The sequence below is a fragment of the Camellia sinensis genome, chromosome 1, assembly GCF_055761805.1.
Source record: "Camellia sinensis isolate YWXY chromosome 1, ASM5576180v1, whole genome shotgun sequence".
Classification (NCBI taxonomy): domain Eukaryota; kingdom Viridiplantae; phylum Streptophyta; class Magnoliopsida; order Ericales; family Theaceae; genus Camellia; species Camellia sinensis.
Genome location: NC_138961.1, coordinates 18,136,865 through 18,208,953, shown reverse-complemented (window position 1 = coordinate 18,208,953; position 72,089 = coordinate 18,136,865). Strand labels below are relative to the sequence as shown.

At 37.9% G+C, this 72,089-nt stretch overlaps 2 pseudogenes across 1 annotated transcript; both read left to right on the top strand.

Moving 5' to 3' along the window:
* Positions 1-22,473: 22,473 nt before the first annotated feature.
* On the top strand, positions 22,474-24,064 carry LOC114279867 (UDP-glucosyltransferase 29 pseudogene; annotated as a pseudogene). The gene has a single exon (XR_014331214.1). The product of XR_014331214.1 is annotated as a UDP-glucosyltransferase 29 pseudogene (transcript).
* A 22,816-nt stretch (positions 24,065-46,880) lies between these two features.
* LOC114279878 (mogroside IIIx synthase pseudogene) lies at positions 46,881-60,921 on the top strand (annotated as a pseudogene).
* The last annotated feature ends 11,168 nt before the right edge of the window (positions 60,922-72,089 follow it).

Genomic DNA, 72,089 nt, shown 5'->3' with positions numbered 1-72,089 from the left:
AATCATTAAAAACAAAGCTAATCCTTAAACCCCTACATACAACATATGTTGCAGATATCACTCTCACCATAGGAATGGGTAAGGATTTTTTAAATCCCTTGGTGATTTCTAGCTAGCCATACATAACTTAGTTGTCCCTTTGAACTTAGTTCTTGGGATCTCCAGTCATATAAGTAGGGTTACCATTATGATGACTCTTAAGTAATAGGCTTTAATACCATCCCCTTTGATGAACTATACACTTGTTCTTTTGCCAAAGCTTTTGTTAACGGATCCGTATTATTCTTTTTAGATTTTATATAATCTATTGAGATTATTCCATTTGAGAGCAATTGCCTTGCGGTATTATGTCGACGACGAATATGGCATGACTTACCATTATAAATATGATTCTATGCCCTGCCTATTGCAGATTGACTATCACAATGAATGCAAATAGCTGGCACAGGTATAGGCCACATTGGAATGTCTTCTAAAAAGTGACGAAGCCATTTTGCTTCTTCTCCTACTTTGTCTAAATCAATGAACTCAAATTCCATTGTGGATCGTGCGATACATGTTTGTTTCGTGGATTTCCAAGAAACAGCAGCGCCTTCCAGAGTAAAGACATATCCACTAGTGGATTTTGAATCTTTAGTATCCTATATCCAATTGGCATCACAATAACCTTCGAGTACTACTGGATATCGAGTAAAGTTCAAACCATGATCACGGGTAAATCTTAGATATCTAAGAACTCAAATGATTGCTTTCTAATGGTCTTCTCCTGGGTTACTAGTGTACCTACTCAATTTACTGACAGCATAAGCTATATCAGGACGAGTACAATTCATTAGGTACATTAGGCTTCTAATGATTCAGGAGTATTTTAACTGAGACATCACATCACCTTTATTTTTTGATAAATAAAGACTGATGTCTACAGGTGTTCTAGCTACATTCATATCATTTTTGATAAATTTACCAAGAATTTTCTCAATATAATGTGATTGAGATAATGCATATATGTTAGATGTTTTAGTAATTTTCATTCCTAATATAACATCTACGACCCCCATATCTTTCATATCAAATCTTCTATTCAGCATTTGCTTAGTTGATTTGATCATATTTTGACTACTTCCAATGATAAGCATGTCATCCACATAAAGACAAACTATGACATATCCTTGGTCAGTGTTTTTAACATAGACGCACTTGTCACATTCGTTTATCTTAAACCCATTAGTAAGCATAGCATGATCAAATTTTTTCATACCATTGCTTAGGTGCTTGTTTTAATCCATAAAGAGATTTTACAAACTGACAAACTTTCTTTTCTTGTCCCGGCACTACAAACCCTTTGGGTTGCTCCATATAGATCTCTTCATTTAGATCACTGTTTAAGAAAGCTGTCTTAACATCTATTTGATGTATTTCTAAATTATACAACGCTGCTATAACAATAAGCATGCGAATGGATGTTATTCTTGTCACAAGGGAATATGTGTCAAAATAGTCCAGACCTTCATTTTGTTTGTAACCTTTTATTACAAGTCTTACTTTGGGGTTGTTTGGGGTGTCCTAAATAAGTGCACTTTTTGACTTTTCAGACTAAAAAGTTGAGGACAAAAATATGGTTGTTTGGGATAACTTTTTGACTTTTGACGAAAAAATGTGTATTAAAAAATTGTATAAATTAGTGTATAGGGGAAGATTGGAATAAAATAGGTTGTACGGTGGGATAAGGTAAGGGACAGCGTGCAGTGTATAGGCTAAGAGATGATTCCCTTCTTTTCGGGCATTGAATGGACGGTGCTGTTTGGCCCGTGGGGGCCCACCACGGGTCCCGTTTTGCTAATCGGAACCGTTCAATGTGTAGAACTCGTCGAGTACTATATATTTATAAAAATCACATTGATCGGATATCGATAGCTATCTGATCGGATTAATTTTTTTTTTCAACCGTTAACTATAACACCATCCATTTTTTATACAAAACTGATCATATAGTTAGCGATATCCGATCAACGTGATTTTTTACAAGCATATAATACTCGACGAGTTGTACATATTGAATGGTTCAGATTATCAAAACGGGACCCATGATGGGCCTCCACGGGCCGAACAGTACCGTGTTGTTTGTGCACCCTGCCTGTGCAATTTTTCCCAAAAAGTCAGCTCATGCTTGTGGGACGTCAGTTCAGTTTGTAATAATTTTGTGTAAAATTAATTTTTTTATATATTTTTTTGGTGAATAGTGATGACTTTTTTAACTTTTTTAGTAACTTTTTGACTTTTTAGATTATTTTAAGGATCCCAAACCAGGCCTTTATATTTGTCTATTGAACCATCTACTTTCGTTTTTCTCTTAAATATCCATTTATATCCAAGAGGTTTAGAACCGGGTGGAAGATCCACCAATTCCCAAGTATGATTTTGCATAATGGATTTAATTTCATTATTAATAGCCTTTTCCACAAAGGTGCTTCAGGACCTGTCATTGCTTTCTTAAAACTTTGAAGTTCATTTTCTAATAGGTATGTCAGAAAATCTGGACCAAAGGATTTTGATATTCTTGCTCTCTTACTTCGTCTTGGTTTATCATCAATTAAAGCCTGTTGGTCGAGACCATTACTAGTCTCTTGTATTTGATTGTCATTAGTCTCTTGACTTTGTGTACAATCATAAGTTCTTTTCTACGAACTTAATTCCTATCATTTCTTGTAAAGAAAAACATGTTAAAAAAACACAGCATTCCTTGACTCTATAATAGTGTTCACATTTATATCAGGTATTTCTGATTTATAAGTCAAAAACCGATATGCACTACTATTCTGAGCATAATCAATAAACACACAATCCACTGTTTTGGTCTTATCTTAGTCTTTTTAGGAACAAGAACTTCTACCTTTACCAAACACCCCCACACTTTTAAGTATTTGTAGGAAGGCGGTCGACCTTTTCACAATTCATAAGGAGTGTTGTTGGTTTTTTTGTGGGGTATTCTGTTAAGAACATAATTAGTAGATAATATTACTTTCTCTCACAAGTTCTGTGGTAAGCCCGAACTTAGTAACATGGCATTCATCAATTTTTTAAGGGTTCTATTTTTCCTTTCAGCAATTCCATTTTGCTATAGAGAATAGGGTGCTGTAGTTTGGTGAATAATGCCATGTTGTGCACAAAATTCATTTAATGGTGCATCATATTCACTGCCCCTATCACTTCTAACCATTTTAATGGTTTTTCCAAGTTGATTTTCAACTTCAGTTTTGTAAAGTTTAAACATTTCTAAGGCTTCATCTTTACTTCTAAGTAAGTATACGTAACAATATCTTGTGTAATCATCAATAAATGTTATGAAATAATTTTTGCCTCCTCTAGTTTGAACAAATTTAAGATCACATACATCAGTATGAATTAATTCTAGAGGTTTAGTTTTTCTTTCAATCGATTTAAATGGAGCCTTAGTTAGTTTCGTTTCTACACAAATCTCACATTTGTGATTCGGATCAATTTCAAACTTTGGTATATAATCCAAACCAATTAATCTATGAAAAGCATCAAAATTCACATGTCCTAATCTACCATGCCATAAATTCGACTCAAGAATATAAGCAAAAGATGTGTTATTCTTATTAATAGCAAGTTGGTACAACCGTCATTACATTCAACTTGAAGAGACCATCACTCATGTATCCCTTACCAACATACATGCCACTCTTTGATAATACAAATTTATCAAACTCAAATACAAGCCTAAAACCATTTTTACTTAACAAAGAACCAGAAACTAAATTTTTCCAGATGTCTGGTACATGCAGTACATTGTTGAAAGTAAGTTCCTTCCCCAATGTTATCTTCAAGATCATTTTTCCTTGTCTAGCCACAGTAGAAGTAGAAGAATTTCCCATGAAAAGTTGTTCACCATTTGCAGCCTCATTGTAAGTTGTGAACATCTTCTTGTCCGCACATATGTGACAACTTATCCCAGTGTCAACCCACCATTTCTTGGGATTTCCAACCAAATTAACCTTAGACACCACAGCAGAGAGGTTGATGTCATTTACCCCGTCAGAGATGTAATCTAATTCTGTCACAATGGCTTGATTGGTGGTCTTCTTGCTTGTACTTCTGCGATCCTTCTTAGGGCAACGACAATTAGAAGCTCGATGTCTGGTCTTGCCACAATTATAACATTTACCTTTGAACTTTTTGTTGCCATTGTTGTCGCCTTGTTTTGGACCATCTCTAGTAAACTTCCTCTTTTTGTTATGTGATTTGTGTACTTGTTCAACCACATTAGCCTTGAACTCAAAGAGATTTTTACTATTCCTCTTTTCACGTTTATGTTTTAAATAATTTTTGAAATCTTTCCAAGCCGGTAGTAACTTTTCCACTAAAGCAGCGACTTGGAAAGACTCGCTAAGAGACATACCTTCAGAATGAATAACATGCAAAATTAACTGAAAATTTTGAACTTGAGAAATTACCGTTTGAGAGTCTACTATAACGAAGTTAGAAATTTACCGACAACAAATTTCTTTGTGCCGGCATCCTTTGTCTTGTATTTTTTCTCCAAAGAATCCCATAATTCTTTTGTTGTTTTCAGAGGGCTGTAAACATTATACAACATGTTGTCAAGGCCATTGAGGATGTAGTTTCTGCACAGGAAATCAGAATGTTTCCAAGCGTCCATAGCGGCAACAACTTGTCGGTCACTTTCATCCTCTCTAAGAACTGGAGCCTCTTCACGGAGAAACCGGGCCAAATTTAGAGTTGTAAGATAGAACAACATTTTCTGCTGCCATCTCTTAAACTCAATGCCATTGAATTTTTCCTATTTTTCTCCATGATTTATTAGAACTTGAACATGGTTCTGGATAGGGGCCGGAGTCAGTGTAACAATTGGAGTACCACTTCCAGTTGCAGTTTTAGTTACAGTAGCCATAATATCTGATTACAAAAATCAGAAAAAATCCAAAACACAAATTAATTTTCTAGTTACTAAAACCAGAAAATAAATTATAACACAAATAATTTTACTTTTCTTGTTGCTAAAACTAGAAAATAAAATGCCACAATAATTTTTTGTAACACAAATTAATATTCTACAATTGTTAATGACACCGGTATATTACTACTAGTTGTCAAAGAAAATAAATAGTATATTACTACTATTTGTCAAACAGTATATTACTACTATTTGTATTTTCCAACCAAAATATCACTTTGTGAAAATATAGAAAATTAAATACAATGAAGACACCAAAAAATATTTTATCTTAAGATTATTGGACAATCTTCACTGTATTCTGAATAAATTAAGTTTGTGTACTTAACAACAAATAAAAGAAATAAAGGAAAGGAGGGAGAATGTTTTATTACAAAAATCAAACTAGAAAATAAAATAAATAAATAATTTTTTTTTATTTTGTTACAAAAATAAAATCAAAATCTGATATAAATAAATAATAAACCAGAAAATAAATTAACAATTTACTTGATTAATTTCTTGAACAAAATTTTTTGATCAAGTCCAGTGTTTAATACTGTATCCTTAAGACAGATTCGTCCTTTCCACGGTGCTTTTAGATTTGCAGACGTCTATCTCCCAGGATAAAATGATCAATAGCAAACAATAGCAGCACTACAAATTCTTTGCACAACGAACACACTAAGTGTTTACACTCTTTCTCACAGAAATTTAATGCAGCAAAATGCAGAGAATTATTGTAGAGGAGAAGTACGAAAATTGTGAATGAATAATCAGTAAAGGGTCTGTCTATTTATAGAAGAAAATGTGGCTGTTTGGTTTGAATTAAACAGGTGCAAACCTGTTTAGTTTGAATTGAATAGATATGACACTGTTTCGGTTTGAATTTGAATAGATACTGAAACTGTTCTGATTTAAATTCAAACAGATAAAAATCGGGAAAAATTTTGGTGGAGGAAAAAATCGGACAGATTTTTTTCGTAATTAATTTGAATTCTGGACAAAAATTTCATTTTACCAAAAAATAAAATTAAATTCAAATGTTTTTGGCCCAAAAAGATAAGTATTGGTCGGACAAACCCAACCTTTCACCCGTGCCCAAGTCCAGCTCGCCCGACTGGACAGACGGCGGCCGCACGTGTGTTTTATTTTGGATCCAATGGGTCTATCCCACTTTGCCTATAACCTCCATCTCTACAAAACTTGGGTGTCCCTTAGGGCATACCCAAAGTTCCAAACTCAAGCCTTATAAACCCACTCAAAGTATGGCCACCAAATCAATGTGGGACAAGCCTTAAACCAAACCTTTAGGAAATTTCACCAAAAACTCCATTTCCATGGAGCTCACTTTGGCTTCAATTTTCCATTCACCCGATAATGGTTTTGAGCAACTAAATATACCACGTAAATCACAACGCGACATAGAACGCGTTACCACTTAGACCCGCCAAATTTGGCGCATGGGTCCCACCTAAAAAATAGACCAAAGTTAAGGAAAAATCAAAATTTTCCAAAACTTCAAAACCATTTCTAACAAGTTCGTGACTACTGGAGCTAGGGTGTTTTCTTTTTGTCTTTACATGATTAAGAACCTTGACCATGGTGGTGTTGAATTCCCATTTCCGAAAATTCACCTTTAGGGATTCCTTGACATCCCGTATCGCCGAATGGTTAAGACTTCTGCTAATGAATACAAGTTTCCCTGTAAATGATCAACCATCTTGCAACTTTATGTTGTTCAACACTTTTAGAGAGCTTGAAGAAAAATACATCGATTATCTGTCAGTTTTAGATGGGAGGAAGATTGTCCCAGTTGGTCCACTTGTTCAAGAAATTGTTAATGAAAACAAGGACACAGATAATGGAGTGGCTTGATAGCAAGGATGAGTCCTCCACTGTGTTTGTTTCTTTTGGCAGCTAGTATTTTATGTCCAAGGAAGAGATTGAAGAGATAGCTCATGGTCTAGGGCTTAGCAATGTTAACTTCATATGAGTTGTTAGGTTTCCTATGGGAGAGGAAGCTAAGGTTGAAGAGGCTTTGGCAATGGGATTTCTTGGTAGGGTAGGAGAGAGAGAATGGTTGTGGAGGGTTGGGCTCCACAAGGAAGAATTTTAACCTATTTAAGCACCGGTGGCTTTGTGAGTCGCTGTGGATGGAATTCTATAATGGAAAGTTTAAAGTTTGGGGTTCCAATTGTAGCCATGCCTATGCATTTGGACCAGCCAATAAATTGTAGACTAGTGGAGGAGGTTGGTGTGTCTGTGGAGGTCAAGAGAGAGATGAATGGCAGACTCAGTAGTGAAGAGATAAGAATGAAGGAAGAAGAAGATATAGATGAGTTGGTAGAACAGTTGTTGTAACTTTGTAAGGATAGCAAGTTACTCAAAAATTGGTATAGCAAATCTATTGAAATGTTTGGGTGATTAGAACATATCTTTTTTATGTTGCTATTTGTTTCTTTCTGCTGCACATAGCATCCTCCCTGTATCCCAGAGTTTAATTTGTTATAAGAGTCAAATTTTGAGTTTATTTTTAGTTAATTATTTGCTTACTAGTTCCATTATTATTGGAGTACTAGATTTGAAATCTCAATGTTAGCTATAAAATTTTAAAGCATCTTTTACCAACAGAAAAATGTTAAATATTATAAATTTACATCAAAAATTAAATATTTAATGTAGATTTAAAATTAATGAGATGAGTCACATCCATAATGAATATAGTTCATATATATATATATATATATTTGAATTTGGCCTTCTAGCACCCTGTGAATGGAGAGAGATATGATGGAGGCAATGCTTTGTCTTTTAGTGTAATGTTGGCCTAGATCAGAAAAGCTAGCAATCTGGAAGAGTTATCTGAATTTCTTTTAAAAATCTAGAAGAGTTATCTGAATTTTTATTAGAAAAGTGAAGCGAGTCTGAATTTAATTTTTTTATGATGAAATTCACACTTAATGAATCTCAGTTATACAATACCTTTTCTAGTCATTTTGCTGGGAAAGCTATGGAGTCCTAGCATTGTGGTTACCTTATCCATACAAAAATTAGATTTATAGTTCAAATACTCAATTTTTTTTTATTAATTGATAATAGCGTAAGTAATGATATATATAAATAGAAAATATATATAAAATGATGTGAGAAATTTGTTAATCTATCACTGGAGAGGCAACAAAAAGAAACACAAATACTTCTTAATATCAAAATTGTCACTAATTGATGAATGATTTTTGTGTGCGCTGTTTGCTGACCACACTGCCAAACAGGTACTCAGCTGGAGAACACCGACAGAATAGATTGCGCCCGAACGACCTGTAACAGAAAGAAGAGACTCTGGCGGTGGTTCTTCCACCCGGGAGGACTCCGACGATCAAGTCAGTTATCTCACAAAGATAGCAAAAGTGCCTAACTCACTATTCAGAATACAAAAAGCGTACCTTAGACCCTCGAGAGTGTCTCACTTTTATAACCAACACTGACTTGATCCCTGTAGAAGCCTAGCTTCAATGGACTTTGGCTCAATACTTATCCTGGACTCTCAAATAGATGGAGATAAACTCTCTAAGAGCTTTATCTTTATCCAGACTGAGGTCCTCCATCATTCTAGGACTCTTGTCCCTTATCCGCTCATCTCGGATTTCGGTATATCCGCAGATAACCTCTGCCTAGCCGAGATTACCTCGGCGTCAAGTCAAGGACACGTGGCACCACGGTTAGCACTTCGGTGCCACCTTAGCCACGTGTTGCTATCCAAAAAATATGTCCCCACAACTGCCCCTTATGTTTTATTACCTCGGCATCCTGAGGTGATGGAACCTATATCATTTGAACCCATAGCACATCGGCTAAACTTGCTCTATCATTTGTTACCTAGATCTTCATAGGTCGGCTCCTCATGACCAAGACTTGTAGTCTGTTTTCTCAAATGCTTTAGAACCAATAACCAAGTTTGTTCAAGTGATTTAGCCGAGATCGTCCCCCTAGCCATGGTCTTTGCTTCATTAAATCAAGAACTCTAAGAGTTTCAACACGCATATGAGCTATCACGCACGGTATTTCAACCGTTTTTTCCACGCGTCTCTTCCCCATTGAACCGTACCTGCCACGCGCCATTAAGTCGCATCGCACTTGCGTGCGCCGTCTGACAACCATGTTGTCCTAGGCACACTAATTGTGATTTGCCATTTTTTCGTGTTTTGACAAAAACACTCCCCTCTCTCTTCGCCGTTTCACTTTTGCATCTTTGTTTTCATTCAAACTCTCTCTCTTTAACGTTCATCTCCCAAATCCTCCATTTCATTCTTGAAGCTTTCTGTAACCACTTTCATTCCCCCCTTCCGGCGAGGCTTTTGCTGCACGTCTTTGCTCACTGCCACCGTCTGACACCAGCGTACTTCACACCGGCCTCATTTTCCTCGGTAAGCCACTGTTCCTCTTATTACAATTTTTTGTTTCGCTTCAAACTGTTATGCTTGTATACTGCCACTGCAGATTTGTTCATGCTCTTGAATGGTTCACTAGTGTGTTGAATTCCCCTATTCTTCATCTGTTTCATGATTCTGATTTTGTACATCTGTTGCTTGTACACACACACACATACACATTTGTTGTCCATACACTTTGACGTTTTTGATAGCTTTGTCACTGCTCAAGAGTTTTTGTGCACATTTATATTTTATGCAATGTTCTTGAACCCCTTCCGGTTTTCGTGAGTCTGAATCATGTTCTTGTTTCTGTTTTCTTGCTGTGTTCTCCAGATTCTTGCCTTCAATCCTTGTTTCTATAGTCTTAGGTTTGGGATTTGCCTTAGAACTCCAAACTCTAGGAAAAATTGAAATAAATTCCCTTTAGATCCTCAAAACTCTTTCCCCCGCATTCGTTTTAGGTTTTGCCGGGGTCCTTTAAACCCTGGACAAAAAACACTTCCTTCTGAAATCCAACACTTCGTCCCTCTTAGCAGACATTATGGAAATGTTTAGGTGGAGGGTAGACACCCCAACTAAGCTAGAATACTTTAGGCAGGCGTTTGTCATCCCTGCCAATGTTCATCTTAGGTTGGCAAAGGAGGAAGACTCCATCATGCCTAAAGACGACTCCATGCCCCTCCCAGTGGTTGCCTTCATAGAGTGTGGACTTAGGTTCCATCTTGACACCCTTTTCCGAGAAGTCCTACACTACTACAAACTGAACCCAATGCAGCTTACCATTAACTCCTACAGAGTTATCAATGATATAATTGCCTTAGCCAAAAAAGAGAATGCTAGGGTTACCCTTGCCGACATCCAATACTGTTACACCATGTGCGGCTTGAAGTCAGAAAAGGGCTATATCTACTACCTTAAGCCAAGATCCAAGGAATACAAACTTGTCGCCGACCTCCTAGACTCCAACAAGGATGTTGGAGATGATTACTTCATCGTCTCGGGCAACTAGGAGTTCCAACCAGACGATGACCTTCACCTCTATCCCCTACGCCGAACAATTTTCAGAGAGGGAGATGGTAAGAGCCCAGTGCCACCTTTACTTGCTTTCAAGTCTTTCTTACTTTGATATTTTTGCATGTGCTGATGTCTGTATGTTTTATTTTGCAGTTCTTCCTTAGCCTCCAAAAGACTTCCGCAAAAACTTCTATCCTAGTAAGGATTTCAAGAAGTTGTTGAGTCTGCCAGTTGATCAGTGAAAAGCCCCTTTGCTGCTTAACTTCATCCCGACGTACAAATCTGTACTTCCCGATGTCCCAAGAAAAAGCAAGTCTCCTTCTTCAACAACAACTCCTCAAGCCGAATCATCAAGGCCTGACCAAGGATCAACATCTGGTCCTGTGGAACAACCATCAACCTCTGCCCCACAATTGATCCCACCTTCTCAACCCCAACGCCGACATCAAGCTCCATTGTTCGCACCGGCTGGCAGGACTTGAAGCCGAAGACGCCGAAGTGTCGAAGCGTCCTCATACGATCTAGCCAACCCACTAACAGCTCTACCAGCAATTCACCTTGGTACTAAAGTTACCGTTGCCATCTCCTTTGATGAAATGGGGCGACAAAAGGCCGTTGCCGAAGACCTTCTTGCCAACATCTCTAATGTCACCACAGTCCAATCTTCCTAGTCTCAACCCAAGCTGAAACCAAAGAGGCTGAAAAAAGCCCAAGCCAAGGCAACGGTGACTCAGATTGATTCTGAGGACACCTTGCAATCTCAAAAATGGCTGAGGCAGAAAAAAGTTCCTCTGCCTCCGAGAAGAGGCTCGCAGAGGCTACTCCCTCTGAATCCACCCGGTCAGAGTCTACTGCAACCTCGGGGTCCATGAAATCTGATGCCCTCTGGGCCCCTCCAATTACCATTGAGGACAAGCCAATCAGAGCTGGTGACAGCGCGACTGACATTGAAGTCGACGTTGCCCTCTCTACTGCCTTGCTCCTTCCAAAAGACCTCGAACGCAACGCCGAAGCAAGCGAATATGAAAACTTCACTCTGATGTTGCAACACTCCATACAAGTAAGCCCCTAACACTTAGTACCTTTCTTTCTCTGTTTTCCTATACTTAGAATTTTATTAACTTTTGTTCTATCCATTTTTTCTAGGCGATCCAGTACGCCCACTTTTTCCCGATGCAGACCTTCGATATTAAGAAAGAGTTGGTCAACAAGAGCAAGGAGGCTACTGGCTTGCTGAAGAAGATTAATAAGGCCGAAGCCAAGATGAAAACTTTGATTGATCGGTTCAATGCGGCCAAAAAAGCTCAAGAGGAGGCCGAGGAGAGGGCAGGAGTTGATGAGGTCGTTGCTAAGGTCCTCGAAGCTGAGAAGAAAGAGGCCAAGGAAAAAACTGTCGAAGCCCAAGCCGAGCTCGTCGCTGCCTTGGCCACAAAGGCCGCCGAGATCAAAGCGGCGGACGAGAAGGCATACGCCGAGGGGGTAGCTGACGTTCGTGAGGACTATAATAAGCAAGTAAAGCAGGCATGCAACAAGGGTTTCACCCTTGGTTGGATGGCTACCTTAAAGGAGTTGGCTGTCCCTGAGGACTCGCCTCTCCGAGAAGATAGCCGCATTGTCCTGCCATTCCCACCCACTCCAAGCTAATCCGAGGACGAAGCTGAGTCTGAGGAGGAGGCCGAGGCCAAAAGGACCGAGGAGACCGAAGCTGCTGGGGCCAAGTCCCCAACTCTGAATGAGCAAGTTTTAGACTTGACTCAGGATGAGGAGGACGAGGTCCAAACGACCACCTCTGAGGCCGAGGTCGAGACTTCTAACAAGAGCATGGATGATACGCTTCGTAAAATCGACGCCGAGGTCTAAGTTGAAAAAATTTGCCCAGCTATCTGCCGAGGTTGACACAACACCAATTGCCGAGGCAGGGTAGACTGTGGAAAATGCATAAACTTTAGTTTTTCCTCCTTCTAGAACTTGCTCTCTTTTGGACAGCTGTAAATCTCTTTGTTTTGAAACAATGTTAACTTTGTATTTAGCCGATGTGCCACTTTTGAATATGTAGTCTCTTTGTAGGCCAAAGTGCCTTTTTTTCTTTTGTGTGCGAGTCTTTTTTTTTACAAGTATTTGAATGCTCGTCTTTCCTTTACTATCTTGTATGATTCCATACAAAATATTTTGCATGTCTTCAAAGTACACCTTAAACTGTGTAATCTCTTCGGGGTAAACTACCTCGAATATACCCACTGACCATTTATCTCGATCTTATCTTGACACTTGAAAAACATTGTAAGAAAATTTTTACAAGTGTTTATCTAAAACATCCCACTTTACTTTCAGTTTATCAAGACTTCTGTCTTCCATTATTTTCCAAATCTTTGGTACTATGGTAATCTAGGCAAATGTGCAGATACTTCTTTAAAAATAACTTTGGCTTAACTTCAACTTATAAATTGTTCTTAAAATTTCAACAAGTGTTAAACCAATTTTCTTTCAACATGACCTCAGCTTACAACTTGTAAATTTTCCTTAAAATTTCAACAAGTATTAAACCAATTTTCTTTCAACATGACCTCGGCTTAACTTCAACTTGTAAATTTTTCTTAAAATTTCAACAAGTGTTAAACCAACTTTAGCATGTAAATTCCAACTTCTAAGCATTATTCTCCAACTCACTGCCCCCTAATGTGAATTTAAGTTTCACTTATGTTCACATTAAGTATGTACCTATGATCTTGTCGTCGAGATCAGATTCAAACAGAGACTGGCCGAGGTTATTAACCTCGGGCTTTGTTTAATCTAACCGATATGTATTTAAAGTTTCATTCTGTCGACACAGCAAATTTTAGTTCAACTCTATTATATGTAAGTATAATTCAACTCTGCCATATAATAAGTCTAAGTTATTCGTCATGTTTCAATCAGAAACATCGCCAACTTAGTTCAACTCTATTATATGCAAGTATAATTCAACTTTGCTGTATAATTCAACTCTGCCATGTAATAAGCCTAAGTTATTCATCATGTTTCAATCAGAAACATCACCAACTTAGTTCAACTCTATTATATGCAAGTATAATTCAACTTTACCATATAATAAGTCTAAGTTATTCGTCATGTTTCAATCGGAAATATCGCTAAGTGACTGGTCAATCCTTTTAGACAAGTTTGAAATAAAAAATCGAGCTAAAATTTTATTAATTACTTCGGCTAATAACAGAAAAACTAAAAAACAAAAGGAAATCTTAATGATAGAAAAACTTCAGGTTGCAAGTATTCCAAGGTCTTGGCAACTCTTTGCCATCACTGTCTTCAAGCCGATATGCCCCATTGCCTAGGACCGAGATGATTTTATAAGGTCCTTCCCAATTTGGGCCAAGCTTCCCCTCTCTGAGATTCTTCTTGTTGCTGACGACCTTTCTCAGGACGAGGTCCCCAACTTGAAACTCTCGTGAGTTGATCTTTTTGTTGTAAGCCCTGGCAAGCTGCTCCTCGTATGCCCCCAGTTGGATTGCTGCTTTCTCCCTTCTTTCTTCCAACAAGTCTAGATCTCGGGCTAAAATTACATCTTTTGTCCCATTTTCTACTCTCTTGGTTCTGATCCCTGGGATGCCGACCTCCAGTGGAATTACTGCTTCAGTGCTATAAGCCATGGCAAATGGGGATTCTCCAGTTGATTTTCTCGGCGTAATCCGATATGCCAAGAGTACACTGGGCAACTCATCCACTCACTTTCCCTTTGCTGCTTCCAGCCTTTTCTTGATCCCATTCAAGATAACTTTGTTGGATGCTTCTGCTTGTTCATTGTTTTGAGGAAAACTTCGAGTGGAATAATAATTCTTGATCTTGTACTTTGCACATAAGCTCTTGATTAGCTTACTGTCAAATTGCGTTCCATTGTCTGCTATTATTGCTCTTGGAATCCCAAATCTGGTGATGATGTTCTTCCATATGAAGTTCTTTACATCAATGTCCCAAATCTTTGCAAAGGGTTCGGTTTCAACCCACTTGGTGAAGTAATCTGTTGCTACTAGTAGGAACTTCCTTTGTCCAGTTGCTTGAGGCAGTTGTCCAACAAGATCCATGCTCCATTAGGCAAATGGCCAAGAGCTGGACACTGGGTTCAAATCTGCTGGTTGGTGTTTCAAAGGTGCAAACCTCTGACATTTCTCACATTTTCTAACATAGGCTTCAGCATCTTTCTACATATAAGGCCACCAGTACTCCTGAGTAATGGCCCTATGGGCAAGTGACCTGCCCCCAGTGTGGCTTCCACATACTCCTTTATGTATCTCATACAAGAAGTCTTCAACTTGTGAAGGATGCACACACCTCAAGAGGGGACCAGTAAAAGATCTTCTGTAGAGATGCCCCTCTGCTGTCAGAGTGAATCTTGCCGACTTCAATCTGATCTTGTGTGCTTCTTTATGATCATCTGGCAGCTTTCCCTCTTTAAGCAATACTATTATTGCATCCATCCAGCTTGGTCCCATCTCTACACATATTGCTTCATGCTATATGTTCAGTGGTTCTACACTTGAACCTGATAAGTAGTCAACCATTATTGTCCTTGCCTTTCCTGTTTTCATTGCACTAGCCAGGTTGACCAAGGCATTAGCATGACTGTTGTCATCTCGGCCGACTTGCTGTAGTCGGCAATTTTGGAACAATGCCATAAGTCTGCCCACCTCCTTTACATAGGCCACCATCATTTCACCTCGGGCTGCGTATTCGCCTGTTGCCTGGTTGACGATAAGTTGGGAGTCACAAAAGACCATTTTCTCGTCGGCTTCCATTGCTGCTGCTAATTTCAACCCTGCGATTAGGGCTTTGTACTCTGCTTTGTTGTTTGAGGCTTTAAACCCTAAACGAATGGATTGTTCTAGCATCTGCCCATCTGGTGATATTAGCACTACCCCTGCCCCCGCTTCTTGTGAGTTTGAACTTCCATCAACAAACAGGCGGAATGAGTCGCCGACGTAAATACTGCAGGGCCTGAGTTTCTCTTCTTTCCTCCGTTCTGCTATCCCCAGCTGGGTTTCTCTTTGTTCACTTGGACATTGTGTACCTCGGCTCAATGAAGCCCGATATATGATGGCGCCTGGTGTGAACTCGGCCACGAAGTTGGCCAGAACTTGGCTTTTGATTGTTGTTCTGGGTCTAAATTCCAGGTCATATTGGCCTAACACTACTGCCCATCTGGCCATCATGCCTGTCAAATCTCCTTGCTGCAAGAAGCACTTCAGAGGATGCTCAGTTAACACCACAATCTTGTGAGCTTGAAAGTAATGATTCAGCTTCTTGGAGGCCATTACCAAAGCTAGTGTTAGCTTTTCCAAAGGTAGATACCTGGTCTCTGCATCTGCTAGGGTTTTACTCACGTAGTAAACTGCCCTCTGTTCTCTCTTATCTTCCCTGATTATTATTGCACTTATTGCATGCTCTAAAACCACCAAGTACAAGAACATCTCCTCTCTAGGTACTGGATTTGAGAGAACTTGAGCTGTGGTCAAGTATTTCTTCAAGTCAGCCAAGGCGACTTTGCACTCCTCTGTCCATATGTTTTGCTGACGTTAGGCTCTCTAACTCTAGAATGGCCTTGATTTGATCCGGACTTGCCTCAATGCCCTTTTTGGTGACCAAGTATCCCAGGAATTTCCTTGACCCAATTCCAAATGCAAACTTTGATGCATTGAGTCGGAGCCGAAATGTCCTTAGGATATCAAAGACTGTCTTCAGGTCGGCTAGATGATCTTCAGGTTCCTTGGTCTTTACGACCATGTCATCAATGTATACCTCCATTGTTTTGCTTATTAGATGTCTGAACATCTTGGTTACCAATCTCTACTAAGTTGCTCTTGCATTTTTCAACCCAAAAGGCATCATTCTGTAAGAATATAGCCCTTTTGGGGTAATAAATGCAATATCCTCCTCATCTGGGGGATATATGGCTATCTGGTAATACCCTCTGTAAGCGTCCAGGAAACTCATCCTTCCATGCCTTGAAGTGGCATCCACCAATTGGTCAATCTTGGGTAGTGGGAAATTGTCTTTGGGACAGGCCTTGTTCAAGTTGGTGAAGTCCACGTAGACCCTCCACTTCCCATTCTTTTTCTTCACAACCACCGTGTTTGATAACCATGTCAGGTAGTTTACCTCTCGGATGGCTCTGGCCTCCAGAAGTTTATCCACTTCCTCTTCTACTGCCACAACATGCATCAACGTTGGCCTCTTTGCTTGCTGGATGACAAGTTTGACTGACCTGTCCATATTCAGTCTATGGCAAGTGACCTCAAGGTCAATGCCAGGCATCTCGTATGGTGTTCAGACAAACACCTCAATGTTTTCTCTCAAGAACGGCTCTAGCTCCTTTTCTTCCTCCTCGGCCAAGCCTGAGCCGAGAAGGAAGAAGTGCTCTTCATCCCCTTGCTGGACCAAGATTTTCTTCAGGGCTTCCTCACTTTTCTCGGCTGGTTCTTTGTTGACGTCCTCAAGGACCTCCATGTCTTTATCTTCAATCTCTGCTGCTTCTACTTCTCGTATATTGCAGGTGGATTTCATTGCTGCCATGGAGCAATTCTTTGCATGCACTTGATTCCCTCTGACCTCCTCAATTCCATGCTCTATTAGGAATCGTAACAGCTGGTGCAATGTTGAGGGAACAGCCCCCATTGCATGCAACTATGGTTTTCCCCGGATAGCATTGTAAGGGGAAGGAGTGTCAATTACTGTGAACTCAGTTATTACCTTTTTGGTGCCAGCTTGCACCTCCAAACTTATTGCTCATAAGGGCCATGTCAGCGTTCCATTGAACCCGACCATTGGACCATTGGATTGTTCCAGATCATCTTGGTGAAGGCCAAGCTCCTTGTAACACCTGACATACATGACATCACAAGAGCTGCCTTGGTCGATCAGAATTCACTTTACCTGGCACTCTCCAATCTGGAGGGATATTACCAAGGCATCGTTGTGTGGATGCTACACCATCTCTAGGTCATTTTCAGTAAAGGACATCACTGGTCCTTGGCACTCGTCTGCCCTAGGTCTCTTCTATTGCACCTGATACACATGTTGCAAGTGTTTTACCTTTTGAGTTTCCCCCGTATCTCGTTCTCATTCATCTTTGAGTGAATCACATTGATCACTCGAGGTCCACCTGCCTGTAGTTGTGGTGCTGACGAGGGTGGTGCTGCTGGTGCCTGAGGCAGTCTTGCTTGCGCTTCCCTTGTCCTGGTTTCATCTACCAGGTCCCTTAGATGACCTTGTCTTACCAGGTCTTCCAGATGTGCCTTGAGGGCTCTGCACCCTTGAGTTAGATGTCTATCCTCATTGTGGTAGACATAATGTTTCCCTAGATTTCTTTCCATAAATTCACCAGGAAGCTTCTCTGGTGCTTTATAATAGGGCTGGTTCCGGATTCTTTCCAAGACTTTGTAAACCGAAATTCGGAATACGGTTGTGACTGCCTGTGTAGCCCTCAGTCCTGTCTCTTGCCTATTGTATCCGCCATTACCTCGGCTTCGCTTCGGCAAGCCGTTTCTATTCTCGTGTTTTGACACCTTCGTCCTAGCGTGTCCTCCTCGGCCTTGGCATACTTTTCTATCCTGGCCATAAGTTCCTCCATGCTTTTTGGTAGTGTCTTTGCTAGTGACTTTCGATGCAGACAATCATCTTTCTTACCGTTCTTAAAAGATACGACTGCCACCTCTTGGTTACACCCTGGTATTCGGTTGAACACCTCATAATACCTTTTGGCATAGGCCCTAAGGCTCTTATCCTCGCCAATTCTTAGAGCCATCAGAGAGTCCACCCTCAATGGCTATAGTTTGTTTGTCACAAACCTGGCCACAAATATCTTGGCCAGGCCTTCCCAGCTTTTCACAGTTCCTTTCGGCAACTTGTGAAACTAGTCTGATGCGATTTCCCCAAAGGATGAGGGGAACACCTTGCAGAGCAACAACACGTTCCCAGTGTATAATGCCATTGAGTTCAGGTACAAGCCGACATGAAAGTTAGAGTCCGACTTACCATCATATATCTGGAATCTCGACATATTAAACATTTTCGAGGCTTCAAATTTGTCCAATTCTATCAAGAACGGTGTTCTCGGCTTGACCGGAGAGGTTACCTCGGCATCTTATCGCTTCCTCTGGAGGTAATCCCTCAGATCCTCCTTAGTTCGTCCAGGAGCTTGGCTATCTTCGGATTTCAGCCTTTTCGGCGCGCTACTTCCGGTGTCATTGTGAGTCCTCTTGGACCTCTCTTCATTAGTTGCGTCGAAACAAAGTTCCTTCCCCTGAATATGTCGATATTCTTTGGGGTCAGCTTCTTTGGTGCGATGCGTCCTCCGAGAATCTCCCTTTATTGACTCTCCTCGTCCAACTTCCCTTGAAGGCCGGTGAGAGTGTTCCTTGGTCCTGGTGTGTTGGGGAACTGTAGGAACTACTTTTTGCCCCCCCCTTTCTGGACATCTTTTTTGGCCGCTGGAATCGGCGTGTCTTGTAACGGAAATGGTGGCTGCATGTCATTGTTCTGCATCATGAAATTGACGATCGATTGCAGGTCTGCCAATTTGTTCTCCATCCCCTTCATCTCGCCGTCCTTTCACATGCATCTATCTTTCCATACCTGGAGGTCATCCTCATTATAGTACCCGTCTCAGTCTGATTTCTTTGGTACGTCGCCTTCTTGGTCGACGTCTTTCTCTCCGGGATTTCGATCCCGAGTTTCCTTGTTGCAGTTATCCTCCTCTACATTACGGTCAATGTGCTTACTACTCTCAGTAGAGATGTTGTCCCCAACCTTTTCTTTCTATTCGTCGTTGGCCATTTATTCTCCTTTCATTCCCACAGACGGCGCCAAATTGTGTGTGCTATTTTCTAACCACACTGCCAAACAGGTACTCAGCTGGAGAACACCGGCAGACTAGATTGCGCCCGAACGACCTGTAACAGAAAGAAGAGACTCCGGCGGTGGTTCTTCCACCCGGGGGGACTCCGACGATCAAGTCAGTTATCTCTCAAAGATAGCAAAAGTGCCTAACTCTCTATTCAGAATACAAAAAGCGCACCTTAGACCCACGAGGGTGTCTCACTTTTATAACCAATACTGACTTGATCCATGTAGAAGCCTAGCTTCAATGGACTCTGACTCAATACTTATCCTGGACTCTCAAATAGATGGAGATAAACTCCCTAAGAGCTTTATCTTTATCCAAACTGAGGTCCTCCCCCATTCTAGGACTCTTGTCCCTTATCCGCTCATCTCGGATTCTGGTATATCCACTGATAACCTTGGCCTAGCCGAGATTGCCTCGGCGTCAAGTCAAGGATACGTGGCACCTCGGCTAGCACTTCGGTGCCACCTTAGCCACGTGTTGCTATCCAAAAAATATGTCCCCACAATTTTGTATTGAAAGTTTGAAAAAAAAATACATTTTGCTAATATCATTATGGAAAATATTAGAGACCATGTTTACCACACTTTAGCTTTCACTAATTCATTGGGCTATTTTGAAAAGCTTTTAACTCATTTTGAATCATCAAAATGTTTGAGATCTAATTGTGTGGGCCCCATAGTGATGGTGATATTTATGTTTGTGTTTGTGTTTGTGGTTTTATTTTATTTTTCACATCACTAAAGCTGGGTTTAGAGCCCCAGCTCTAGAGCTCTAAATCACTATTCTTTGAATTATATCATCTCTTACATTTTTTACACATTAAAAAAAAAAATCAAAAAACAAACTTTTAACTATCTTTATAAAACAACCCATTATTGCTTACTATTAAAATGATCTTCCAAAAGAGATTTTTATTTATTTATTTTGGATAAGCTCCCAGGAGCGATCTTGATTGAGCAATTCTTTTCCACTAACTTGGATGAAATGACTTAAATAAATATGGGTATGACTTTTGTCTAGTTCGGGATCGGACTGGACCGTGTTGTTGGGTCTATGGAGGCCCATTACGGGTCTCGTTTTGATAATCTGAACCGTGCAATGTGTAGAAATCGTCGAGTACTATATATTTGTAAAAAATCACGTTGATCGGATATCGATAGCTATGTGATCAAAACAGTTTTTTGTCCATCGTTAATTTGTTCACCGTCTAATTTTTTTAATACGAAACTGATTTGATCATATAGATATCGATATCCGATCAACGTGATATTTTATAGGTATATAGTACTCGACGAGTTCTACACATTGAACGGTTCAGATTATCAAAACGGGACTTGTGGTGAGCCTCCACAGACTCAACAGTACTGTCTAATCCGATCCCGAACTGGAGAAAAACCATACCCAATAAATATTGTATATGTCTGATTGAGATGTGCTTGAACTTAACATCGAACCAGCTAAAATGGTTTTGAAAGTGAAAATGTGAGATTTTCAAAAATACTTTTCCGGAAATTTTATTATCTTATTTTTTATATTTTTTTTTATTTTTATTAAATTTTTTTTAAAAAAATTTAGACATACTTAACATAAATATACTTAAAAAATAAAAAATTTATAAATTTTTTTTAAAAAAATTTACTAAATACGAAAAATACAAAAAAAAAAAAAAAAAAAGAGAATTCAGTACATTTTTTTATATATTTTTATGTATTTATTAATTTTTTAAAATATTTTTTTACAATTTTTTTATTTAGATACATCTAAATAAGGTGCATCTAAAAAAGTAAAAAAAAATATTTAAAATTTTAAAAATATTCACTAAAAACAAAAAAAATACAAAAACAAAAAAATTTAATTTTCAAAAAATTTAATCTAAAAAATTCAAATCAAATATGATAGTGATGGAGGAAACATCAACTAGTGACAGTTGCTCTAATTTTTTATTTTTTATTTTTTTAAGGTTCAGATCAAAAAACAAGACAAACAGCGGCTATTCACTTTCGTCCATTGTTCTTCCCCGTATCGAGCTTCCTAGGTAAATTCTTTTTCTAACCAAAATTTTAGTTTTATAGATTTTACTTTACGCTGTGTTTGGTTAGAGGATTTGAGGGAAATTTGGACAGAAAAAAAAAATTAGGTAAAATATGAATAAAATATACCTATATTTCATCTAGTTTTACACACCTTTTCTCTTTCTTTTTTAAATTTCTTTCTAAATCTCCCAACTAAACACAATATTAGAGTTTAGTATTTGGATTTTATAAAGTAAAATCTTTGTATCAATCACTAAAATTTGGAAGGTAATCTGGAAACCTCAGCTACTGTTTGCTTTGTTTTGTTTTATTGCTTATTTTTAATTCTCTGTCTTTTCGATGTCGGACTCAATACGGAGTATCTAACATATCTTTATCTGCATACGACAAAAGTCCATACGCAAGCATTCACAACAGACCTTACCTTCGAATTTATATATATACTGGTAGGTGGCACACATCATGTGTGTGTAATTTAAATAAGTAGGAATAAAAAATAATAATAATAAAATTAATATTATAATGTATACTTAGCTTAAGTGGTATGAGTTCTCGTACTTAAAAATAAAAAATACTGTCACATGGCATGAAGAGAGTAAAGTTTCAGGACACCAAAGTTCCTGTTCACTTTATAATAGTATAGATAGAAGATATATATATACATGGGAATGACTTCTAATTCGTGATCGAACTGTAAGGTACTGTTAAACTTGTGATAGTTCATTAAAAATTTCGTTTCGATAATTCGAACTGTTTTATGTGTAGAATTCATCGAATATTATATGTCTGTAAAAAATCACATTGATCTCATATCAATATCTATGTGATCAAATTATATTTTTATAAATTGTTAATTTTTTACCGTCCATTCTTTTTCATTCAAAAATGATTTGATCACATAGCTATCGATATCCGATTAATATGATTTTTTTACAGGCGTATAGTACTCGATGAATTCTAAACATTAAAATGTTCGGATTATCGAAACAAGATCCGTAGTGACCTCCCCGAGCCTAACAATATCCTCCAATCCAATGGTCCGTGATTGTACCGGAGAAAAGCCATGCCCTTTGTATATATATTATTAAATTATTCTGGTATGGGCCCCTAGTTTTCATCGCTGTCGATGATGCATCAAACCCATTGTTATATAAATTCCTATATATACATACACATCATTCAGTGCATCAACATTGCTATAATTAGCATCAATAACCAAAAAATACAGAACCCAAAAACAGAGATCGACCATGGATACCAAGCAGAGCACTATCAATGTCCTAATGCTACCATGGTTGGCCCATGGTCACATCTCTCCTTTCCTAGAGCTTGCCAAGAATCTCTCACACAGAAATTTCCACATATATTTGTGTTCTACACCAATAAATCTCAAATCCATCAAGAATAGAATCACTGAAAAGTACTCTCACTCCATTGAATTAGTAGAAATCCACCTTCCATCCTTGCCTGAGCTTCCTCCTCACCACCACACCACAAATGGCCTCCCAACCCATCTCAATTCCACCCTCCTAACCGCCTTCGATATGGCAATCCCAAATGTCTCCAACATCTTCAAAACACTAAGCCCAGATTTAGTTATTTATGACATCAACCAGGCATGGGTACCAACCATTGCATCCCCGTTTAATATTCCGGTAGTTCAGTTCATGACTACAGGAACTACAGTGGTTTCTTATAGCATTCATTTCATTAAGAACCATGGCGGTGTTGAATTCCCATTTCCAGAAATTAAGCTTCGGGAATTCCATGAAAAGCAGTATCACGATACGCTGTTGTCTGCAGTAAATCATCCCCAAAACAAACAAGATGCCCCTGTAAATGTCAAACCATCTTGCAACATCTTGCTGTTCAACACTTTTAGAGAGCTTGAAGGAAAATACATTGATTATCTGTCGGTTATAAATGAGAAGAAGGTTGTCCCTGTTGGTCCCCTTGTTCAAGACATTGTCGATGAAATGGAGCAATCTGAGATCATGCAATGGCTTGACAAGAAGGGTGAGTCCTCCACTGTGTTTGTTTCCTTTGGGAGTGAGTATTTTTTGTCCAAGCATGAGATTGAAGAGATAGCCCATGGCCTAGAGCTTAGTAAGGTTAATTTCATATGGGTTGTTAGGTTTCCTATGGGAGAGAAAGTTGAGCTTGAAGAAACACTGCCTAAGGGGTTTCTTGAGAGGGTTGGGGAGAGAGGAATGGTTGTGGAGGGTTGGGCTCCACAGGCAAGAATTCTGACCCATTCAAACACTGGTGGCTTTGTGAGTCACTGTGGATGGAATTCTATAATGGAAAGCCTAAAGTTTGGGGTTCCAATTATTGCCATGCCAATGCATTTGGACCAGCCATTGAATGCTAGACTGGTGAAGGATGTTGGTGTGGCTGTGGAGGTCAACAGAGACATCAATGGAAAACTCAATAGAGAAGATATTGCCCAGGTAATAAGGAAAGTTGTGGTGTCGAAAAGTGGGAAGGAACTAAGAACTAAAGCAAGAGATTTTAGCGAGAATATAAAAATGAAAGGAGATGAACAGATGAATGAGGTTGTAGAAGAGCTGATGCAACTTTGTAAATCACTCAAAGATTAGAATCTCAAATTTATTGAAATGTTTGGGTGATTAGGTAAGACACTTTAATGTGATTTGGTCCTTCCTGTTTTGAGTGTCATTTTCGTGTTAAAAGTTTCTATAAAATTATTGTTCCTCCCTCGTTGATTTGCATCTTGCTTGTAATTTTTGTTGTCTGCCTTTTTATGTTTATTTTAGATGTATCTAGTGTTTTGTTTTATTGCAAGTAGTTCATACACCCGAAATGAACTAAAAATATTGTATACTCCCGCATGTAATAATCAACAAGTTTCTAAACATAAAAACTAATTATAGAACAATGGACGGATAAGATTTTCTAAAATTGGACCTCACAAACAAACTTGTCAAATTTTGTCATTTTTATGTCGGATTATGTAATTAATTTATGTGTTGAAAGAAAAACTGTTTTGCTAATATCTCAAAATGATATATGATATCTTCATATATATTGTCATTCTTAAGATGTTAGAAAACAGATGATTAACAGCTTACCTTCTAGAATTGTGATCAATTTTTGTGTTCCGAAACTTTTTCTTCTAAAAATCGAATGCAGAAATCCGAACTTATTTATCTGTTTAAGATCATAAAGCTGGATATGTGTGATTGAAGAAGTCTTGAAAATCCTACGTGATTTGTGATTAGATCAAGATTAACTAATTCCAAAACCCAATAAATTCAAAACACTCAACCTAAAATCATCAAACACGTACGAGAGTGATTTTAGTTTGTTTGTTTTTGAGAATAAACAATAAAGCAACACAAACGATTTTTTACGTGGAAAAAACCACAATTGAAGAACCTTCAATTGTAATCAAAAACCACGGGCGAACCGCCACTATCAATCCACTACTGAAGAACGAAAAGATTACAAAGAAATCATACAAATTACCCAACCCTAGTCAATTTGTCTCTGAATCTTCTGTAACTCTTCTCACCACACCTTTGTCACGGAATTGATTCTGAAGTTGATTCCACACCACAACTTCACTTGTCGAATTAACGACTGCGTAGACTCAAACGCCTTTTGGATCCTACGCTTTGACCTTCGGAATCCACCGAAGAGAACTCACTTGAAACGTAAGAAGCAACCTCCTTGATGTATGAATCTCAATGCATAAGTTCAGAACTCTCTTAAGAACATCAAGAAAAACGATCAAAAATCTCCAAAGAAGACTTTAAACACAACCCTAGTTTGTTTAGATCAGATCTAGGAAAACGTACTTCACAAAAATACCCTTAGCAGCTTTAAATAGAAAACTGGATCCGCGATCTCCGCTCGAGCTCAACATATCCCGCTCGAGCGGACTGACCAAAAACTGCATGCGAAGAAACTGAGATGCGCTCGAGCGTAGGAGTTTCCGCTCGAGCGTAAAATCACACCCACCAGTATTTGTTGCTCGCCCTGACAAACTACTGAGACCTGCCAATCTACGCTCGAGCTCACAAGTATCCGCTCGAGCGGCAAGTACAAAAAACACAAAAAAATACTTTTGAATCAACACAAGGTTTTGTCTCCGGATTTGACAACATAGGGACCTAACAATCTCCCCCTTTGTCAATTCCCGGACAAAACTTTTCTAAACAAAAGTCCTTAAACACATGAACTAGATAAAATTAAAAAACAAATACTAATACACTCAAAACAACTCTATAAACAAACAAGCTTTCCAATCTTGCCATATATCGATCCATCAATCCAATTCATCATCCAACATTCACCTGTGGAAAGACTAGCAACATACCAGAAAAACCAAAACTTGTGGAACTATATAAGAATATAGCAAAATGTATCCATTCAATAGAACCAAAGGAACAAAATATCAAAATATCCATGTGTCATAACCAAACGAACAAAATAAAACAAAAAATACCATCAATATCCATGTACCATCAATACAATATACCATCAATATCCATGTACCATCAATAGCAGAGCAGGAACCAAACTCTCCCCCTTTTTGACCGGGAATGAAGAAAGCAAGAAATCAAGCACCAGATGGAGGAGGGGGCGGCTGAAGCGTCAGTAAGGAAATGATGTGATCCAGCTGCGAAGTAGTGTGAGCAGCAGTCTGCTCCAGCTGACCAAGACGACCATCAAAGGCATCAAAACGCGCATCAAGAAAGTCTAACCGCCTGGTCATAGCCGCCTCAAAATGCCGAAGCTGATCAGGAAAAGAGCTAGGTGGAACAGGTGGAGTAGGATCCTCCTCACCCCCGGCGGCAGCAGCATCATATTCAGCCTCCTCAGCAAGGCCAGCAGTGGTACCTGCAGACGGATCAGCCCGAGAGGACTCCCCCTTAACATGAGCCCGACTCTGTGAGACAGTTTTCTTTGTGAAAGGGCGAGAAGGAGAGGCAAACTCATCATCATCGAGGATAGGGGTCCCAAGGTTAGACAAAATGCGGTTGATCAAGCAACCGTAGGGAAGGCCCAGCTTTTTATGCCCATGAGCACTGATCATCTTGGTGATAATAAGAGAGGCGAGATCAATAGACCGGTGCCGGGCAATACAAGACAAAATGAATCCTTGGTCTTGTTTGACCTCGGATGAGTGTGTGGTGACAATGATGTTGGCGCAGACAATCAAATTAAGCAGTCTGAACTCCGGAAGAAGTTCAAACTGTTTAATCAAACCGCCTTTAGGCCAATGACGGGCAACACCACAAAGTTCCAAAGACACATCATCAAAGTCACAAGTAGGACGATCAGGGACAGGAAACGGATAGTATTGGGGAAAAACTTGCTCAATCTGTAGAAGTTGGCGAATCAAAGCAGGGGTGACAGAAATGGATTTTGACCTAACCCAAGTAGTGAAAGATGGCTCATAATCCCGAATACCCTCCATATTACAATAGAATTCTCGAACCCAATCGAGATTCTGACGCCCAGAAAACAGTAAAACACGGTCACCACCTAGAGGGTCGAACAATGGACGAATTTGGATGGACTCAAAAGTATCGGGTTGAACATTCCGTTCTAAATGAACTGTGCGAGTCACAAAAGATTTATGGAAGGACTTGGATTGGGAAGCCGTCTGAAACCTCTCAGGGTTATAGGTAGGGCGAGAAACGGTAGCCTTTCGGCGTTTTGGAGCAGGAGCAGACATACCGAAAAAGACACTATGACACCCAACAAACCAACAAACCCAAAACCCAACCCACACCAAAACAGAACCAAAACAAAACATTAGTGCAATAATCAAATTAAAAACAGGGCATAACAAAAACAGGGCATGAAAGCATGGTATTGAAGAACTCATAACTAATACACCAAATATGAGAGAAACTGCACAGTATAAGTAGGAATCATGAGAAAATCAAAGCAATGTATCCAAGCCCAAATTGATACCCACGCATAGAGACCTCAACAACCCATTATAGTAGGAACACAGAGAACTCCGAATACCGCAGACACAACATAGAAAAATACACATAAAAAACAGACAATCGGACAAAGAAAAAGTGTGTGAGAGAGAGAATCACAAACACGACACACAAAACCCCACAAAACTACAAACCCAACAACCATTAGAACCAAATAGAACAAAAAAAGGAAAATAAAAGAGGGTAAAACTTACCAAAGAGCAAATCAGTGGGTAGGATGATGAATGGGAGGAAAAATCTAGCACAATGCAGCCACACGACAAACCCTAGATCGAGAGAATGAACCAGGAAGAGAAAAAATAACTTGAAGAGTCGAGAGATGGAGTTAAGTATGAAAAAGGGACGCTCGAGCGTACATAATACCGCTCGAGCGTACAATACTGCAAGCAGACTCCCGCTCGAGCGTGAAAAGGGCCGCTCGAGCTAAAAAAACCATCTCTCAGAACTGCCAAATCACGAACAAACTGCTGCAAGAGTGAAAAACACGCTCGAGCGTAAAACATTCCGCTCGAGCGGAAAAAAGTTTTTTTTTTTTTTTTTTTTTTTTTTTAAAAAAAAAAAAACAAAACACACCTAGAAGGTCCTGTAACAAGTAAGAAGAGCAAGTGTAGACTAAACCACAAAGACAAGAAAATCCATCAAATGATAAGTCCTGCAAATTTTGAGAAAAAGAGATGAAACACCAGCTCATGAACAACACAGATAGTATGAAATCAAAGCCACACGCATCATGAGAATGCATAACTCAAAAACACACATGAGAGCTCATGTAAAAATGTGTGTGTGTGCAATCCTTGAGAGTCACAAAGCTAGAGTTAATCCTAGTAGTGATCGGATGGCTGGACCTCCGACACGAGTAACTGACGATCACAGAGAAAAGTTAAACCACTAGGGATCACGGGGTATTTGTTAAGTAAAAGCGGAAGCTCCCCCTCAGATTTTTTTTTTTTTTTTTTGTTTTGTTTTGTTTTGTTTTTTTTTTTTTTTGTGTGGGCACTCACTGGTGGCATGCACACTCAAGAGTATGGATTCCAACCAGAGAAGAATGAAGTCAAAATGAAGGCCTGGTTGGTGCCTCTGAGGTAGCCTTTTCCTAATGCCCGGAGATCATGTACTGAGGGAGAAGCCATGGAAGTGAACTAAGGCGGTAGATGGTTAAGAGACTTAACATCACCCATGATGTACTAGTATGGGTCAATTTCTCCGTAAAAGTACAAGAAACACTGTCAGTGGTCCATAGAGAACTTTGATCACTTATGCGGAAACCCCTGCAACAGTTTAGCTCAAGAATGTGTACAGAATGAGATCACGAAGTAAATGAGTATGGGCATTCAGCATGAGCTATGAACTAAGATGTGAAACAAATCTTGTAAGAAACATGAGCAGTGTTCATTTAATATTTTGATGCAAAAGATACCAGGACTCAATCACAATGAGATTAACACATCTAGGAATAGAAGTCAGCCACTCACACTCACCTCACGACCACAGGAACCAATCTAGTTACTGAGCATTACACCTAAGGTCTTTCTAAGAAACTCAAATCGAAGAAGATCAAGGGGTTTTGTAAAAATATCAGCTTTTTGATGCTCAGTAGGGATATGTTCCAAAACAACAATGCCTTCATCCACTAACTCTCGAATAAAGTGATGACGGATGTCAATATGTTTGGTGCGAGAGTGTTGGACTGGATTTTTTGAAATGTTTATGGCACTTGTGTTATCACAAAAAAGAGTGAGGGTATTCAGTTCTATTCCATAATCATGAAGCATTTGCTTCATCCACAACATTTGTGCACAACAACTCCCTGCAGCAATGTACTCAGCCTCAGCAGTGGAAAGAGAGATTGCATTCTGCTTTTTACTATGCCAAGAAACCAAATTATTCCCAAGGTAAAAACACCCCCCGGAGGTACTTTTCCTATCATCAGCACACCCTGCCCAGTCGGCATCAGAAAAACCAGTAATTTCAGCTGTAGTATCAGTGGAAAACCAAACCCCATACCCCAAGGTCCCATTTACATACTTGATGATGCGTTTGACCGCAAGAAGGTGAGACTCTTTAGGACTGGCTTGGTAACGAGCACAAACACCGACACTGAAAGAAATATCAGGACGACTGGCTATGAGATACAAAAGACTCCCTATCATACTCCTATAAAGGGTAGGATCAACATCAATACCAGAGGAATCTTTGGAGAGGTGAAGACTGGTGCTCATGGGAGTGCGTGCATGTTTGGCAGACTCAAGACCAAACTTAGACACAAGATTTTTCGCATACTTAGACTGAGATACAAATATACCTGTAGGAGACTGTTTAATTTGAAGACCCAAAAAATAAGACAACTCTCCCATCATGCTCATCTCAAACTCATGTGTCATGCAATCCGAAAAATATTTCACAAGATGTTCAGCAGTGGATCCAAACACAATATCATCAACATAAATCTGAGCAACGAGAATATGAGACTTAGTATGTTTCACAAATAAAGTCTTATCCACACTACCCCTTTGAAAATCATTGTCAAGAAGAAATGTAGTAAGTCTATCATACCAAGCTCGAGGGGCTTGTTTCAATCCATACAAAGCCTTGTCTAACTTGTAGACATGATTAGGACATTTAGGGTTCTCAAACCCTTTTGGTTGCTCAACATATGCCTCTTCTCTCAAGTACCCATTCAAAAATGCACTTTTCACATCCATTTGAAACAATTTAAAGCCAAGAAAACATGCAACACCAAGCAGAATACGAATAGATTCGAGACGTGCAACTGGGGCAAACGTCTCATCATAGTCAACACCCTCTACTTGTGTGTAGCCTTGAGCAACCAACCTAGCTTTGTTCCTAACAACTGTACCATTCTCATCAGATTTATTTTTAAAGATCCACTTGGTACCTATCACATTCATGTCTCTAGGTCTGGGAACTAGAGTCCAAACCTTGTTACGTTCAAATTGCCCTAATTCTTCATGCATAGCATTGACCCAACTATCATCTAGCAAGGCCTCTTTAAAATTTTTAGGTTCAATTAAAGAAACATAACACATATGTGATACCTCATCCCGAATCTGTCTTCGGGTTTTCATTCGATCCGAGACACTTCCAATCACCTGTTGAGCTGGATGATTTAGTTTCACCCTAGCTGATGGTTTAAGCTCAGGACTTCTGGTAACAGGGGCAGTAGGAGTGATGTCCCTTGGAGCACTCTTTGGACTTGACCTTACCTGTGAAGATGGTTCTGTAACCATTTCTTGTGATGGGTCCGCACCTTTTCCTTGATTTTGTGATTCCGTATCCAAGATTGGCGACTCATCATTATCATCCTCATTTGTTGCTGGAGTAGGTGCACCTGTGTCATCTATAACCACATTGATAGATTCCATTAAGGATGAAGTTCGCAGGTTATAGACTCTAAACGCCCTACTGGTGGTTGAATACCCTAGAAAAATACCTTCATCACTTCGGGAGTCAAATTTGCCCAAAGGCTCTCTATCTTTGAAGATGTAACACTTACTCCCAAAAGTTTTGAAGTATTTTACATTAGGTTTCAAACCCTTCCACAATTCATATGGAGTTTGTAAAGTGCCGGGCCTTAAATATACGCGATTTATGACATACACAGCAGTATTTAAGGCTTCAGCCCAAAACTTAGGAGGAAGTTTCTTACTAAGGAGCATGACCCTAGCCATTTCTTGAACAACCCTGTTCTTCCTCTCAACAACTCCATTTTGTTGTGGAGTAATAGGGGCAGAAAATTCATGCTTGATTCCATGCATATCACAAAAATCCGAAAACGAACTATTTTCAAATTCACGACCATGATCGGTTCGGATTCTTATGATACGCCCAATGGAAACACCCTGTTCATTTTGGATTTTAGGGACTAAGGCCTGGAAAGCATCAAACGTATCAGATTTTTCCCTTAAAAAATTTACCCACGAAAATCGAGTAAAATCATCAACAGTTAAAAAAATGTATCTTTTACCTCCGATGCTTTCAGTGCGAGTAGGACCCATTAAATCCATGTGAACTAATTCAAGAGGACGTTTGGTTGTAAAGCTGTTCACCTTTTTATGAGGAGCACGGGTTTGCTTGCTAAGCTGACATGGTCCACACACATGGCTCAAATTCTTACCTAGTTTAGGTATTCCCCTCACAAGCTCTTTGTTGGCTATCTTAGTTAGGTCATTGAAATTCATGTGACCTAATCTTTGATGCCACAAGTCAATGTTACTAATGATGGCAGAGTGACAAGTGAGATCATTAGTAGTAACAATCCCATAGCAGTTATCAGATGTGCGAACCCCATGTAAGACAGTATTTCCCTTTTTATCCAAAATTTCACATTTATTTTTAGAAAACAATACTTCATGATGGGAATCACACATTTGACTAATGCTTAAAAGATTTGCTTTAAGACCATCAACTAGTAGAACATTATCTAGCTTGGGAAGACCAGCAACACTTATAGAGCCCTTACCAATGACTCTCGAAGTGCCGCCATCTCCAAAGGTAACAATTCCTCCTTCATATTTTTCAAGGGAGGTGAAGTAGGATTTGTTACCGGACATATGACGAGAACACCCACTATCAAGATACCACATGTGTGAATCACGTGCTTTTAGAGTAGTGTGAGCAACAAAACAAGTCAAATCCTCTTTTCTAATCCAAATCTTTTTAGTCTTGGTGTTCACCCTAGACATGTAAGGTTGTCTCCTAACCCAAAAAGTATTAGAATTTCTACCCTTTTGAGACACCTTACCAAAAAGTTCAAAACAGTAAGGACGAATGTGGCCATACCTACCACAGTGATGACAAATAAAAACCGGTTTTACCTCCTTTTTGTTGATTTTACCAGCTTTCGGTAGACGGAGAGAGAGATCAGCCTGGTCTACCTTCAATTTTCCCTTTGCTTGAGTCTTCTTGTCATGTGAAGTAGAGGCCTGTCCCTTGTGTGCTGTTGCACCATAGCCTAACCCGCTTTTGTCGCAACCCATTTGTTGAGACCCGAGGATGTCTTCTAAAGATTTTGAACCTTTGTTCCACATGGCAATAGTGGCTCTAGCAACCCGAAGCTCTTCATCCTTTTGACAGACTATCTCTTCCAATCTGGCTTGTGACAGCTCAAGACTTTCAAGCTTTTCTTCATATGTGGAATACACCTTCAGAAGTTCATTCCTTTCAGTTTCAGAGGATAGTAATTTTCCACATAAGTCTTGCCTGTCACTCGAGATCTTGACGATATTCTGCTTTGCTGCTACAAGTTCTCCTTTCAGCCTGACATTCTCACTCTCACATGTCTTGAGCTTGAGAGAGAGTTTGTCGTTGAGTTTGGACAAATTCAAGGATTCCTCGTACAGCTTTTCGTAAGCTTGTTGTAGTTCATCGCCATTGATCTCCTCATTATCCTCAGATGTTTCATCATCCTTTTTTTGCTCTTCATTCTCCTTTGCCTCCTCCAATCTTGCAACTAAGACTGAAAAGTCGCTAGATGGTGGTGAATGTGAGTTTCCTCTTTCATGGAATTGGCTCAAAATTTCCCATGCCTCTTTAGCCTTTGTGTAACGAACAACCCGTTGCTGTTCTTCAGCAGAAATTGCTCTACGAATAGTGCTAAGGACTCTCAGATTGCTCGGACTGTCAACACTTTCTGTATCTTCTTCAATGGCCTGCCAGCCTTCTGGATCAAAGGCTCTCAGAAAAGCCCTCATTCTGATTTTCCAAAACAGGTAGTTACTCCCATCAAAAGTAGGAGCATGATGCAAGTTCTGACCACGAGCTAACTCCGCTGGCTTTGAAAGAGTTTGAGTGAAAGTGGACCAAAAAGCCATAAAAGCACTATCCCCGTCTTTTCCAGATTCAGGTTCTTCGGGTTCTTGCTCCGACCCGCTTTCATCATCCCAAGTTACAGTGTAGACTTTCTTTCGATTCTTTTTCGAAGGGCATTCAAGGGCAATGTGACCAAACCCTTGACGCTCATAACACTTGACCCCTGGTCCCCTTACAATCTTTTTTTCAGTAGTTTGAGCAAATTTTGGTGGAACAGTTTTGGGTTTGTCACTACTCTTATCTTTTGAAATAGGGGCTCTGAAATTCGGCTTCTTTTTCAAAAAATTTTTAAACTGTTTTGTAAGCATAGCCGTCATCTCAGACTCTAAATCAAATTCAGTCTCCGGAGTTTTTGCAGTCTCATGGGCACTCGTGAAAGCCATATTTTCTTTTTGTTTTTTCTTAGAAATTTGGTGGGCTTCATAAGTCTGCAAATTTCCAACCAATTGATCGAGCTTGAGGGTATCAACATTCTGAGCCTCCTCAATGGCTGTCACCTTTGGTTGGAACCTCTCTGGAAGGGACCTCAAAATTTTTCCAACAACTTTTGCTTCCGGGATTTTTTCACCGAGAGTGAAACAGGAGTTCACGATATCACTGAGTTTTGCATAAAATTCATCGAACGTCTCATCGTCGCGCATAAAAAGGGTTTCAAAGGCGGACGTGAGACGTTGAAGTTTTGCCCTTTTAACAGAGGTGGTACCTTCGTGAATCGTTTCAAGAATATCCCACGCCTCTTTTGCTATTTCACACGTGCAAATTCGACGGAATTCTTCAGGTGTGACAGAGCAGAAGAGGGAGTTTAGAGCTTTGCTGTTCCAACTCGAATTCTGGTAATCGATTGTGTCCCATTTATCAAGGGGTTTAGGAATATCAATCCCATCAACGGTGATTGTAGGTTCACTCCACCCAAAGATTACGGAGTGCCAAACTTTCTCATCGATGGATTTTAAAAATGCTCTCATACGAGCTTTCCAATAAGAATAGTTTGTACCGTCAAGTAATGGGGGTCTATGAGTGGAGTTACCTTCACGAATAGAATCCATGATACTAATCACACAAAATCACACTCCTATAGTTTTTTTTAAAAAAAACAAAGAGTGACCTGCTCTGATACCAATTGAAAATCCTACGTGATTTGTGATTAGATCAAGATTAACTAATTCCAAAACCCAATAAATTCAAAACACTCAACCTAAAATCATCAAACACGTACGAGAGTGATTTTAGTTTGTTTGTTTTTGAGAATAAACAATAAAGCAACACAAACGATTTTTTACGTGGAAAAAACCACAATTGAAGAACCTTCAATTGTAATCAAAAACCACGGGCGAACCGCCACTATCAATCCACTACTGAAGAACGAAAAGATTACAAAGAAATCATACAAATTACCCAACCCTAGTCAATTTGTCTCTGAATCTTCTGTAACTCTTCTCACCACACCTTTGTCACGGAATTGATTCTGAAGTTGATTCCACACCACAACTTCACTTGTCGAATTAACGACTGCGTAGACTCAAACGCCTTTTGGATCCTACGCTTTGACCTTCGGAATCCACCGAAGAGAACTCACTTGAAACTTAAGAAGCAACCTCCTTGATGTATGAATCTCAATGCATAAGTTCAGAACTCTCTTAAGAACATCAAGAAAAACGATCAAAAATCTCCAAAGAAGACTTTAAACACAACCCTAGTTTGTTTAGATCAGATCTAGGAAAACGTACTTCACAAAAATACCCTTAGCAGCTTTAAATAGAAAACTGGATCCGCGATCTACGCTCGAGCTCAACATATCCCGCTCGAGCGGACTGACCAAAAACTGCATGCGAAGAAACTGAGATGCGCTCGAGCGTAGGAGTTTCCGCTCGAGCGTAAAATCACACCCACCAGTATTTGTTGCTCGCCCTGACAAACTACTGAGACCTGCCAATCTACGCTCGAGCTCACAAGTATCCGCTCGAGCGGCAAGTACAAAAAACACAAAAAAATACTTTTGAATCAACACAAGGTTTTGTCTCCGGATTTGACAACATAGGGACCTAACAATCTCCCCCTTTGTCAATTCCCGGACAAAACTTTTCTAAACAAAAGTCCTTAAACACATGCACTAGATAAAATTAAAAAACAAATACTAATACACTCAAAACAACTCTATAAACAAACAAGCTTTCCAATCTTGCCATATATCGATCCATCAATCCAATTCATCATCCAACATTCACCTGTGGAAAGACTAGCAACATACCAGAAAAACCAAAACTTGTGGAACTATATAAGAATATAGCAAAATGTATCCATTCAATAGAACCAAAGGAACAAAATATCAAAATATCCATGTGTCATAACCAAACGAACAAAATAAAACAAAAAATACCATCAATATCCATGTACCATCAATACAATATACCATCAATATCCATGTACCATCAATAGCAGAGCAGGAACCAAACTCTCCCCCTTTTTGACCGGGAATGAAGAAAGCAAGAAATCAAGCACCAGATGGAGGAGGGGGCGGCTGAAGCGTCAGTAAGGAAATGATGTGATCCAGCTGCGAAGTAGTGTGAGCAGCAGTCTGCTCCAGCTGACCAAGACGACCATCAAAGGCATCAAAACGCGCATCAAGAAAGTCTAACCGCCTGGTCATAGCCGCCTCAAAATGCCGAAGCTGATCAGGAAAAGAGCTAGGTGGAACAGGTGGAGTAGGATCCTCCTCACCCCCGGCGGCAGCAGCATCATATTCAGCCTCCTCAGCAAGGCCAGCAGTGGTACCTGCAGACGGATCAGCCCGAGAGGACTCCCCCTTAACATGAGCCCGACTCTGTGAGACAGTTTTCTTTGTGAAAGGGCGAGAAGGAGAGGCAAACTCATCATCATCGAGGATAGGGGTCCCAAGGTCAGACAAAATGCGGTTGATCAAGCAACCGTAGGGAAGGCCCAGCTTTTTATGCCCATGAGCACTGATCATCTTGGTGATAATAAGAGAGGCGAGATCAATAGACCGGTGTCGGGCAATACAAGACAAAATGAATCCTTGGTCTTGTTTGACCTCGGATGAGTGTGTGGTGACAATGATGTTGGCGCAGACAATCAAATTAAGCAGTCTGAACTCCGGAAGAAGTTCAAACTGTTTAATCAAACCGCCTTTAGGCCAATGACGGGCAACACCACAAAGTTCCAAAGACACATCATCAAAGTCACAAGTAGGACGATCAGGGACAGGAAACGGATAGTATTGGGGAAAAACTTGCTCAATCTGTAGAAGTTGGCGAATCAAAGCAGGGGTGACAGAAATGGATTTTGACCTAACCCAAGTAGTGAAAGATGGCTCATAATCCCGAATACCCTCCATATTACAATAGAATTCTCGAACCCAATCGAGATTCTGACGCCCAGAAAACAGTAAAACACGGTCACCACCTAGAGGGTCGAACAATGGACGAATTTGGATGGACTCAAAAGTATCGGGTTGAACATTCCGTTCTAAATGAACTGTGCGAGTCACAAAAGATTTATGGAAGGACTTGGATTGGGAAGCCGTCTGAAACCTCTCAGGGTTATAGGTAGGGCGAGAAACGGTAGCCTTTCGGCGTTTTGGAGCAGGAGCAGACATACCGAAAAAGACACTATGACACCCAACAAACCAACAAACCCAAAACCCAACCCACACCAAAACAGAACCAAAACAAAACATTAGTGCAATAATCAAATTAAAAACAGGGCATAACAAAAACAGGGCATGAAAGCATGGTATTGAAGAACTCATAACTAATACACCAAATATGAGAGAAACTGCACAGTATAAGTAGGAATCATGAGAAAATCAAAGCAATGTATCCAAGCCCAAATTGATACCCACGCATAGAGACCTCAACAACCCATTATAGTAGGAACACAGAGAACTCCGAATACCGCAGACACAACATAGAAAAATACACATAAAAAACAGACAATCGGACAAAGAAAAAGTGTGTGAGAGAGAGAATCACAAACACGACACACAAAACCCCACAAAACTACAAACCCAACAACCATTAGAACCAAATAGAACAAAAAAAGGAAAATAAAAGAGGGTAAAACTTACCAAAGAGCAAATCAGTGGGTAGGATGATGAATGGGAGGAAAAATCTACCACAATGCAGCCACGCGACAAACCCTAGATCGAGAGAATGAACCAGGAAGAGAAAAAATAACTTGAAGAGTCGAGAGAGGGAGTTAAGTATGAAAAAGGGACGCTCGAGCGTACATAATACCGCTCGAGCGTACAATACTGCAAGCAGACTCCCGCTCGAGCGTGAAAAGGGCCGCTCGAGCTAAAAAAACCATCTCTCAGAACTGCCAAATCACGAACAAACTGCTGCAAGAGTGAAAAACACGCTCGAGCGTAAAACATTCCGCTCGAGCGGAAAAAAGTTTTTTTTTTTTTTTTTTTTTTTTAAAAAAAAAAACAAAACACACCTAGAAGGTCCTGTAACAAGTAAGAAGAGCAAGTGTAGACTAAACCACAAAGACAAGAAAATCCATCAAATGATAAGTCCTGCAAATTTTGAGAAAAAGAGATGAAACACCAGCTCATGAACAACACAGATAGTATGAAATCAAAGCCACACGCATCATGAGAATGCATAACTCAAAAACACACATGAGAGCTCATGTAAAAATGTGTGTGTGTGCAATCCTTGAGAGTCACAAAGCTAGAGTTAATCCTAGTAGTGATCGGATGGCTGGACCTCCGACACGAGTAACAGACGATCACAGAGAAAAGTCAAACCACTAGGGATCACGGGGTATTTGTTAAGTAAAAGCGGAAGCTCCCCCTTAGATTTTTTTTTTTTTTTTTTTTTTTTGTTTTGTTTTGTTTTGTTTTTTTTTTTGTGTGGGCACTCACTGGTGGCATGCACACTCAAGAGTATGGATTCCAACCAGAGAAGAATGAAGTCAAAATGAAGGCCTGGTTGGTGCCTCTGAAGTAGCCTTTTCCTAATGCCCGAAGATCATGTACTGAGGGAGAAGCCATGGAAGTGAACTAAGGCGGTAGATGGTTAAGAGACTTAACATCACCCATGATGTACTAGTATGGGTCAATTTCTCCGTAAAAGTACAAGAAACACTGTCAGTGGTCCATAGAGAACTTTGATCACTTATGCGGAAACCCCTGCAACAGTTTAGCTCAAGAATGTGTACAGAATGAGATCACGAAGTAAATGAGTATGGGCATTCAGCATGAGCTATGAACTAAGATGTGAAACAAATCTTGTAAGAAACATGAGCAGTGTTCATTTAATATTTTGATGCAAAAGATACCAGGACTCAATCACAATGAGATTAACACATCTAGGAATAGAAGTCAGCCACTCACACTCACCTCACGACCACAGGAACCAATCTAGTTACTGAGCATTACACCTAAGGTCTTTCTAAGAAACTCAAATCGAAGAAGATCAAGGGGTTTTGTAAAAATATCAGCTTTTTGATGCTCAGTAGGGATATGTTCCAAAACAACAATGCCTTCATCCACTAACTCTCGAATAAAGTGATGACGGATGTCAATATGTTTGGTGCGAGAGTGTTGGACTGGATTTTTTGAAATGTTTATGGCACTTGTGTTATCACAAAAAAGAGTGAGGGTATTCAGTTCTATTCCATAATCATGAAGCATTTGCTTCATCCACAACATTTGTGCACAACAACTCCCTGCAGCAATGTACTCAGCCTCAGCAGTGGAAAGAGAGATTGCATTCTGCTTTTTACTATGCCAAGAAACCAAATTATTCCCAAGGTAAAAACACCCCCCGGAGGTACTTTTCCTATCATCAGCACACCCTGCCCAGTCGGCATCAGAAAAACCAGTAATTTCAGCTGTAGTATCAGTGGAAAACCAAACCCCATACCCCAAGGTCCCATTTACATACTTGATGATGCGTTTGACCGCAAGAAGGTGAGACTCTTTAGGACTGGCTTGGTAACGAGCACAAACACCGACACTGAAAGAAATATCAGGACGACTGGCTATGAGATACAAAAGACTCCCTATCATACTCCTATAAAGGGTAGGATCAACATCAATACCAGAGGAATCTTTGGAGAGGTGAAGACTGGTGCTCATGGGAGTGCGTGCATGTTTGGCAGACTCAAGACCAAACTTAGACACAAGATTTTTCGCATACTTAGACTGAGATACAAATATACCTGTAGGAGACTGTTTAATTTGAAGACCCAAAAAATAAGACAACTCTCCCATCATGCTCATCTCAAACTCATGTGTCATGCAATCCGAAAAATATTTCACAAGATGTTCAGCAGTGGATCCAAACACAATATCATCAACATAAATCTGAGCAACGAGAATATGAGACTTAGTATGTTTCACAAATAAAGTCTTATCCACACTACCCCTTTGAAAATCATTGTCAAGAAGAAATGTAGTAAGTCTATCATACCAAGCTCGAGGGGCTTGTTTCAATCCATACAAAGCCTTGTCTAACTTGTAGACATGATTAGGACATTTAGGGTTCTCAAACCCTTTTGGTTGCTCAACATATGCCTCTTCTCTCAAGTACCCATTCAAAAATGCACTTTTCACATCCATTTGAAACAATTTAAAGCCAAGAAAACATGCAACACCAAGCAGAATACGAATAGATTCGAGACGTGCAACTGGGGCAAACGTCTCATCATAGTCAACACCCTCTACTTGTGTGTAGCCTTGAGCAACCAACCTAGCTTTGTTCCTAACAACTGTACCATTCTCATCAGATTTATTTTTAAAGATCCACTTGGTACCTATCACATTCATGTCTCTAGGTCTGGGAACTAGAGTCCAAACCTTGTTACGTTCAAATTGCCCTAATTCTTCATGCATAGCATTGACCCAACTATCATCTAGCAAGGCCTCTTTAAAATTTTTAGGTTCAATTAAAGAAACATAACACATATGTGATACCTCATCCCGAATCTGTCTTCGGGTTTTCATTCGATCCGAGACACTTCCAATCACCTGTTGAGCTGGATGATTTAGTTTCACCCTAGCTGATGGTTTAAGCTCAGGACTTCTGGTAACAGGGGCAGTAGGAGTGATGTCCCTTGGAGCACTCTTTGGACTTGACCTTACCTGTGAAGATGGTTCTGTAACCATTTCTTGTGATGGGTCCGCACCTTTTCCTTGATTTTGTGATTCCGTATCCAAGATTGGCGACTCATCATTATCATCCTCATTTGTTGCTGGAGTAGGTGCACCTGTGTCATCTATAACCACATTGATAGATTCCATTAAGGATGAAGTTCGCAGGTTATAGACTCTAAACGCCCTACTGGTGGTTGAATACCCTAGAAAAATACCTTCATCACTTCGGGAGTCAAATTTGCCCAAAGGCTCTCTATCTTTGAAGATGTAACACTTACTCCCAAAAGTTTTGAAGTATTTTACATTAGGTTTCAAACCCTTCCACAATTCATATGGAGTTTGTAAAGTGCCGGGCCTTAAATATACGCGATTTATGACATACACAGCAGTATTTAAGGCTTCAGCCCAAAACTTAGGAGGAAGTTTCTTACTAAGGAGCATGACCCTAGCCATTTCTTGAACAACCCTGTTCTTCCTCTCAACAACTCCATTTTGTTGTGGAGTAATAGGGGCAGAAAATTCATGCTTGATTCCATGCATATCACAAAAATCCGAAAACGAACTATTTTCAAATTCACGACCATGATCGGTTCGGATTCTTATGATACGCCCAATGGAAACACCCTGTTCATTTTGGATTTTAGGGACTAAGGCCTGGAAAGCATCAAACGTATCAGATTTTTCCCTTAAAAAATTTACCCACGAAAATCGAGTAAAATCATCAACAGTTAAAAAAATGTATCTTTTACCTCCGATGCTTTCAGTGCGAGTAGGACCCATTAAATCCATGTGAACTAATTCAAGAGGACGTTTGGTTGTAAAGCTGTTCACCTTTTTATGAGGAGCACGGGTTTGCTTGCTAAGCTGACATGGTCCACACACATGGCTCAAATTCTTACCTAGTTTAGGTATTCCCCTCACAAGCTCTTTGTTGGCTATCTTAGTTAGGTCATTGAAATTCATGTGACCTAATCTTTGATGCCACAAGTCAATGTTACTAATGATGGCAGAGTGACAAGTGAGATCATTAGTAGTAACAATCCCATAGCAGTTATCAGATGTGCGAACCCCATGTAAGACAGTATTTCCCTTTTTATCCAAAATTTCACATTTATTTTTAGAAAACAATACTTCATGATGGGAATCACACATTTGACTAATGCTTAAAAGATTTGCTTTAAGACCATCAACTAGTAGAACATTATCTAGCTTGGGAAGACCAGCAACACTTATAGAGCCCTTACCAATGACTCTCGAAGTGCCGCCATCTCCAAAGGTAACAATTCCTCCTTCATATTTTTCAAGGGAGGTGAAGTAGGATTTGTTACCGGACATATGACGAGAACACCCACTATCAAGATACCACATGTGTGAATCACGTGCTTTTAGAGTAGTGTGAGCAACAAAACAAGTCAAATCCTCTTTTCTAATCTAAATCTTTTTAGTCTTGGTGTTCACCCTAGACATGTAAGGTTGTCTCCTAACCCAAAAAGTATTAGAATTTCTACCCTTTTGAGACACCTTACCAAAAAGTTCAAAACACTAAGGACGAATGTGGCCATACCTACCACAGTGATGACAAATAAAAACCGGTTTTACCTCCTTTTTGTTGATTTTACCAGCTTTCGGTAGACGGAGAGAGAGATCAGCCTGGTCTACCTTCAATTTTCCCTTTGCTTGAGTCTTCTTGTCATGTGAAGTAGAGGCCTGTCCCTTGTGTGCTGTTGCACCATAGCCTAACCCGCTTTTGTCGCAACCCATTTGTTGAGACCCGAGGATGTCTTCTAAAGATTTTGAACCTTTGTTCCACATGGCAATAGTGGCTCTAGCAACCCGAAGCTCTTCATCCTTTTGACAGACTATCTCTTCCAATCTGGCTTGTGACAGCTCAAGACTTTCAAGCTTTTCTTCATATGTGGAATACACCTTCAGAAGTTCATTCCTTTCAGTTTCAGAGGATAGTAATTTTCCACATAAGTCTTGCCTGTCACTCGTGATCTTGACGATATTCTGCTTTGCTGCTACAAGTTCTCCTTTCAGCCTGACATTCTCACTCTCACATGTCTTGAGCTTGAGAGAGAGTTTGTCGTTGAGTTTGGACAAATTCAAGGATTCCTCGTACAGCTTTTCGTAAGCTTGTTGTAGTTCATCGCCATTGATCTCCTCATTATCCTCAGATGTTTCATCATCCTTTTTTTGCTCTTCATTCTCCTTTGCCTCCTCCAATCTTGCAACTAAGACTGAAAAGTCGCTAGATGGTGGTGAATGTGAGTTTCCTCTTTCATGGAATTGGCTCAAAATTTCCCATGCCTCTTTAGCCTTTGTGCAACGAACAACCCGTTGCTGTTCTTCAGCAGAAATTGCTCTACGAATAGTGCTAAGGACTCTCAGATTGCTCGGACTGTCAACACTTTCTGTATCTTCTTCAATGGCCTGCCAGCCTTCTGGATCAAAGGCTCTCAGAAAAGCCCTCATTCTGATTTTCCAAAACAGGTAGTTACTCCCATCAAAAGTAAGAGCATGATGCAAGTTCTGACCACGAGCTAACTCCGCTGGCTTTGAAAGAGTTTGAGTGAAAGTGGACCAAAAAGCCATAAAAGCACTATCCCCGTCTTTTCCAGATTCAGGTTCTTCGGGTTCTTGCTCCGACCCGCTTTCATCATCCCAAGTTACAGTGTAGACTTTCTTTCGATTCTTTTTCGAAGGGCATTCAAGGGCAATGTGACCAAACCCTTGACGCTCATAACACTTGACCCCTGGTCCCCTTACAATTTTTTTTCAGTAGTTTGAGCAAATTTTGGTGGAACAGTTTTGGGTTTGTCACTACTCTTATCTTTTGAAATAGGGGCTCTGAAATTCGGCTTCTTTTTCAAAAAATTTTTAAACTGTTTTGTAAGCATAGCCGTCATCTCAGACTCTAAATCAAATTCAGTCTCCGGAGTTTTTGCAGTCTCATGGGCACTCGTGAAAGCCATATTTTCTTTTTGCTTTTTCTTAGAAATTTGGTGGGCTTCATAAGTCTGCAAATTTCCAACCAATTGATCGAGCTTGAGGGTATCAACATTCTGAGCCTCCTCAATGGCTGTCACCTTTGGTTGGAACCTCTCTGGAAGGGACCTCAAAATTTTTCCAACAACTTTTGCTTCCGGGATTTTTTCACCGAGAGTGAAACAGGAGTTCACGATATCACTGAGTTTTGCATAAAATTCATCGAACGTCTCATCGTCGCGCATAAAAAGGGTTTCAAAGGCGGACGTGAGACGTTGAAGTTTTGCCCTTTTAACAGAGGTGGTACCTTCGTGAATCGTTTCAAGAATATCCCACGCCTCTTTTGCTATTTCACACGTGCAAATTCGACGGAATTCTTCAGGTGTGACAGAGCAGAAGAGGGAGTTTAGAGCTTTGCTGTTCCAACTCGAATTCTGGTAATCGATTGTGTCCCATTTATCAAGGGGTTTAGGAATATCAATCCCATCAACGGTGATTGTAGGTTCACTCCACCCAAAGATTACGGAGTGCCAAACTTTCTCATCGATGGATTTTAAAAATGCTCTCATACGAGCTTTCCAATAAGAATAGTTTGTACCGTCAAGTAATGGGGGTCTATGAGTGGAGTTACCTTCACGAATAGAATCCATGATACTAATCACACAAAATCACACTCCTATAGTTTTTTTTAAAAAAAACAAAGAGTGACCTGCTCTGATACCAATTGAAAATCCTACGTGATTTGTGATTAGATCAAGATTAACTAATTCCAAAACCCAATAAATTCAAAACACTCAACCTAAAATCATCAAACACGTACGAGAGTGATTTTAGTTTGTTTGTTTTTGAGAATAAACAATAAAGCAACACAAACGATTTTTTACGTGGAAAAAACCACAATTGAAGAACCTTCAATTGTAATCAAAAACCACGGGCGAACCGCCACTATCAATCCACTACTGAAGAACGAAAAGATTACAAAGAAATCATACAAATTACCCAACCCTAGTCAATTTGTCTCTGAATCTTCTGTAACTCTTCTCACCACACCTTTGTCACGGAATTGATTCTGAAGTTGATTCCACACCACAACTTCACTTGTCGAATTAACGACTGCGTAGACTCAAACGCCTTTTGGATCCTACGCTTTGATCTTCGGAATCCACCGAAGAGAACTCACTTGAAACTTAAGAAGCAACCTCCTTGATGTATGAATCTCAATGCATAAGTTCAGAACTCTCTTAAGAACATCAAGAAAAACGATCAAAAATCTCCAAAGAAGACTTTAAACACAACCCTAGTTTGTTTAGATCAGATCTAGGAAAACGTACTTCACAAAAATACCCTTAGCAGCTTTAAATAGAAAACTGGATCCGCGATCTCCGCTCGAGCTCAACATATCCCGCTCGAGCGGACTGACCAAAAACTGCATGCGAAGAAACTGAGATGCGCTCGAGCGTAGGAGTTTCCGCTCGAGCGTAAAATCACACCCACCAGTATTTGTTGCTCGCCCTGACAAACTACTGAGACCTGCCAATCTACGCTCGAGCTCACAAGTATCCGCTCGAGCGGCAAGTACAAAAAACACAAAAAAATACTTTTGAATCAACACAAGGTTTTGTCTCCGGATTTGACAACATAGGGACCTAACAAGTCTTATATTTTTTTCTTGTGGTTTTTCATTCACAAGCAGGGTTTTGCTTCCTCTTTTTTATTGGTGTTGTTCTGTTTTGAAAAAATGAAACTGAAACCAACTAAAATAATTGATGTTAGAGTGAATGAGAGTTCATGTTGGGTGGAGGAATATTTTTTTTTAGTCCACAAAGCCTTTTATTTTTTAAATTTCAAGGGGTTTGACTCAGTGAAGCATTTCAAATTTTGGAGTTATTAGGAGTTTTTCGATATTTAATTTGATACGCATAAATTACCTGGACACTTATTATAAAAATAAAAATAAAAATAAAAATTTATTTTTTAAGTTCACTGTTTTCTTTTAGTGGGACTTAAAAAAAAGTATAATAAGGGTGTTTTTACAAAAAAAAATAAAAAAAAAAGTTAAAAAATAATTTTTAATCATCTTTTCAAAACCCTCCCACTTGTTTTAAAAATTACGAGAAACCTTTTTTGAGTCAATGCTCAACAATGAAAAATGGCAAGAATTTAGATAATGTCATCAGCAATTAACCTGCGGAGTATCTACCATAACTCCATACGCAAAACCAGAGTCCTCTCTCTCTCTCTCTCTCTCTCTCTCTCAGTTTATATTATTGAATTCACGCATTGGCTTGCAGTTTTCATTGGTGTATCAGGCCAGTTCTGATTTTTTCGGATATAAATGTTAACTTTTAACTCGGGCATTTTTCATACATATTTTACAAAAAAATAATTATGTGTCTAATTTTTATTTTTTTAAAATATATTTGACAGTACTCGTAAAAAAATTATTTTCAATATATATATATATATATACATTAAAATTTATCTAAATATACATTAAAGTTTATATTAAGAAAATGATTAAAATGATCTAAATTGAAGTATCAAACAAAAAGTAAATAAACTATAACAAAAATTACTTAAATATCATTCTTCTATCATTTTTAACTATAAAATCACTAATCTAGTTTCCATAATCCAACTTATAAGCTAAATTATTTTCGATGGATAAAATCGCTAATTCATTTAATCTTTCATTTGACATGGTTGAGTAAAAGTAAAATCTAATCAACTTTAATTTGAATATAGTAACTACATGTAATATAATCAGTCTTATTCTATACATTTGGAATATAACCATTCAATAATTTACCACATCCGATAAAAAAATAACTATCTATTAGTTTTAAATAATTTATCATATCAACCATATATTAGTTTTAAATTATAATTGAATTTTGTTGAGTCCCTTTAAATTTTAGTAAGATTTTTTTTTAGATTAATATAATAATTAACAAAAATTTAGAGTATTTTTTATAGTCAATTTTTGGGGACCCGGCTTTGCTGGCTTGTGCCCAAAACCGGCCCTGATTGGTATCTTCATGAATCAACGTCCTTACATAAATCAATATATAACATTGATCGTATTTGTTATATTGATCATCACCAAACAGAGCAAAACAGAGGGAGAGAGAGAGAGAGAGAGAGAGAGAGAGAGTAGAGATCATGGATACAAAACAGAGCAAAATGAATGTCCTAATGCTACCATGGTTGGCCCATGGTCACATCTCTCCCTTCCTAGTGCTTGCAAAGAAACTCACACAGAAATTTCCACATATATTTGTGTTCTACCCCAATCAATCTCAGTTCCATCAAGAAAAGAATCACTGAAAACTATTGTCTCTCAATTGAACTAGTAGAAATCCACCTCCCATCCTCGCCTGAGCTTCCTCCTCACTACCACACCACAAAACAACCTTTGAAATGGCAAGCCCAAGCTTCTTCACCATCCTCAACACACTAACCCCAGACCTCGTCATTCATGACTTCTGGAGCTGCTGTAGTTTCTTATGGAACCCACAAGATCAAGATTGGCGGTGGTGTTGAATTCCCATTTCCGGCTATTTAGCTTTCTAGATTCCATGAAACACGGTTTCACCATATGATCGAGAATGCGACAACAAAAATCCAAAGACAAACAAGATGCCCCTGTAAATGATCAACATGAAATGAAACCACCTTGCAAGATTGTGTTGTACAACACTTTTCGAGAGCTTGAAGGAAAATACATCGATTATCTGTCAGATATAGGTGGGAAGAAGGTTGTCCCTGTTGGTCCTCTTGTGAAAGAAATCATTGATGATGAAAACGAGCACTCTGAGATCATACAATGGCTTGATTACAAGGATGAGTCCTCCACTCTGTTTGTTTCCTTTGGGAGTGAGTATTTTATGTCTAAGGAAGAGATTGAAGAGATAGCTCATGGGTTAGAGCTTAGCAAGGTTAATTTCATATGGGTTGTTAGGTTTCCTGTAGGAGAGAAAGTTGAGCTTGAAGAAGCACTGCCAAAGGGGTTTATTGAGAGGGTAGCACAGAGAGGAATGGTTGTAGAGGGTTGGGCACCACAGGCAAGAATTCTTGCCCATTCAAGCACCGGCTGCTTTGTGAGTCACTGTGGATGGAATTCGTATTGCAAAGCTTAACATTTGGGATACCAATTGTAGCAATGCCAATGCATTTGGACCAGCCATTAAATGCTAGACTGGTGGAGGAGGTTGGTGTGGCTATGGAGGTCATTCGAGACGAGAATGGCAGACTCAACAGAGAAGCGATAGCACAAGTAGTAAGGAAAATTGTTGTGGAAAAAAGTGGGGAGGATATAAGAATTAAAAGTAGAGAATTTAGTGAGAAAATAAGAATGTGTTGGCTTTTTTGGCTTTTGAATGTTATTTTTGTAATTGTGAGCGTGCCAGCAAGGATCAATCAGTCCTTACAGAAATTTAATTGACAACCAATTATCAGACGATTGTGTTTTAGTTCTTTCAGCCTCAATGAAGAGGACTTTTACTGGTGGCTTTGCTTAGGAGGAATAAACTGACAATGATTAAATGAAGAACAATTGCAGTATTACGTAAAACAAAAAACTTACAATGATCCAATTCAGTTTCGTAGAGATTTACAGCAACAATTTACTTGAAACTACTCCTATGAACGAAGTGCAGTGCAGGAATTTTAAAGTACAAAAATACAAAGAACAGGAAATGCAAAACTGGAAAGGAAATAAAGTAGATAAAATTGGTTTTTTGGATCTGAGTCTGGGGCTTTTTCTGGGGCCTTCTCTGCTATTTATACTTCTCAAGGAGAACCATCGAACTGCACTTCTAACTGTCGAACTGCTCCTCCATGATCGCTGATCATGTTGCGTTATAGTTAGCTCCACTATGCCAATACCTCCAGTTAGGCTTCCCTCATGATTTTTGAATTTAAATGTGAGTAACCGTTGAAGCCACATCACTTTGCATCTTTTTGCTGATCCAATACTACGCAGAACTTATGAAAAACCAATATTAGCTGTCACGTATACGATCACGATCGAAGGTTTGAGTTGTCTTCCCGTATTACCCTTAACCTGCCATGTGTTGAAGTGTAATTGGCTTATACAAAATATATAGCCAACATTACCCCCCCGCACTAATATACCCAGTACTTGGTGATATTAGTGGATCAAGGTCTTTTATCCACATTTTAGAACATGCATGGGCTTTGCATTTTTAGAAACACAACCGTCATTCATTGATGAACATTTGCATTAACTCCTTTTTGATCCCTTAAACAAGCTCACTATCTCAGTATTTGAAAAGTCCAATTCAATGGATAAACAGACCTTTTCTTATCTCGATCAAGCATATGAAGAGTTGTTTGATAATACCGTTCGTCCTCGAAAGAATCTTCATGCATTGATTAGCCACCTTTACCCACCTTTCTATATTCAAGTCATGGAAACTTTTGCAAATTATCAACCCTTGGACTACGAACACATTGTCCACAATCCTTTGATTCAGAAACTTGCAAATATGGACATGGGAAGTTCTTCTTCTAATCCATAATCTTCTGCATGGGATGAGGCTATGGTTTTTTCTTCCTCTAGGGCTTCTGGTTGGAGAAGCTGGTCGGAACCTGAGACATGTGAGTTAAGGAAGCGAGTTAATCACCACTTTGTCGAGTTCACTGATCCTCTAGAATTCCCTTCTGATGCTCGAAGTTTGGTGGTTTATCCTTACGTGCCCATCAACCGCCGACGCAGTTTAGAGGACAATCTGCTTGTAGCATGGTACACATCCTCCATGCCTACAAAGATAGTACAAGCTACCCGACGCCCAGAAGAGGCACAAGGGTATAACCCATCGTTCTTAGCCCAGAAGGCGAGCGTTTGCTCTTCTGACTGGCTTGATTGTGTTAATGCCCCTCAATTTCCTCATTCTTTCGAAATGGAAGCCTCTATACCTCCTCCTCTGCAAAATCCCTGCTGGACAGAGAGACTGAGGCTTACCCTCTCTGCGGACAAGGGTTTTCCTCCTTATAAGCCTCCACCTTCCCCTACTCCAGCTCAACGAAAGCAAGCCCAACTTCTGCTTGCGGCCTTTTCTCACTTGCCTTTCAATGTTCTTGAAGATGATGTTCCTCTTAAGAACCTTCGATGGGCTTGTGATATTATGACTCGGGTCACGTCCTCAACCCCATCGCCCAAGTAAAACTCTAAATGTTTTTGGACCAACTCCCGTTGCTTCTCCATTGGCACCGGACTTCTGTGGCCACCACTCAATTTTTGAACCAACTTCCATCCCTTCGAGTTCATACCCAGTACGAAACAGAGAACCTCATCGAAGAATACGATAACTTCAAGAATAAAGCCTCTGCGTACTGGGATTACTTAGATATGGATGAGCTGGAACAAGGGTTAAAAGAAACAGCGTTCGAAATAAAGGCTGAAGAACTCTTTTATCAAGTAAGAGCACATCAACTTCAACAGCCAAGCCTGGAGAAAATAGTGGATAGAATAAAAAAGGAACAGAAATTTGTTATCCCAGATAGGCAACCCAAGAGGGGGGGTGAATTGGGTTATTAAAAAATTTCACAATATTAAAAATAACACAATATTCAGAATTTTAATAAATAAAAAAAACAGAATAATAATTATCAATATAAAAGTAGAAGAGATAGAGAGAGAAAATCAAACACTGCGATTTATAGTGGTTCGGCACGCCAGGCCTACGTCCACTCCCCAAGGAACCTCCTTGAGAATTTCTTTACTATCAATTGAATAAATACACCACCAAGCTTGTGGATTTGGCACAGGACTTACTCTTATCTATTGAGCCTCACTCAACAATAAATGCCTTACCCTTACAAAATCTCTCACAAAAATAAGGAATAAGAATAAGTGGTAATTGAACCCACTTTTACAATAATTCTCTCACAAAGAGTAGATATGAAAGTGTAAGAACAAAAGCTAGACTTAGATCTGAAAGTGAAAGAGCAGAATACTCAGAATTTTGGAGCTCACAGAAATATTTTCTCTTCAAGTTCTTGGTTTTTCTCCACATCCAACACTTCTATTTATACACAAAAATATGCCCGTTGGACACTCCTTGCTGACGTCATGGCTTACATAAACACGCTCCTGACGTCATCGCTTACATAAGCACGCTCCTGATGTCATCGCTTACATAAGCAGGCTCTTGATGTCATTGCTTACATAAGCACACTCCTTAAATTTAAATAGTCAGCAAATGATAAGAATTAAATAGATAAAAATAAGATTGATTTTTTTCTTTTTGTTATTTCAAACATGGAGCCACCATTTTTGTAGACAATTTAATACAAAGTTCACAACTTTCAAACAAATAATTTTCTCCATCTAGTTTATAATATATATATATATACACATATATATATAACTCCATCTTTTTCTTCTTGTTTGATTATAATATGATATAATCAATGTAATGTAAAAAATTTAATAGCGCACGTGATGTATTCTGCATATAATGCTATATAAGTTCTGATCAAAATTTTGCATACAGAAAAATCTCTATAATTAATATTTATGATGGATCTGAAAATATATATCCTCTTTAAAATATTGTATATGTTGTAAAGATTTTATACTAAATATTTTACCACTCCATATTAATTTTGTCAAAATAAGACAACCCATAAATATCAAGTTTGTCAAAATAATACAACCAATCAATCATTTTTGTCAAAATAATATAATTAATCGATTTGTCAAAAGATGAATAGTAATTAACCCTATTTTTCAAAAAGTGAATAGTAAAGTTTTTGAAAATATTTAAAATAATCATTTTTGTCAAAATAATATAATTAATCGATTTTTCAAAAGATGAATAGTAATTAACCCTATTTTTCAAAAAGTGAATAGTAAAGTTTTTGAAAATATTTAAACTAATATTTAACATATATATTTTAAAAAGATAATAATTTGTGTCAAATAATATGTATATTAACTAATATATTTTAGACATCATCAAAATTAAATAATATGATTAACAATCTCCCCCTTTTTGATGATGGCAATATTTGTATGGATTTGACACAAAATAAATTTGACAAAATATTTGACAACCCTGCGACATATAATTTTGATAATGGTAACCCTGCAACATATAATTTTCAAAATCATATTTTTTCTCCCCCTTTGACATCATCAAAATAAAGATGAAGATAAGAAACAAACACAGTGGATACAATAATCTGGGTGGCCAAAAATAAAATAAGGGGCCGGCTGTCTTGTCGGAATCATTGTGGGGATTTTGGAGCATCTCGAGCGCAGGAAGTATGGACAAACAAAAGATTTGAGCAGAGATAGCAGATATGCATCGAGGAATGGAGCAATGGAGTGTATAAAAAGTGACACAGATCAGAGGCAAAGATACAAAATCATCAAGTGTTTTGAGAGAAAAATTTGTTTTAGCTTCTTTTGTAATCATGTCATTCCTTACCTTGGCTATCAATGAGTCGAACCTGCATGAGGTGCCTGTAATGCAAGCAAATGAGAGAGTACCAGTGACGCAGGCACATGCTATGCCTGTAAATGAGGGTTCTAGTGGTATTGGCAATCGAAATGATTTCGATGCTATTAATCACACTATGGCTCTTAGTACACAGGCCATGACTGCAGTTTCCAATATGGCGCGACGATTACAAGCAAGAGTACAAGAAAATCAGCAATGGAGAGATGAGGTGTGCTTGTTAAAACAACAAGTAGTGAATATGTGTAAGGAGAAGAAAGAGCTAAAAAGAAAAAATGCACAGTTGGAGAATGCAGTGCAGTATTATGCAACGGTGATAATGCCAAGACTCACAGAAATCGAAAATAGAGAGAGGCATGTAACAGAGGCTCATGAAAAATTGTTGAGAGAAGTGAAAAAGAAAAAATCTGTGAAACCTTCTGACAATTTACCTGTAATCGAGTAATATTTTCTTTTTCTGAAATAAAATTGTGAGCATTTCTTCCTTTATGTATTTATTATTATTATTATTATTATTATTTTTTTTAAATTTTGACTTTGCACAAAAAAATTGTTTGTTGGTGCAGATAAGGAGTATGGCAGATAAGAAAAAAAATGTATATATATACTCCCCCTAAAATTATGCACAGAATATACACATGCCCTTTTTTTTTATATATATATATATTTTTATAATGATTGTTAATCTCAAAATATGAGTCTCCCCCTGAATTAATGCACTAGAAATTTCATAAAATTGAAGAAATAGATTACCAATCTATGATACCAAAGGCCCTTAAGATCTGGCCATAAACAACTACACCAAGTGCACTAGCATAAAAGGAGAAAATAAAAATAAAAACAAATACTTCAATCAAGGTAGAAGCAACCAATATTAAATCCAAGAGAATTTGGAGCACATATAACAAGAAAAAAAATACAACACAGTGCAATAATAATTTTAACATGTTGATCGGTGATGACCTTGATGATCGGAAGAAATAGAGAAGATTGGGTAGATCGGTGGCAATTTGTGTAGATCGGCAATGGATCTTGATGGATCTGTCACGGATCTTGGTGGATCGGCGATGGAACTTGATGGATCGGCAAAGATGGTGATGCAGATTTTTGGGTAGAGAAGTGATGGAGTTTTGTGGATTGGTGAGGGATTTGGGTGGATGATAGTAGTGATGAAAGTGATGGATGATTTTGTGGATGGTGGAGATGGTTGTAGATGATGGTGAATATGGATATGGAGTCGGCTGAGGAAGAAGGAGAGAGCGAGAGACCAAGAGAAAGAGAAAAAGAGAGAGTAAGGAAGAGAGTGGGTGAGAGATAAGGACGGAACGGGAGAGAGAGAGAAAAAATTATATATATAAATATATGTATATTATTATTGTTATTAATTTTTTTTTATAATAATAATAATAATTACAATATTTATTTTATTTAATTATTAAAAAATTATTTTTTAATATACACATTATATTGGAGTATTCATCATACCAAGTTCTGTTCTAATATAACAAAATTGTTCTTCATTTAGAGGCTTGGTAAATATGTCAGCTAATTGACAATTTGTAGGCACAAATTCGAGTTCAATGTCACCTTTGAGTACATGATCTCTCAGAAAATGATGCCTTATTTCAATGTGTTTAGTGCGTGAGTGTTGAATAGGATTTTTTGAAAGGTTAATGGCACTTGTGTTGTCACATTTTATAGGAATATGATCATAGTGAAGTCCAAAATCTTGAAGTTGTTGTTTCATCCAAAGCAATTGTGCACAACACCCAGCGGCGGCAATGTATTCTGCTTCAGCAGTTGACAAAGCCACTGAGTTTTGTTTTTTGCAAAACCAAGAGGTGAGTGAGTGTCCAAGAAAATGACAAGTGCCACTAGTGCTTTTTCGGTCAAGTCTACATCCCGCAAAGTCGGCATCTGAGTAACCAAAAAGTTCAAAGGTGGTTCCCTTAGGATACCATAATCCCAAATTTTGAGTGCCGACAAGATATCTGAAAATGCGTTTGACTGCGATGATGTGTGACTCTTTCGGTGCGGATTGAAAACGTGCACACATACAAACACTAAACATTATGTCGGGCCTACTTGCAGTAAGATAAAGTAAAGAACCAATCATACCTCGATATTTCTTCTCATCTACGGGTTTACCTTGCTCATCTTTGTCGATTTTTATCGATGTGCTCATTGGAGTTGCTGCATGCTTTGATGACTCCATTTCAAACCTTTTGAGTAGATCTTTGATATATTTCGTTTGATTTAAATGGATTCCATCATTAGTTTGTTTAATTTGTAGACCAAGGAAGTAATTTAATTCCCCCATCATACTCATTTCAAACTCACCCTGCATGTCTTTAGCAAACTCTTTGCACAAATTTTCATTAGTAGCACCAAAAATGATATCATCAACATAAATTTGAACGATTAGCATATCTTCTTTTTTGATTTTTATAAAAAGTGTTGTATCAATTTTTCCTCTACAAAAACCTTTGTCAAGTAGAAAATTACTCAATCTTTCATACCATGCTCTAGGAGCTTGTTTTAAGCCATATAAGGCTTTTGAAAGTTTGAAAACATGATCCGGGTATTTATGATTTTCAAAACCGGGAGGTTGTTCAACATAGACTTCCTCCGAAATGTACCCATTTAAAAAAGCACTTTTAACATCCATTTGATATAATTTAAAATCTTTAAAACACGCAAAAGCAAGTAACATTCTAATAGCTTCAAGTCTAGCAACTGGTGCAAAAGTTTCATCAAAATCAATTCCCTCTTCTTGATTATAGCCTTGAGCTACTAATCTAGCTTTATTTCTAGTAACAACTCCAGATTCGTCCATTTTATTTCGAAAAACCCATTTTGTACCAATAACTGGATGATCCTTAGGTCGAGGGGTCAAAAACCAAACTTCATTTCTTTCAAATTGATTTAATTCTTCTTGCATTGCTAAAATCCAGTTTTCATCATTTTCAGCTTCTAAAAATGATTTTGGTTCAATTTGTGAAACAAATGCCAAGTTACCACAAATATTTCTAACAGAGAAACGAGTTTTTATACCTTCCGCCGCATCACCTATGATGAGGTCTTTGGGGTGGCCATGAGCATACTTCCATTCTTTTGGTAGATTTGAGTCATTTTCTGGAAGAGCATATATTTCTTGAAGATTCTCCATTGTCATTTCTTCGTCATGTTTGCGTAATGGATTTTCTTCATTTTCCTTTTTATAAATACTCTCCATGCTTGGTTGATTTTCTACAATATCATTACTTAACAGATTCTTGGAAATAATATCGTTAGATTCATCAAAAACAACATGCACAGATTCTTCAACAAGTAGAGTTCTTTTATTAAATACTCTATAAGCTTTACTAGACATAGAATAACCAAGAAATATAGCTTCATCCGATTTAGCATCAAATTTTCCTAAATTATCTTTATTGTTATTTAATACAAAGCATTTACAACCAAAAGCACGCAAGTGACTAATATTAGGTTTTCTACCTTTCCAAAGTTCGTAAGGAGTTTTCTTAAGAATAGGTCTAATCATGGCACGGTTTATAACATAGCATGCAGTGTTTACAGCTTCCGTCCAAAAATATTTAGGCAAATTATTTTCACAAAGCATAGTACGAGCCATTTCTTCAAGAGTTCTATTTTTTCTTTCAACCACACCGTTTTGTTGAGGAGTCCTAGGGGCTGAGAAATTATGATCTATTCCTAAGTCATCACAAAACTTAATAAAATCATCATTTTCAAATTCTCTACCATGGTCACTTCTAATACTACAAATATTAAGATTTTTCTCATTTTGAATTCTTTTACAAAGTTTTGAGAAATTATAAAAAGCTTCATTTTTGTGTGCTAAAAATAATACCCATGTATATCTAGTGTAATCATCAACACAAACAAGGGCATAAGATTTTCCTCCTAAACTTAATGTTCTAGATGGTCCGAATAGATCAATATGCAAGAGTTGAAGCGGTCTAGTAGTTGAAACGATATTTTTGGATTTAAAAGAAATTCTAGTTTGTTTTCCAAATTGACATGCATCACAAAGTTTATCTTTTTCAAAAACAATTTTTGGTAAACCTATGACTAACTCATTTTTTGAAAGCTTGGAAATTAAATCAAAATGAGCATGTCCTAATCTTCTATGCCAAAGCCAACCATTATCATTTATAGCAGATAAACATTTAATGTTGAAATGAGAAGATAAATCATGTAAATCAAACACATATACATTCTCATGTCTATAACCTACAAATAAAGTTTTGTTTTCTAAGGTATTTTCAATAGTGCAATGAGTTTTCTCAAAAATAACTCTATAACCTTTATCACATAATTGACTAATACTAAGCAAGTTACATTTTAAACCTTCAACAAATAAAACATTTTCAATAATAGGAGAGGGATTTTTACCAATACTTCCTACACCAATGATTTTACCCTTGCTATTGTCGCCAAAAGTCACATATCCGCCATCCTTTGGTTGGAGTGTGGCGAACATAGATTTATTTCCAGTCATGTGTCTCGAACATGCACTGTCGAGATACCATCTATCGTTACTGGATTTTGTCTTGAAACATACCTACAAAAATTTGATTTCTCTATTGGTACCCATTTTTTCTTGGGTCCATAAAAGTTAGAATTTGATACCCTTGAGATATCCTTAGGAACCCACATCTTTTTTATTTTAGCAAAAGGATTTCTTTTAATAGGACATGAAGGTGAAATATGACCTTTTGTTCCACAAAAATGACATGTGAGATGAGAGTGATTAGAAGATGCATATACAAAACCATTTTTGGCAGTTTTTACTTTTGAAAAAGGTTTATATCCAATTCCGGCTCTACCAAAAGTACGGTTTTGATTTTTAAGAATTTTATCTAAAGTCTCTCTACCTTGAGTGAACTTTGAAAGAGTAGTTTTCAAGTCTTCAATATTTTCTTTTAAAATAATTTGCTCATTTTTTAAAGACTCGTTTTCTTTTTGCAATACAACTAAATGTTTTTCAGAAATTGAAGACTCTTTTTGAGTTAAAATCTCATTTTCCTTTTTCATTTTCATGGCTTCATTTTCTAAAACATTTATCTTGGAAGTCAATGATTCATTTTCTTTTGATAAACTTGAAATTACTTTCTTTTGACAATTATTTTTCAAACTAAGTTTCTTAAATTCTGCATGTAATTCATCAAAAGCTAATTGTAATTCATCAAATGTAAAAGATTCGTCATTTACCTCATTTTCATTTCCAAGTGCCATTAAACATAGGTTAGCAACCTCGTTTTTGCAAACTTCGGTTTCTGTGTCGCTTTCATCACTATCTTCTCCCCATGCTGCAATCATAGCTTTCTTTTTGTCCTTCTTGAATTTTTTCTTAAGTTCTGGACATTCTGATTTGTAGTGTCCAGGTTTGTTGCATTCATAGCAGGTTACTTCAGATTTTTTGTGATTTTCTCCTCTTTGAAAATCCCTGTTGTTGAAGTCTTTTCTGAAAAAATTTCGTACACCTTGTTTCTTTCTCACAAACCTTTGGAACTTTCTAGTGATGAAAGCCATTTCCTCATCCTCATCTGAATCATCTTCCTTATCCTCTTGATGTTTCGAGGTGGATTTGAAAGCTATTCCTTTCTTCTTGTTGTTGTCCTCCTCTTCCTTTCCTTCTTGCATTATGAGCTCATGAGTTAAGAGAGATCCCATTAACTCATCTAGACTTAGCTTTGATAAATCCTTGGCTTCGGTAATGGCAATGACTTTTGTCTCCCAACTTTTTGGCAATGACCTAAGCACTTTTCTTACAATTTCAGCATTAGTATATATTTTGCCAAGAGAAGTTAAACCATTAATAATATCAGTAAAACGAGTAAACATTTGAGGAATAGTTTCATCAGGCTTCATTTTAAAAAGTTCATAATTATGGACTAGCAAACTGACTCTAGATTCTTTAACTTGTTCGGTTCCCTCATGAGTCACTATAAGCTTGTCCCAAATTTCTTTAGCGGTTTTACATGTGGAAATTCTATTGAACTCGTTGGCATCTAAAGCACAGTACAACATGTTTGTAGCTTTGACATTAATTTGGGCCATTCTAGTATCTGATTCATCCCACTCATCTTCAGGTTTTGGTACCCTAAGTCCATCTATAGTTTTGGTAGGAATTTTTGGACCATTACAAATAATTTTCCAACATTCATAATCATTAGATTGAATATGTATGGTCATCCTAGTTTTCCAATAGCTAAAATTTGTGCCGCTAAATAGAGGTGGCCTATTAGATGCTTGTCCCTCGGGTAAGGAATAACTAGGGGTTGCCATGATCTACTCTGAGACGGTTAAGTCACAAAAACTAGAGTCTAGGCTCTGATACCAATTGTTATCCCAGATAGGCAACCCAAGAGGGGGGGTGAATTGGGTTATTAAAAAATTTCACAATATTAAAAATAACACAATATTCAGAATTTTAATAAATAAAAAAAACAGAATAATAATTATCAATATAAAAGTAGAAGAGATAGAGAGAGAAAATCAAACACTGCGATTTATAGTGGTTCGGCACGCCAGGCCTACGTCCACTCCCCAAGGAACCTCCTTGAGAATTTCTTTACTATCAATTGAATAAATACACCACCAAGCTTGTGGATTTGGCACAGGACTTACTCTTATCTATTGAGCCTCACTCAACAATAAATGCCTTACCTTTACAAAATCTCTCACAAAAATAAGGAATAAGAATAAGTGGTAATTGAACCCACTTTTACAATAATTCTCTCACAAAGAGTAGATATGAAAGTGTAAGAACAAAAGCTAGACTTAGATCTGAAAGTGAAAGAGCAGAATACTCAGAATTTTGGAGCTCACAGAAATATTTTCTCTTCAAGTTCTTGGTTTTTCTCCACATCCAACACTTCTATTTATACACAAAAATATGCCCGTTGGACACTCCTTGCTGACGTCATGGCTTACATAAACACGCTCCTGACGTCATCGCTTACATAAGCACGCTCCTGATGTCATCGCTTACATAAGCAGGCTCTTGATGTCATTGCTTACATAAGCACACTCCTTAAATTTAAATAGTCAGCAAATGATAAGAATTAAATAGATAAAAATAAGATTGATTTTTTTTCTTTTTGTTATTTCAAACATGGAGCCACCATTTTTGTAGACAATTTAATACAAAGTTCACAACTTTCAAACAAATAATTTTCTCCATCTAGTTTATAATATATATATATATACACATATATATATAACTCCATCTTTTTCTTCTTGTTTGATTATAATATGATATAATCAATGTAATGTAAAAAATTTAATAGCGCACGTGATGTATTCTGCATATAATGCTATATAAGTTCTGATCAAAATTTTGCATACAGAAAAATCTCTATAATTAATATTTATGATGGATCTGAAAATATATATCCTCTTTAAAATATTGTATATGTTGTAAAGATTTTATACTAAATATTTTACCACTCCATATTAATTTTGTCAAAATAAGACAACCCATAAATATCAAGTTTGTCAAAATAATACAACCAATCAATCATTTTTGTCAAAATAATATAATTAATCGATTTGTCAAAAGATGAATAGTAATTAACCCTATTTTTCAAAAAGTGAATAGTAAAGTTTTTGAAAATATTTAAAATAATCATTTTTGTCAAAATAATATAATTAATCGATTTTTCAAAAGATGAATAGTAATTAACCCTATTTTTCAAAAAGTGAATAGTAAAGTTTTTGAAAATATTTAAACTAATATTTAACATATATATTTTAAAAAGATAATAATTTGTGTCAAATAATATGTATATTAACTAATATATTTTAGACATCATCAAAATTAAATAATATGATTAACAAAATTTATTGACCATAGCTGGACTAAATTCCATGATCTTGTTATTTATTTTATTCCTTACTTTTATGAACTCGAATTTGTACCCAAAGAGGGCCTTTTGATGTAATTGCTTTTGTTTCAATATAGCTAAGACTTTTCTCTTTGTTTGGCGTGGTTTGACTTTATCTCTGTTTGTCTTTATAAGCAAATTTAGGGCTTCGAACTCCACAATCTCATCCTTCGAATCTGGATTCAATCATCTCAAATGAAACACTGAAAAACCAACATGAATTTTTCCAATTCATGGAATACAGTTGACAATTTTTTGCTGATTTCCATTTAGAATCAATGCTTCGAATTTAACAATCTTGCCCCTTAAAGCTTGTTTTAATCATATCCAACATATGGTCATATGGTTAGTACAATCAACCAGTTTTAAATTGACCATTTTTGCTTTGAACAACAGTCCATACTTTCAAAAATATGGAAACCCCCTTTAAGGGCTGCACTGTTTTAATCCGAAAAAACAATCTCTCCTGGATATTATCAAACCAACTGTTGGTTTTGATACTTCGAACAACAATTTCCATCCTTAAGGGATCTCAAGTTTTGCTTCGAAGGATTTATTCTCACTAAGAAATCATAAAACAGGTTCTTAATCCTTTTGAAGTAAACAAATATCTAAACACTCTTTCACCGTAATTCATGGGATGTGCTTCAAAGTAAGCTTTCGACATTCGAAGCCATTTGTCATTTCATTTTGGCGCAAAAAATTGGCTTCGAAGCCAAATATTTTATTTTGAAGCTGACATTAGTATTTAAGATGTGTTTCCCTCCAGAAATTATCAATATTGAGGGAAACTCTTTGCATCCGTACTTTCAGTATTTCTTTACGAATTCCACGATATATTTTCCAAATGTAAAGGTTTTAGAACCCTTTTTATTTCGTGCTTTGAATTCACCTATTTGTCTATCACATAAATCCTTCGTCTCCATTGACCTTCCTTTTCCTCCTCCTCTCTCCCGACTTTGTGTTCTGAGAAAATTCTTTTATCAATGGCTTATTCTTCTCTGAAAATACCAGTTATGGAGCGTGCGAGTCCATCTGTGACCTTGAAAAGGATTATTGCCGAAGAGTGTGAGAAGTATAAGGCCGGTGAGAAAAACGCCATTGACGGACGCATCTTCATTCCCCGCCGTCATGAGCAGCAAGAGTATGTGCTTGGGCCCATCTTCAAAGAGATTCCTATTGAGCTTCCAGCTCTATATCCACGTCTAGAAGACCATTGTCTCCTTTACGATGGTGGTCTTGACTGAGAAAACTGGAGAATGAAAAGCCTCCATCACTGCTGGCCCACGGTGAGACCAGAGTGGCAAGAATTGTATGATCGGGTTGTCCCTGATAGGACTCTGGACCTTCAAGAGCTCTGTTTTTTCGATGCCCTCCAATTATCCAGGTTCACTATCTCAAAGGACCCTTTCTTAATACCTGCTGCCTTTTGCTTTTGGAATTCTGCCTTTAATTTCTTTCAATTTAGATGTGGGATGATGGCCCCTACTGTTCTTGATATCTGCCATCTATTAGGATTGTCCCTCATTGGAAACCCCTTTGGACCAGATTACCCTGACCTATCAACCCCTTTTTCCCTCCCCTCTCTTAACTCATCCTATAGTGACTTTGTCAAGGCTAAGAATAAAAGGGAGGGCCCTGTGACTGATAGGGAATTCTTTTGTTTCATATTGTATTGGCTTTGCAAATTCCTTTTCTGCACCTCTTCTCAAAGAATCATGCCTGAATTTGCCTCTCTTGCCAAAGCCTTTTTTTTACAGAAAAAAGTGGCCTTAGCTTCATACGTTCTCGGTCACGCATACAGAGCATGTTCTCTTTTTTGTGAGAAACCTTTGGATGCCAATCAAGGAGGTCCATTTTGGATACTTCAGCTTTGGCTTTTTTCATATTTTACTGAATTACAATCCAAATGCCTTAAGTTTTTGGAGGCAAATCCTACTACTCATGGCATGAGGCTAGGCAGCATTTCACTCTATCCTTCTACCTTTGCTTTTTACTTCTCTTTCTTCCACCAACTTCCAGCTTCCATCTTTCTATCTTTGCTTTTAGTTCTCTTTCTTCCACCAACTTCCAGCTTCCTTTCTTTCCCATAACTTCCATCCATTCGAACCTACTACCATTGGCCCATCTTGGTTGAAAACCTTTCTAAGTGATAGGTTCTTCCTTCACCCCAACACAAGAGCATATGGGCCTCTATTCTGATCCCTAGAGAGTTATTCATTGGGACTATGAACCCCAGAGCTTACAAGTGCATTGTGGAGCCCTATTGTCCTGCTCAATTTGCTAGGCAATTTGGCCTCACACAAGGGGTCCCAATACCTCTCTGCAGCCAGACCAATTTAAGTCTTACCAGCAGGGACTTAAAGGTTCGAAGATCCAGATTAGAAGAAGCAACTTCTAAATTTATCCAGGACTTGATTGAGTTTGAGTATTTCCCTTTCATTTCTCAGAGTAACCTATTGAAAAGGTGCCAAAACTGGTGGCTGGCCAATATGGAGGTATACTTGGCCATTTCTCCCTAAGACCTATTAATGGTATTGGATATACCTCAACCCAAATCGAAAAGGGCTGGAATTATTACTTCTTCCACTGTTCCTGCTACCACAGTTCTTGCACCTATCATTATGAAGCCTATTCCAGCTGCCTCAACTCCTGCTAGAGTTACTCGGGCTGCCTCGAAGAAAGGTATGTACCCTTGTTTTTTTTTCTCTTCTCCTTCTTTATAATGCTTTTAGCCTTATCTCTAGTTCTTCTTTTGGTGAAGGTGGTGCGGGTGCCTCACAGGGAAATTCTCCCCAAAAGATCCAAGCTTTAAATCTTCTCAAGAGCAAACAACAACAAAAGAAAAGGAAGCTTTTACTTGATCCTGAAGAGGAAGCACCTGGAGTTCAGGCAGCAGCAGAAGAAGAAGAGGCAGATCAAGAGCAAGAGACACCCTTAAAAAGAAGAAAGAAGATGACTGTCTCTCTTGCTGATTTCACTAGAGATCCTATCCATAAGTATCTGCTAAAGCAGTGCAAGCAGAGCATTCCAAAGAGCTTATTGTATTCCAAAGGGCTGAGAAGAGGAAGCTACAGCAAATGCTCAGGGATAAAGCTGCCGCCGCTGATGCACTCCAGAAAGAGGTTGCAAGGAAACAGTAAGCTGCTGGACACTATACTCTTCACAGCTTCCCAATCATAGCCATTACTTTTGAAACCAGTAAGCTCCTTTGTACATTTATTCATCTTTCTCAAATTCTCAATGCTGAGGCTTGACATTGTTTTGTATTTCTTCTTTTGCAACCACAACTACTTTGCCTATTCTTTCAATAAGGACTCCATCAATTTCAATCGAAGTTGAACAACCTCAAGATGTGGAGCCCATTCAAATAATTCTCCCACTTCCTGGCCCTATATTTTCCATACCCTTCTTGAGGCCAAGTATTCCTGCTCCTTTTCCCTTTGGCTTAATTCCATACCTCCCTCATTTGCCTTTTGATTTTACTCAATTTGATTCTCCTTCGAGCACTATTTCTCCTCATCTTTCTAAGGAAATTCTAGCTGCTACTTCATCTTTGATGGTAGCTGACTCTCACATTGAGGGTACTGGTAGCTCTTCAATCCATCATCCATTACCTTTGCCTAGCTCCAGTTCTTCTTCTCTTGACCAATTGGTAGCAAGAACTATAGAGACTGCTAAGGATACTTCACCTTCTTCTCTAATTCCTATGCAGTCATTTCTTCCTTCTACCAGAGCTCTTTCTGCACCTTCCATGTCAATGGATGAGGTGGATATTTTTGAAGCTAGACTGGCTAGTCTTTTTGACATACCTTCCACCTCTCCACTGACTAACAATGAGACTGAGCCATTGGTTCTAGCTGATTCTTTGCTAGAAATTTTTTAGAGCTCTTCCTCTAGTAGTAAGACTTCTTTGCCTCCGATAGACTTGGACAGCTGCCTGGAGCTGCTGACATCCTTCTCGATGATCCCTTTCGAAGCCTTATAGAGGCCTATAATAAGAAATGGCTTCCTCCAGTGCTGCAAGATTGTTGAGCAATCCGGCATGATTGTCTCAGGTCATTTGTCTCAGGCGGCAGCCTCTATTGATTTTTACATCAACATCTATCATGCTGCTAAGGCTGCAGATGAGAAGTTGCTGAGGGATCAGAGTTTTGTTTCTAAAGTTTAGGCTGAAGTGTCAGAACTAAAAGAACAACATTTCTCTGTCTCCCAATTTTGAGCTCAACTGTTTGAAAAGAAGGCTCAACTTGAAGAAGAATTATCAACTGTTAACCAAGCTTTGGATCGGACTACTACCAAGCTGCAAATCACTAATCAAGAGCTAACTGATCGAAAGCAAGAGATGACTACATCCATTCAATTGTTTCTATCCCTTAAGAATAGAACATCTATTGTAAAAGAACAATTTAAACATTGTACTAACTTTTGGGCCAATCTATGGCTACATGTATTTGACTCTTTATGAAATAAATTCTTATTTATCATTGAAGTGTTCTCATGTTCTTTTATTTAGTACTTATTCTATTCCTTGTGTTTCCCGCACGGTTAGCTAATAAGGCTTCAAATATCTGCCATTAATCTTTTTGGGATGTACATATCCATTCAAATTTCTCAAATGATATGCTCCAAAAAACAGGACTCTATGAACTTGATATGGTCCTTCCCAGTTAGGTGACCATTTACCAAACTTATGGCTTTTAATCCCTATTGGGAGTATTGTCTTCCATACCAAATCACATTCATCAAAGCCAATGTGCTTGACTTTCTTATTATAGTTTTTGGCTGCTTTCTTCTTGTGGAAGAGAATGTTATTTAATGCCAGAATCCTAGCTTCATCTATACTTTCTAATTCCAAGCACATACTCTGATGGTATTGTTCAAGATCTAACTGGTCTTGGCATCTCACCCTCAAAGACTTAACATTAATTTCCACAGGTAGCACTGCATCATGCCCATATACTAAGGCATAAGGAGTGATTCCTATGCTTGACCTTGGAGAAGTCCTATAAGCCCAAAATACATCTAATAATAAGTTATGCTAATCCCTAGGATTGTCTTCCACAACTTTCTATATTCCTTTTTTCAAAGACTTATTGTATGATTCAGCTTGACCATTGGCTTGTGCATAATAAGGGGTGAAATTAACAAGGCTAATTCCAAACTCTGTCACAAAAGACTTTACCATTTTCCCATCAAATACAATCCCATTATCAACAGTTATAGTCTGTGGGATACCAAATCTATGGATTAAATCCTTAATGAATCCAATGACTTCAGTCTGGTCTACAGCCTTGTATGGCTTAGCTTCGACCCACTTAGTGAAGTAATCAGTGGCCACTAAGATGAAACAATGATGCTTCGAAGAGGGTGGGTGTATTTTCCCCATCATATCCATGGTCCATCCTCTAAATGGCCAAGGCTTCACAACTGCATGCAGGTCAGTTATGGGCACGTGCCTTATTGTGCCATGCTTTTGGCATGCCTGGCAACCTCTTGCATATTCTATGTAGTCTTTAAGGATAGTTGGCCAATAGTAGGAATGCCTTCGAAGCAGCCATCTCATCTTCACACCAGGTTGATGAGCACCACAGATGCCTTCATGAACCTCAGCCATAGCTGTCAATGCTTCCTTTGGACCTAAACATTCCAACAATAAACCATTTTCCCCCCTTTTGGAGAGAGCATTACCATACATTATGTATTGCATAGACTGCAACTTAATTTTTCTGCTGGCTTTCGAAGATGGGCCAGCCAGATACATTATTGGATGCCTCCAATCTTGTTCTTGTAAGTCATTATGATTGACTTCCAGGACCACATTCCTTTAATTCAAGGGTGGTATTACTTTCTGATATGTTGTTTGGCTTATATCCCTTCAAGTATTATCCATTCTCTTGAAATTCAAAGCTTTCTGAGCCACATCATTAGCTTTATTATTCAAGAATCTTGGGACATGAGTTACATTTGCTACCTGAAATTGAGAAAGCAGATGTAATGCAACAACATAGTATGGCAACATGCTTATACTTTGACATTTGAAAATCCCTTTCATCTGGTTAACTACCAATTGAGAATCTCCAAATATGTCAATTGCATGAGCTTGTAATCCAATAAGTATTTCCAGTCCCATTATTAAGGCTTCATATTCAGCTTGATTATTGGAACAAGTAATGTCATCCACTATGAAACCATGCGTGGTTTCTACTCTTTGTGGTGACTTAATTACTACACCAATTCCAGTTAAACCATTGGTTTTTGATCCATCGAACCACATTTGCCATGGTTCAATACTAGCCATACTAAGTTCCATTATCTCTTGGCTTTCTGTTTGACATGGATGGTCTGCCAAAAAATTAGCTAAAACTTATCCTTTTACTGCCTTTTGGGGGACATATTCTAAATAAAATTCTGATAAAGTTAGTATCCATTTGCCAATTCCTCCCCCCAACATGGGTCTAGATAACGTATATTTAACCAAATCTGTGATTACAATTACCAAGACAGTTGTAGGCAAAAGATAGTATCTTAACTTCAATGCAGCCAAATACAATGCAAGGCACAGCTTTTCTATAGCTGAGTATTTATATTCACAAGAATTTAGAAACCTACTAAGGTAATAAACAGCTTGCTCCTTGCCTTCTTCATTGTCTTGGGCTAAGAAAGCTCCCAATGAATCCTCTGCTGCAGCTATGTACAACTTCAAGGGCTTATCACCTTTGGTGACATCAACACTGGAGGGTTAGTCAAGTAGGCTTTGATTCCTTCGAAAGTAGTTTGATGCTCTGATGTCCACATAGATTCCTCCTCATCTTTTAGCCTTAACAAGGAAGAAAATACTTTAGTTTTTCCTGCAGTATTAGAAATGAATCTTCGAAGAAAATTAACCTGTCCAAGGAACTTTTGTAATTCTTTCTTACTTGATGGAGGTCTGGCTTCAATGATGGCGATGGCTTTGGCTTTATTCTTGTCAATTTGTATTCCTTTCTTGTGTACTACGTAGCCCAAGAAGTTTCCAGATGATACGCTAAAAGCACACTTAAAAGGATTGAGTTTCAACTTAAACTTTCTCATTCTTTCAAAAGCTGCTTCTAAGTGAAACAAATGTTCAACGATTTTAGGACCTATCTTAGTCTTTTTAGAACTAGGAATAGCCACTTTAGCCAAACACTCCCACACTTTTAAGTATTTGTAGGATGGTACTCTCTCATGCCACATTTCATAAGGTGTTTGATTCACTTTCTTTGGGGTACTTTATTAAGTATATAATTAGTAGAAAGTATTGCTTTCCCCCACAAGTTCTGAGGTAATCCAAAACTTATTAACATGTCATTCATCATTTCTTTTAAAGTCCTATTTTTCCTTTTAGCAATTCCATTTTGCTGATGTGAGTAAAGAGCAGTGGTTTGATAAATTATTCCATATTCTTTACAAAATCCACCAAAAGGTGATTTATATTCACCACCTCTATCACTTCTAAGTTTTTTAATTTTCTTATCATGTTGATTTTCAACTTCATTCTTATATTGAATGAAAGTTTCCAAAACTTCATCCTTGGTTCAAATTAAATAAACATAACTATATCTAGTATAGTCATCTATGAAAATGATAAAATATTTTTTCTCACCTCTATACATCCAATTGTGCCATCTTATGATTGATTGTTTTATTTTATTTTTAAATTTTTGCATAAATGGTTGATGTTGTTGTACATTGTGATCTCGATGACTTTGATGAATAACATATTATATGGAAAAAACAATTACGATTAATTACATCAATACTCTTTCAATTATTAATAAATATTAGTTTACCCTCTTCATCTATAAATTTATATATTTTGACCCTTTTAGTTATGAAATTGTGTTATTTTCACCATTTCAAAGTATCTCCAAATGGATGTTTTTGTACATTTTTCAAAATTAAGGTGGTCAAAATTAGGGCATTTGACCTAGTGATTGTGCATGTAACACCCTTTGTGGTGTGAGGTGACAAGTTGAACTCCTATGGAGAGAAATTTGATACCTTTTGTAATGGTAGTTTATTTCTCTCTCAAATAATAACTATATATCACATAGTTATTTCCAATTTTAAAATTCAAAACAAAAAAAAATTATTGTCCAAAACACATTAAATTAAACAATGAAGATCCTTTGCCTTATTATACACACACTCTAAATAAAGATAGTAGTGTGATGATTAGACAAAGTGATATTATTAATTGAGAAAAAATGAGGAATAAAGAATGTAAGATAGTCAAAAAGTAGAAAATGTTTAATTTCATAAAGATTAATATAGGTATTTTTGAAGGAAAAAAAATTTATTACTTGCATTAATGAGTTAACGGTTAATTAATGAAAGATGCTATTTTTTATGTAACTGAAAATCTCAAAAATTAAGATGTAATTTTCAAACTTGATAAAAAAAATTTAAGAGTTGGGGTTCCTGCTGTGCCTTAAGGCACAATAGGTTACTGTGAGGCCCACTAGGGGTGTATTCCAAATCTTTTTCGATGATTTGAACCGTTCATATTGTAAGGTTCATTGAATAGATCATTCATGCAAAAAATCAAATAAATTAGACATTTGTAACCTCATAATAAGAGCACATTTGTTTGTTAAAAAATAAACGATTACCATGATTTTAATAATTTTTTTAAAACAATTAGGACTTTGTAACGCCCCGACCCTTCACACGTCATCGATATTGTCCGCTTTGGGCCACGGCCGCACGGATTTGTTCTTCCCAGTGGGTCACCCATCCCAGAACTACTCCAGCCTAAGCACGCTTAACTGTGGAGTTCTATTAGGGATTTCACCACCCGGGAAAAGGCCTCGATGCTATATAAGGGTCCAGGTTTTTACTTTTATAGCCCAGGAACTCCCCTCCATTCCCGATGTGAGACACCGGGGCCTCACAATCCACCCCCCATAAGGCTGCACGTCCCCGTGCAGTAGCCTGCCAGCTCGCAAGCCCGCCCACATGCACCGAGAGACGCCAGGGGCCCACACTCGGTACTCCAGAGAGTCGACTCTGATACCATTTGTAACGCCCCGACCCTTCACACGTCATCGATATTGTCCGCTTTGGGCCACGGCCGCACCCCGGTCTTCTCCCCTTTGATTATTGTATCCGGACTTAGGTTCCGTAGATTCTGTCATTGTATAACGGTTGTTGTTGTCCCTTATTTCTCATTTGGAATTATAGGATGTGTTGGGCAGGTTTGTTTCAGGTTGGTTGGGTTTAGAAATCAAGTGTTGCTGTCCAGTATTTTGGATCTTCGCTCGAGCGAGGAGTTTGTCGCTCGAGCGAGTTGTTGTTTTTGGTTCTTCGCTCGAGCCGGGGTTTGGTAGCTCGAGCGAGAGTTTGTTTCAGGTTTGGACCTGTAGCTTTGCATTCTTGGCTCGAGCGAGCTTTTATTCGCTCGAGCGAGTTAGTTCGTTCTTCGCTCGAGCAATTGTTCCTTCGCTCGAGCGTATGTCTGGTTACAGACCTGAGGGTTTGAGTTCTTCGCTCGATCGAGCTTTCTTTCGCTCGAGCGAGCTTTTGGCTTGTTGGCTCGAGCAAGGCTTCCTTGGCTCGAGCGTAGTTTCTCTGTGTCTGGTCGCTCGAGCGACCAAGTCTTCGCTCGAGCGAGCCTGTCCAGTTTATATACGCAACAGCGGATTTTGATCAGTCTTTTTCACATTCTTTTTGATTCCAAACCCTAGGTCCGACTTTTCTCTCTCCCTATTCACCTTCTCTCTTAGATTTGATCCACTTAGGGTGTATTTCTACCCTAGATCCTTCATTAGAAAGATAGAGGACGGCTTGGGCTTCATTCTAATCTGAACATTTGGTGATTTGGAGCACATTGGAATTTGGGCATTTATCTCTATCTTCTCCATTCGGGTTATTTTCTTTGAGGTAGGGATTTCCTACTCCATTTTATAGGTTTTGTTCTAAGTTTTGGTATTTTGATATGTTGGGAAGACTTGGGTAAATTTTGAGAAAAACCCTAGTTGTATTATTGAATTAATTTGTATAAGTAATTCATGGAATTGGGAAAAGAGGGTTAAATTCATGGAATTGGGGAATTTATTGATTAAATGGCATAATTGGGTAGTTGGTATCATTTGTCTATTGAATTGTTGATATGGTTATTTTCAGTTTAGAAATAACTGTTTTGGGCTATCGGTGGAGGATAGTCGTGATTGTTGTAGACATTGCATGTGGATTAGGAATAACTGAAACTAATCACATTGGTTAAATCATTAATTTTGACTATGGCATTGATACAGAAAATACGTGTATTGATTGAGCATTGCATTTGCATACATTGTTTTGTGTGTGGGAGGAGATAGGGGATGTACTCCACGGTTTAGGGGAAGATAGGGGATGGACCTTTAAACCGGATTTTGTTTGAGAGGAGATAGGGGATGGACTCCATTAGCATCACTTTTATGTGTGCTTATTTATATAGAAGTGTTTTATTGATACAGCACTAAAATGTGTATCAATCTGGAAGTATGAAGTGTTTGATATGAGCTTGAGTCTCATTTGTTGTTGATAATGGAAGGATGTGAATATGATATATGTGATTCACTGTTGTAAGTTTTGCCAGGTTCTGAGCCATACGGATAAAATTGGAAAGTAAAACGTATCTTTGGCAATAGTGTCATGAGACTGTAAAATGAAGTAATTGATTATTTTGGTTGACCATCTGTTGAATGCTATTGCTTTATTCATTGCTTATATGTGGTTTAGTATATCTCTACTGGGCTGTGGCTCACCCTTTATGGGAACATCATTTTCAGGTTCAGGCGATAAACTACCTCCAAGGACTTAGCTTGGGAGGGTTTGGCATCTGGATTGAAGAAGATTATCTTTAGTTAATCGTTGATATTTATTTGTACATGTAAACATTCAAGCCTAGGGCTTTTCTTGTATTGAGATTAGAACTCATATTTTTGAATCCAAGTGTTGGCTTGGAAAGATGTAAGCCTGTAGGGCATTTTATTCGATGTTACATGTAATGCTTTATTTAGTAATACTCTGATGAATGAATTAATTAATTGTCTTCTTTAAATAATGCATGTTTATGATATATATATAATGGGTTAATTTTGAGGGCGTTACAACTTGATCATAGGTTAATAAATAAAAGTGATGTTTAAAAATAAAAGTGATGCTTAATAAAAGTGATTTATTAAAAATATAATTTTTTTTTTATATTTTTAATAAATCCCAAATTACGTGCAAGTACACTAAGGTAAAACATCACTTTCACTTTTATTTATTTATTATTTTATTTTAATTATAAATCTCATTGACGCGTTTCGTTACATACTTTTACAAAATAAAAAAATTAGCTGTCACTGCTATTATATTGTATGGTTGAAGTTTTATATTATTATAGCGATTACGAATGAGCCCAAACCACCGATCAACTAATACTTTATTAATGAAAATTATCACAATTAAAATTATATATATGAAAAAATGTGATGTGACCTAATAAATAAAAATAAAACAATCATAAGAATTCACATTATTTTATATTAAACTTATGAATGAAAATTGCATTCGTACAATTTTGCCCTTTATTAATAAAGGGTGAATTACACTAATAATCTCTATAGTTTGAGACTTGTATCAATTTAGTTTTTGATTTTTTAATTGTGACACATTTGACCCTGAATTTTGAATCTTGTTCCAAATAAGGACAATTGAAGATATCATTAAATTTCTCAAGGGTAAAATCGTCAATTTGATAAAATATAAACTAATTTGACAAAAATAAATGTCAAAAAAATATTTTTGCATTTTTAAAAATTATTTCTACCCACTAAAGATAAAATTATGTAAAATTAATAAATCTTTTAGACATTTATTTATTTTTTTACCAAATTAATTTTTATTATGTATTTAGACGATGATCATGTAAAATTAATTTTTAAAAATTAATCATGTAATTTTTATTAATTTTGATCAATTTTACATAATTTTATCTTTAGTGGATAAAAATAATTTTTTAAAAATTGAAAATATTTTTTTGACATTTTTTTTTGTCAAATTAGTTTATATTTATTAAATTGACGATTTTGCCTTTGAAATTAACCAATGGTATATTCAATTGACATTATTTAGAACAAGATTCAAAATTTAGGATTAAATATGTCACAATTAAAATGTTAGAGATTAAAATGACACAAGTCTCAAACTATAGAGACTTTTAGTGTAATTTGCCCATTAATAAACTATCTTATCTCAGCCCATCTTGAAATTCCTCCCAAGCAAGTTGCAACAGGCCACCCCTATTAACGTGGAGTGGTGCCAGGAAAGGTATATATATATATATATATATCTATATATAATTTTGATAAAGAGGCAAACTTTATAGATAAAAATTATTTAGTTGGCTACACATGTTATA